Source organism: Diadema antillarum, unplaced genomic scaffold (genome assembly GCF_040938485.1).
Source record: "Diadema antillarum isolate AM-2024a unplaced genomic scaffold, OU_Dant_1.0 seq00000593_RagTag, whole genome shotgun sequence".
Lineage (NCBI taxonomy): Eukaryota > Metazoa > Echinodermata > Echinoidea > Diadematoida > Diadematidae > Diadema > Diadema antillarum.
This window is the reverse complement of record NW_027271524.1, coordinates 544-61,491: the sequence shown is the minus strand read 5'-3', so window position 1 is coordinate 61,491 and position 60,948 is coordinate 544. Positions and strand designations below refer to the sequence as shown.

The following is a 60,948-nucleotide window of genomic DNA, read 5'->3' as shown; positions in this document are numbered from 1 at the left end:
AAGCACACACAAAACCAAAAATACTGTTTGTGCACTACTGTTTTCTGGAGTGGTTGGTGGCACAGATAAAACCCAAGAAATCGAGAATGAATACTAGTACTCTTGATTGTAGGCTCAGTGTATTGAAGGTTTGAAATCGCAACTACTAAGGTACCTAGAGACACAGTTTGAAGAGCTGAGATATGACGCAACGTACCGAACCGAAGCTCGCTCACAAAACGCCCGTATCTTACGCGCATGCGCACAAGTTGTTTACTACATTCACAGGGAGTCATGTCAGTTCAAGTCTTTCCATGGCCCTCGCAACAAGCGTCTTAATTTGCATAACGGGGGTTTGGTCTTATTAATTATTCAAAGTTTAAAAACCGCAGGCCAGGCAACCACGTTGGTGCACGGTGAGATCAGCGGTGGGACGATGTGGACGCTTGTACCGTGTACAGGGTTTACATTTTTATGTGTTAGTGTTTACTCTGAGATAGATCTATCATTGTGGTATGTCAAGATTTTATCCTATTGATTCATTGCTCGATTTGATTCTGAATTAATTTTAAATGATGTCATGCCCAATTGTAAGGTTATAATTTTGTCTAAATATTCTATGATATTTTGTCCCTCCCTATTATCCCCTATTCTATGATAGTGGACGCACCCGAAGCCAGGCAGGTCGATTTCGAAACGATCGTTGTGCATGCATAATTTGCTGCGTGAATCCATGCTCATGCTGCTAGCTGAGAGCCTAGGAAGCTAACTTTGCTCAGCTAGCTATCAGCTGGCCGTGTGTGAAAATGGCGAGCTCCAGCGATCAGCTGTTTTTGTGCAGGATGCTGGGTGTACAGATCCCAACTGTCTTTCTAGCTGTAATTTTTCAGCTCTTCGAGCTATCTCAGGTAAGTTTATCAGTTTGAGATTGCTACAGTATATTAACTCTCTTGTAGTGTACACTCAGGAGATTTCTATGGGAATATACTTGGGATTTTCAAACTTCGAGAGGCCTTGTCAAGCCCTTGTACAACTGTACCCACGCTCTGTCTTCACAGCTGGGACTAGGATCAATTTCGGACCGTCTGTTTGGCGTTTGTTCTGAAGATAGCGAGATGTGTCGGCTGAATTTCCTCTTCTCTCTTTTCGCGCATGTTGTCCATGTCATTGCAATCTAACTTATTGTACAGAATGATTGCTTTAGATCATAATTTTGTGAAATAAGTCATGAACACGAAGGGACATCAACCGGAGCTGCGGAGGGAATGGCAGAGCCAAGAGGGTCCATGCAACTTGCAAGAAGGCTGAAGCGGCACTTCAAGGCAGCGATGATTGTACTATTGTGGCCTGAAACTTCAACCTCACTGACACTGTACGGTAGTTACTGTACCTGGCTGAACTGAACCAGTGCGATGCACCCACTGCTTGATGAGCACTTCGTCTCTCGGTCAATTTGACACTGATGATTCATTTGTAATGTGTGAACTACACTTGTCACTGACATAAATGCCTGTCTTAAAACATAGAATTAAGAAAATAGTATTGCATGTGATCAGTCAGTGTCGCGACTTTAATACAGTTACACTTGTGTACAGCGACAGGGCTGTGTATAGTTAGATTCCAGCTAGATTCTTCTCTCTCTCAAGGGTTTAGACGCTATAGAGTTTTACTTTGCCTTTGTGCTCTGTGAAATTGTGACCATAACTGCAGCCTAGGTCTGAACTCTGTTTCATTTGTTGCCTTTGTCTTTAATAAAGTGTACATGTATGTATTCAATTTTTACATGGCATATCAAGGGGTAATCTATTCTACCTGTAGGATGAAACGGCTGTAGACGGTATAGAACAATCTGGGCCCCATTAGGATGACAACTCTTGCTGGAATGACAACTTCCCACAGCAAACAATCAATCAGGAAGCTGTATTCTTGTCGTTACCATGACAATTGTCATTCCAGCGAAGAGTTGCCATCAAATCAACTCTTTATGAAATAGGGCCCAGGATTTCCATATTCAACATTTAAAGAAAATCTGACTTTCTGAATTCAAACATCCAGAAATATTAAACCTCTTATGTAGATCTACTAGAAGTGTATGTCATGTGGGGGTGGGGAGTGATGATGGTTTGGGGGTGATTGTCTTGTATTTTGACAGATGTGCATGTCAATGTTCATACTCATACTAGTCATAGTAGAAACTTGTGTTAAGCAAATGTAACAGTTGCATACCACAAGCACGTGAACATCCCATAGTGGCCATGACTACTAAACTACATGTAGATAATCTAGTCATGTACTGTGTAAGCTGTTATTCTTGTGTACATATACTTTCATGAATGAGGAGGTCAGAGACATTTTTACAAGATGTTTTTGCAATTTTGACATTTAGGTTATGTCAAATACATGTCAATTTGAGATATTTTTGTGTGCTTTCAATTCATGGTCCAACAGTGATTTGCGAAATTTGTGAAAATAAAACCCTTGCAAAAATAACAGCTTATACAGTATGTAGGCCTACTAGTAGTGTAGAAGTAATGGTGCAGTCATCATTTTGTACAGGCATACTTTCAGGGACAAATAATTTTTGTAGACATGAAATTGCAAATCTTTCCCTGTAGTACCATACCACATAAAATGAAATTGAACTACAAGTTGCATTGTAAGAAGTCTATATCAAGTCAATGAAATGCACTGATTTTCGTGTGTTTTCATAAAACTGTTATGCCTATACTATTATGTCACAATATCTTTGCCTTTCAAATTAATTCATTGACCTGCTCACAAACCTTCACTTATAAAGCAACAACAATAAAACATCGATATACTGTAGAAAGGTCTCCACAGCAAGTACACATCGATGGTGAGTTGTTAGGTACTGTTGGACAAAGTAGTGCAATGATCACATGGGATGGGAAGTGTGTTGTAATTGCTGAGTTAAAAACAAATTCTGACATGATTTTTCATAATGATTATTGTGTAAACCAGTAGGACAGTAGAAAAGCTATGAGTAAATGTTTCATCCAAAGTATGTTTATGGTTGTGAACAATAGCATCGTTCTGTGAAGACAGGTGAAATTGAACTGTATCTTTGTCTTATTCTATATTGTGTTATAGTGAGAATTGAGGCATTTTTGTATTTGAAGAGTTTTGAAGGGGATTTTGTTTTGAGTCACACAATGTAAGTTTCAACTTAGTCTTTGACCTTTCCACCCCAATTCTGTTACGTATAAATTACTCATTTAATGTTCCCAAGCTCTAGCTGAAGATTTTGTTCTAATGTTTGTATCAAAGTTCATTCCTTGTAAATGACTGGTTCAAAACCAAAGAACCATAAAGTTCATAATCTATCTTCTATTGGCCCTGAGCAGGCCATGGACTCTGGCCACAATGCACAAAGGAGTTTGCACTTGTGATGTACACTTCCCACAACTACATTTACACATGGTATCAAGGTTTTACCCACCATGCAACATGCTAAGATATCACATTATTGACAGTTCTGTAGATATGAGACATTCCATTCAAAATAACTATAAGCCCATTTATTGGGGATATAACCAGCTTCCATATTCAGCAAAATGAAAATTGCAGCAGCATGTAAGGGAGAGAAATGGTGATGCATTTGATTCAAAAGAGGGTTTCTGTGTAGGGAGACAGCTTCAAAATGTAAAGATAAAGATTTGAAATAGTATAATATCATGCATCTTTCACATACTGTTCCTACTCCCCATAATTTCAAAATATACTGTGCTACATGTATTAACATTGACCAAATAGGTAGGCCCTATTTCATGAAATGGACAGATGACATAGCACAGGCGTATGTCTTGACATGGATATGCCCTGAGTTCAGAACCAAGATACTTTTAAGTGTGCATCAGAATTGTTCATATAGTGAGTCAGTGAAAATTTGTGCCCCAATCATACTTGAGGTAGCATATCGCACACATGTAGGTCTACTGTATAGATTATTTCTTATATTAATTAACTAGTCTGTGGCTGGGAAACCTTTGTGACCTTAGAAAATGAAAAACAGGTAGAGAGTAAGTTTATGAAATCAATACATTACAGAGGGGAAAGAATGGGCAGGTCCAGTTCATGCACCAAGGTTCAAATGTACATCCACAAGAACAGCATTTGTGCAGCAGTTTGTCAAACTGTTGTTCTGTATGTGTTCGAAGTATGGTGTATACATGTATATCCAGCCCAATATCACATTCATGTACTTTCAAGAGTTTACAATGTAGTTTCCTTTAGTAAAGGTTTATTTTTGTAATCAATTTGACCCAGACCTTATTCCCTCTATTTTTTGAAAGAAAGGTTAACTGTACTCAGCTCGTTAGCACTAGAAATCAGATCAGTTACAATTACCTCTTTCAATCTTTTCTCTTCGTGAAGCAATTCCATACCACTCCAAATTCATTCATTGTTTGCTAGAGTGGTGTTTTTATTACTTTCTTTTGTTCTGTATGAATGATTCATGCTGTTCTGTAGAGTAGATTGTATGTGTGTTTTTGTGGGTTTTTTTTGGGGGGGGGGGTAGGGAGGAAGGCATTTCGTGTTTTGTTTGTTTTTGGATTTTTTATTATTTGTAGTGTTGTACATTGTATGTATTGCGACTACATTGTACATATGTAGTCCTCCAATGTGCATCTCAGCCTTGCTGACTGCAGGTCTTTTAATCATGATTGAATATTAATAAATTCAAACTCAACCTCAAACATATTGATTATGATGTACAATGTAGCTGATATCAGGAAAAAGAAAAAAGATGTTCTTTCTGTATATAGTTACACTGTAGGTGTCAGTGAGTCATCCAGTAGGGCACCTTATTCAAAGGTCAGAATTTGCAAAGGGGATTTAGATGGTGTCTATGGATTACAGTAAATGCAGACTTTAGCTGTGTAAAAGCATGTGACATGTCGCATACACCGACAGACGTCCAATCATCAACACAGGCACATCGATGTACAATGTACACGTGTATGACCGTTTCCCACATCTGTGTGTATAGAGTAATGGTTTGAAATTTAAACTGAGGTTTGTTTTACTCTGTGAATATGGGCCGGTAAAATCTGCGCAACTGTGTGATGGTGATGACACTTATCAGAGTAGCATTCGTTGTCTGGTTTAATCAAGTAATTTCACAAATTCCATTCCTCGCTCCATGACCTTGCTCAAAGTAGGCCTATATCATGGGTGTCATACTCCTTGATTTTCCAAGAAGATGGGGAAGTATGATCTTTTCAAAAGACTAAACAAACTTACCCAACTACATTTTACTTTGTCATGTTACTTGTGTACCAGGGTATGTACTTGTGAGCTGAATCAAGTGGAGATATCATTGCCTTTTGAGCTACATTGCATGTATTATGAGAATATATGCATATTTTCAATTTCACCATGCCATTCCGTTAAATGATATGATATGATATGATGTATATTTAATGTTCTGTGATTCCCTCATAGCACATTTGATGGACTGCAAGGTGGCATTTATACCAATTGTTTGTATCTTTAAATGAGAATTGACCTGTACTGTATATATTATGTTGTCATGAAAATGCCCTCCTCCCCCCCCCAAAAAAAAACAAAAAAACAAAAAAAAACACAAAAAACCAACAACACAAAAACAGGTGCAATGACAGCTTCGTGTCTGAGAGTCTACTCGAGGTTTATTTTGAATGGTATGGCAGCATGTGTAAAATACTTTCCAGGTAACTGGTCACATTTGCCAGTAGTAAGCAGGTGCAAGGTTCAAGTGCCCTTTAACTGTCCCACTGCTAGATGTGCCAGATAGTGACTACCACCTCCCAATGTTTGATTGGATTCTTTTCTAATTTCAACATTTCATGCTGGAAACCAGTCACTGAGAGTGGTTTATGAAGTGGACGTAATTTGCGAACTTAGGGAATCATAGCAGTAGTACATACATATACAGTAGGGCCTATGTATCTTTCAGTTCTAACAACATTGGATAGTTTCTTTCATTTTTTTGAGTGTGGTTTTTGTTTTTAGACTAAGTGTTTTAAACAAATGTTGATGAAGGGATGGTACAATGTACTTTGAATTACATGTGGAATAGGCTGATTTGACAGTTCTATGTTTTTGATATAAGTACAGCATACTGTGTCAAATAAACAGTCATGTTCTGTATGCATGTTAGGTCGGAAGAAATTTCCTGTGAGCAAAGTTCTCTGCTTACACTCGGTTGAAAGATCAAATGCTAGATCTAGGAAAATATGATAACCATCTAATCCCCCTTCTAAAATATCCTGTGTATTGTGTGTGTCATCTTTGGCCCAATGAAGATACAATTTGTAGTTGTGTGTATGTTAATGTTAGTGCATGATTTGGATACAAATTGTAGTTTGCATCCTGATGGAATTCGGAAAACCTACATGTATATTACATTCCAAAGAAAAGAGCTAATGTTTGTTCAACAACAACAACATCAACAACAAAAAACAGCAACAACCAAATTCTGTAGTTTTATGATACTGTGCTGCTGGCCTTTTCTGTGTATGATGTACACTTACAGTATGAAAAGTAGTGAGCAGGGCAAATCAAATGGACAACTGGAATGCTTGTATGGAGAGGGGGCTGGGACATCAAAACTCCCATTCCCACCACGTGCAGAACAGTCGCTTGTTCTGGCCTTTGATGCCAATGGGCAAAGGTGTCCACGTGAGAATGCACAAAGATGTACATCCCAGTTCTCTCATGTTGCTGGATTATACATGGGAGATACATTTTGTTCAGGACTGCTTGTCAAAGCCAGGCAGTGTGGAGACTCCACGTGCAGGATTGCATCATTATCACTAAGCATGTTGTAATGCTACACAAGCATGTTTGTGGTTAAAGTGTCAACTTTCTTTCGTTATATCACCTTCTGTCTGAACAATATTTGCCTCTACACAGGATACAGCATGCAGCAGTAGTGTTTATGCCCTGTAGAAAACAGGACCTTTAACGGTCAGTGACTTTTGTCGTTCAAATAATAAGACTCTAAGAAAAAGAACAACAAAAAACCCTCAATAACAGGTTACTGAATTCCCTCTCTACTAAGCCACACCCCCAAGTTGGGAGGCTTGGCCTCATTAGCATACAATTGAGCCCAGCTGTTGCTTGTGAGTGTGCGCAGTAATATCGAATGAACCATGCAAATAGTATGCAGACTTTGTCCAATCAAGTGTGTGCATTGGTGCTTGACAGTCATTGGCTACGTGGGTTCAGTCATACATTAGCCAGGCATTGAGGAGATAGGTACATGAAGAGGGGGACCCTGGGAGCTGATGGTCACATGGAGCTTTCTTGCGAACCTACAGAGGAGTCAGAGGTCAATGCTGTGACCGACATAGGCCTAGCTCCAGGAGTTTGAAGGCCTCTTCGATGAATCTTACAAGATTATTCTAAGAAAATGATGTTGACTGCATGATGTATCAGTTGTTCCCAGTGTGACAAATGCATGTTAGCCTATGACAACTAGGGGTATAGCGGCAGTGCAAGTATAGAACGTAGCTGAACATAGCGATGTTCCCTTTTGACAAGCATGGCATGATTGCCTAGTCCTATTGTAGTCAGAAGTCAGCCATATCTTATGAATGAGAAATCCAAAAGACTTTTTTTCACTCTTGCAAGAATAGAGTCCCTCACTGTCACCAAATCACAACAGAATAAATCAGATTTAACCAGATAAGTAACATGACATCAGCTGTAATGAGCCAAAATAGGAATCTCCTCAGTGCTTCTTGTTCAAAGATTTGTGCTGTTTCTGATTTCTATAAATGCAGCCCCTACAGACATCTTTTTAGAATATTTGCTGTGATCTATAGGAATCATAACAAGGCATAGGCCTACTTGGAGGCCATCATGCTGTTTTGATAGTTGTTAGCCTTTGATATAGAGACTACTTCATCTTCCTTTGAGTTTGATTTGAACTCTTAGGGCCCCCTGTGAGTATCAGAAATGTTTCTCAATGAACAACAAGATAGCACATAATGTTGTGATACAAACCATTCTGTATGTGAAGTACATATTTACCGATATCAAATAAACAGCTATCATGTATTCAAGGATTTTAGGTAGTGAGCTGTCATGACTGCTTCTGATTTTACACAGAGAGCAAGATTCCCTAGAGATGCTTAGTGTCTTTTGTGACATGCATTTCAATAGCACCCAGATTTTGAATAATTCTGTGTCATTTGAATATAACTGTCAAAAGGACAACAACTTGTCTACAAATAAGCTGCACCCAGGAAAGGTCCTTGTCAAGGCCCATTCAGTATTAGGTGGGGGAACTTGCAACAAGATTATGTAAGACCCTTTGGTACGAATCCATTGAGCCAATAAAAGGGGAACGAAGAGAAAGACGGTTACTCCCTAAACACTGGACCCTGTTGCCCTAAGTAGACTTCATGGACAGATCAATAACAGGGTAGCTCCTTTGTGTGAGGACAAGAGCTCGTAGTGGGTGTGCGACCCTGAATCCTGGCAGCTATGGCTTCCTGTCCACTATGTATGGCCCAGATGCTATCTCTCCAAAGCTTGCATGGGGGCCCCTGGCAGGGTTAGCTTTCTCAACTTGTGTGCAAACTGTGCTCACCAGTATGCTCTGTACATTGTGCATTTATCCACTGGAGCATACTCATGCATTGTTTTTCCCAATTTGTGACCTCCCAAAGAAAATAATGAACCATGTTGTGTAACAGTATTGAATTGATTGTGCTTCTTGTAATTCTGAAACTGATTTTTTTTTTTTTTCATATTCAGTTGTGGTCATTTCATATATAATATGCCAGTGCTGTTCAACTCCTAATGCAGTGTAAAATTGGTCCTTTTCTCATGACTACTGTATCATGTACAGTGAGCAGTAGGAAAAAAATATGGTAGTAAAAAATACAGGGTTTGTTTTTACCACACACTTTCTGTAATAGCACTGTACTGTATTGCAGAAGCATGATGTTTAACACTCAATACATGTAGGCCTACATTGTATAACCACCTTCTCTCCGCCTGAACTCTGTGATATAGTGTCATATTGAATATGGTAGGCCTATTTTACTGAGCAATGTGACTTGTTACTGTACGAGCTGAAATTTTCGCGAATTTCGTGAATCGCCTTTGAAACGCAAAAATAACAACACGCGAAAATAACAACGTGCGAATAAGTAAGTTCAGTTAGACCCTCGCAACCGTGAAATTAACAACACACAAAAATGTCCTCCAAGTAGCAATTCGCGAAAATATCTGTACGCGAAAATTTCAGCTCGTACAGTATGTAAAGTTGATGTGTTTATATTCAACTTCTGAGAGTGTCTTCCTTTGATGATATTGTACTTGCCTGTATAGTTTGAGATGCATACAACTTTACTTTAGAATCTAGAGTGGTGAAAAAACAAAATGAAACAAAACACACTATAAACCAAGCCATGTTACACGACACAGAAAATTTGGGAAAAAAAGTATCAAAAAGTAATTAGAGAATAGGCAAAATACATGCTGATCAGTGCAGACAAAGAGAATAGGCAGAATACATGCTGATCAGTGCAGATAAATGCATGGCCTTGTCCATCAGGTCTGGCTGATAATAAACATATGTACAAAGTGTAGAATGTGACCACTGAGCAATTGGCACGTGCTCGTGAAGGCTAGCCCAAGTCACACAAGTGCTCCAAACCATGTTGTGGAACCAGTGGATTTGAAGAGTGTGGTATTGAAAGGAGGTCAGATTGAACTAATCTCATAGTGAATTACTTTGCAAACAGAAGAGAGAAATGTGTCTAGTGGAAAAAGAAAATTTCTTCAAAGAAGTTTTCAGTGTCTGGCCTTTCACCCAACAAAGACTTTTCTGGATTTTTTTTAATGGTTGTCATTCCCTTTCCTAAATGTAGTCCGTCACAACTTTTTAACCTCTAATCAACCTACCAGAACCAATAGCCTTTTTGAGGTTGCAAAGATACATTTTGTTTTTAATCATGTTTGCAGCTATAGGCAGTTCATTTGGATTTTGGGTAGCCTTCTTGACAGGTGCAAACAGCAAACAATATTCCATGCAAAGTATGAGTTGCCCACTTTGATTTGATTAGAAAGCAATTATTAATGGCCTTACAAGTTGTAAATGTGTGGTTTTTAGATTGGGATTACAGAAAGTTGTTTTTTGTTCAATATCATTTAAGCTGATTAGTTTCACAATGTAGGCCTATAGTGTACAATGTAGATGCTTTTAGTTGATAGGTCCTGTATAGGTTGAGGGGCCTACAGCAAAGTCAGTTTTCTTATTTAATGAAGTGGCATGCATCTTGCCAAATTCAAGGACTGAGTAATGAACCACAAAGGTTCCTTAACTGTGAATGTAATTTATGGTTGCCCTGTCCCCCTTTTATTGCACCTCCTCTTCCAGTTTCCATGCTGACTGGTGAAATATAGGGCCTACAGAGGAAGCAGGGCAGTTCTGGGCCCCGTTGCATAAAAGTTGCAATTATACTATAGTAACTTTGCCATCCAATGGTAACTTCCATGGAATTCTTGATTTTGATTGGCTGTTGAGTATTGTTGCCATGGTACACTGTAGTTACCATTGGATGGCAAAGTTACCATAATTGTAACTTTTATGCAATGGGCCCCAGAAGTACTAGTATTTCATGTTCTTATGATGATGTGGCTTCACAATAGAACAACAGTGAACAGTACAAGAGAAGTGGACAAAATACATTATTTCAACCTGAAAAATGCGCAAAGATGTTTTCTCTTGAATGTGGGTAATTTCAGAGAGTATCAAGAAAACCATCTGTAAAGAAAGTGATACAAAGTCCAAAAAGGTGTAGACAGTGCTGAAAGTCCAAAAAGCTTAAGACAGTGCTAGAGTAGAAGTTTATTACAGAGCATTAGTCAAATTAATGATGTGCTTGCTCGAATTTGAAATCTGATCAGTCTAAGATACATACATGTATGTTTATGAAGTTTGGAAGATTTTGGGGGATTTGGATTGCGCTGCTGATCGGGCAATTTAGTGACATTTTTTTACCACCATTCAAGCAAAAATCTCAGGATTTGACTCATGATGTAAGTCTCCAGATTTTCCAGTAATTGGTGTCATTATGAATCCCTAATTTGATGACTAAAAGCATTCTGTGAATGGCATTTTGCAGGTACAGGAATAGTTTATTGTACACTAACGGTGCCCTTCTATTTTCTGTAGGAGGAAAAAACAATCAATCGAACAGGTACAGTAGGTCAGTGTGATCCAAGTGTAGTGGTTTCCTGCCATTTGTTAACATCCTCTTTTTTTCACCACCATTGTTTGTGTTCTTTCTTCGTGAAAGTCACACCAAGAAGACACAGTAGGGGTTACCAACCTTTTATAAGTATAGGACATGTCATATGCATGAATTCTAGACTGTTCAATCACGTAATCCATCAAAATTCATCCCCCAAAATGTGAGTAGTGAGTTTCAACCCTTCTGCAATTTCCCTTTCCTGATCATACCAGTCTGTGGTGATAGGATTGAAGATTGAAAAAGAACATAAAAATGAGTAGATTGCACAAGGCTGTTAACCACAATTTATCTCTGGTTTTATGGGTTTACTGTTGTTGTTGTTTTTTTTTTTTATGAAGAACGATGTGGTACAGTACATTGTAGATACTGGTGGTCGGCAGAAGCCTGGCCTGACAGCCACAGAAGCCATAATGATTTCTCAAATGCAAGGCATATCCATGAACTCTATGGAGATGTGTATGTGCCATGTGACTGTTCGGTACATGTAGCTTGTGATGGTAGTCAGAATGAAGCTCATGATGTTGTGCTGAACTTCCTTTATAGATTGTTGTAGGAAGACCAAAAGTTCTAAAGTTATCCTGATATTGAGATGTTCAAGATAAGAAAGAAAGTCACTACTTATCAGTAGGTGTTGGCAAATGTTAATGCTACTGTATAAAGCTGTTATATTTGCATACAGATATTTTCGCAAATGACGAGGCCACGGACATTTTCTTGAGATGTTGTTTTCGTGAATTGATACCGAAGCTATCGCAAGTGCACTATTACTTTAGCGTATGGTGACATTTTCGCATGTTGTTGAATTCGTGACCCAATAGTGATTCATGAAATTTGCGAAAATCAAACCCTGTGAAAATACCAGCTTATACCGTATTACATTCAATTGTGCCAGTTTATTTTTTTATTTTATTAGATGCTAAACTGAAGGGAATGTGTTGAAATACATGGAGTAAAAATGTGTTTTCTGTATTTTGCTCTTTCTGTCCTCTGCAGGCAAGGGAGTTTTGTCAGGCAGAAGGCTACTGGTGCGACACTGGCCACTGCTGTGGAAGCGGAGAGTGCTGTACATATTACTATGAACTATGGTGTAAGTTTTCTCATCTTCTCCACCTAAATCCCACTTTGGTTTCAGCAGGGCTTTTCAGAAGTGGTGGCCTGCGGCCACTAGAATTGGTGTTGGGCCACCCAATTAATCTATTGGTGGCCTGATCAGGCAGCTAAGATTGAAATGGATTGTTACTTTTGCTGTTATTTCTGGCCACTACATAGCATTTTGGGCCAGCAAAATGTCAGATTTAAGGATTTTAGTGGCCTGGCCCTGTTTAATCAAAAGATGGGGGATGGGGGGATGGGGGGAGTGGGGAAGGAAGGGTAGAATACATCAGCCTTTCATGCTTAACCCGTCGAGGATGGACTGATTTTGCTTCAATACGCATTTCCCATAGACCCCTGCCCGAGTATACTCGGGACTCGTCATCAACGGGTTAAAAAAGATGCTGCAGCATTACTGGTGTATAGACAGGCCCACTCATATGTTTTTGTGTTGGCATAAATGCAAGTTATTATGGCCCTGTTAAAAGAGTACATGCCACACAGTCCTCAGGAGCTCACTCGGATAGTTTTGTGAGTTCAGAAAGTGAAATGAGACTCGCTATGCTATCCTCAAAAAATATTCCAATATCATATGTTATACCTCAAAACATGCTACATATTATCACAACCATATGAAATTGATAATTTAGAAAGTTCTGTTGCTGTAGTATAATAGAAGAAAATCTCCTGTAGACACGGGGTAATGGACTGGTTTCTGTGCATAAGTTATCACTGTTACAATATCAATGGAGTTTGGAGTCTTCTAGCTCCGAACACTTGACAATATGATGGAAATATGGTTATTTGATCAATTATTACAATGTCATTAGATGTGGAGTGATGATATATGTGAATGTTGTCAAATCATTCATCTGCATTATAAAGGTGTAGTCTCTAAAGATGAAATATATATTGCAGTCAAAGCTGTTAGCAAATTGTGTTAAATCTTTTTGTTCTGCTTACATGTACGTGTATAGAAATGTACAATGTATGGTCAGAATGAAAGACTTGGAAGACATGATGGGGATACCCAAGATGATTGCAACCCTTCGAAGTTCATGCCTGCACCCACTGACACACACACACACACACACACACATATACACACACACACTCACTCCTGATCTACAATGTAGACAGAATACAATGTTCCATGCCAAGGAAAATGCCATTATGATGTCACATTATGCTTCTTTTTTTTTTTTAATAGACAGTACATACATGGCAACTGAAAATATGTCTTGTCTAAAATTAGGCAGTTGTGTCATGACTGCATACTGTGTTCCCCATTGTCATATAAATTTGTAGCACTTGTCTTTTTCTCCTGTAATACCACTACCAGATGTTCTTGGTTTTGTTGTATGATTGATAGTGACAATTTGTGTGGGGTAGATATCAAATATTCGTCATTACAACATTTCTTCTGACAATCAATTGAAATGTTTAAATCAGAATTGAAATGCTTACGCATGCATTGTCCTTCAGCATCTGCTGTGAGCTAAAGATGTGTAATCGATGATAGCATACACTGTACATAGTCCTTCATGCAAAGCTGCTACTTGGGCTCATTATGTAGCCACACCTTCATTAGAGCATTGACGTAGCAGTGTCAGCGTAAGGGTACCAAAGGGGGAACTAGCAAATGGCTTGAGATCACCACTGGTTAAAGGAAGGATGACATCTGAGACTGAGCATAAACCTGTTCTGTTGCTCGAACAGTCATGCTGCAAATAGTCTAATCGTGTTTGAAATATATTTGAAGGCAAACTTCTCTGTAACTCTGCAACAGTTGATTTTGAATAGTCCATGATATGCTGCAGTGAACAAATTCAATATATCATACACTACACTTGAAAGTCTCTTACTTTTAAAAGCCAAAGTTGTATTTTGTGATGCCATGTAGCGGAATAACATTTTATTCTTGATAAACTTGACAAGCACGAAATGTGAGTTATTAAATGATATGAACTTCTTTTAAAGTTGCCCCCCCCCCCAAAAAAAAAAAGACAATGTGTGATGTTAACCTTAGTGCATAGCCTACAAATTACCCAGTAGTGTGACATGCTTATCTGGATTTCATGGCGAATCGAGAACGTCCCAGGGATGCATTGTTGATGGACACTTCCTCTTGAAAGCATTGTTTGTTAATGCACGGAGGATCTTGCTTCCCCAAGACTTCGTTTCTCTACTTCCTCACCTTCAGGCGACAGCAGGGTGAGGCGGTGCACTTGGCACAAGAAGACTGTCGAATGTGAACGTGTGGTCTCGACACCACCACAGCAGAGTACTGACTTGTATCAGCCTCCCACGATACACAACCATAAGTGTAGCAACAAAAATTGGAATAAACTATTTGTGATATTGAAGTACATGACTTGTACAAATGTTGCGAAGTAAAATCACATTCAGGGAAACTGAAATAAGAGCTGAGGTATTAATGTCAAAGCATTTTCTACCAAAAGTTGCAGAAGATAATTTTTATTATTATTATTATTTTTTTTTTTGGAAGCACAGGAATGAACAAAGCCATTTTGTCATATGTTTGCAGGTGAGGAAACAATAGAATCTCTTCCTCTTTATTCTTTTATTAGTTGCATTCATGGAAAAAAAACACTCTTTCATATCTATACTCCAAATTGATCAAATAGATAATGGATGACACATGAGCCCATTCTGAAGGAGAACGCAGCCTTTATGACTATGAGTGGATTGTTGTGAAAAGTTCCATGTTATTCGAGACTGCATGAGTGCAGTAGCATCCCTTTTATTCTCCAGATGGGGAGGAAACTTTAGCCTGTCACCCAATCCACAAAGAAAAACTGGGATAATATGCCATAGGTCTGATCATAAATCAGGAGCGTAGTTTAAAAATATCTCGGAGATCATAAGGGCATAGGCGAACTCCACTCACCTAACATGTTTGTTTCATCCTACAAGCTGGTTGCTAGCAGTATTGTAGGACTTCAGGAGGATCGAAGGTCAACACGGTGTCATTTTTTTCTCTCCTTTCTCTCTCCCTCTCTCATTTTGTTCCTTTTCTGTCCCTCATTTTCTCTTCCCCTCTGGACTCCTTTGAAAGCTAGTCTACCTCAAGGACATCCTGTGCTTTGTACAAAACAAAATGTATGTTTATGCATTTATGACTTTTTTAATGAGGCTTTGTTTTGGGGATAACAGACGAAATACGATTGTACATACATTTGTAGCTCCCTCTGAAATTTGTGCCTAGTTACAGTGATTTTTTTTTTCTCTCTCTCTCTCTTTAAAGTAGGCCTACATAATCCCTCCAGATATGCTTTGCAGTCAGTCCTGTTATTTGGTATAGGAGAATATTTTTTTTTAAATAATTTTTTTAACTTTGTTGACTGATAAATTTATAGTATAACAATCTTCAAATGCATTTAAAGGAAGCTAGCATGCACCTGTACACTGTACACGAGTTTTGAGACTTTATACAGTGTATAAGCTGTACATGCTGACCCTATCAAGGGAAGTTCTATTGCCTTGCCAAACTGCTTACTAAATGGTGTCTGTATACTTGAGATAATGAGAGAGATTGTAGTTCTTTACAGATTTTTACTGTAACGTTTGAAGTATTTTGTGTTTGTTTTCAGCAGTATTTTTATACTCAGTGATACAAGATTTCTTTATTAAATTAGAGACACTGGATACTGGTACTTCATGGTAGTATTTAAATGGGACCACATGCCTGTATGGAAAGATGTACACCCTGTTTGTATCTGCAGAGAATGTCTATACAAGATGCTTCACAATAATGGCAAGTGAAGTGCAGAGTACTTGATGTAAAATACAAATTTTTATGTCTCAATTTTAGCTGCCCTCAAGTGGCCTAATTTGGATAATGCTTGGACATGTTCAGTGCAAGATATAGAAAATAGAATGTCACACTAACACTTTGAGCATAGATGGCTCTCTACGCTGTCCAGGCATTCTCTGCACTTGGCCTTAACATCCCAGCATATGGCAGTGTGTTGGAATAACAAACATGTTATCCACTTACATACAGCCTTGATGGAACAACCCAGTACCGGTACAGGATCTGCTATTAGAGCCTGTTATACTCTTTAGCATGGGTACAATGTGTACCAAGAGAGGTAAATGTTGTGCCAAGGACTACTGACTGTATCTGCAGGGTTCAAACAGGAAGGCTAGAGCAGGAATAGGCCCAGATGTTGGTTGAATGTTTGTTGGCTGTTGCACATTGGCAAACATGTGATGTTTAGTTTCTCATATTTTTCAGACATAAATACATGTAAGTAGCATCCCAGGTACTCTTCTAGCTGTTCTACTTCATATTCAAAGATTGAGGGGGAAATGGTGAGGGGGGGGGGGGGGGGGAGGATTTACATACAAAATGGTAGCAGAGATTCCCTGATAATTTTTTTTTTAAATTCTTAATTCTTAATTCTTTCTTAATTCTTTTTTTTTTCTGTGAAATTGTCTAGTGTATGATGGTGATATATCCTTTGAATAGGAAAAATCATATAGAGTAAAGCTTTCTTGTTCCGATGTTTAAATTTCAGCTTCATACAGGGATCTCATGAAGTCATTAATGTCTTTAACATAAACATGTACACAGTTGTAGGTACAAGTAAGCCTACTCCATAGACCAATAATGTATTTAATCCAACTTGTGCTGTAGACAAAAGTAAGGAACAATTGAGAAGCTGTTGGCATAGGCCTCTATGTTTGTAGGCCCATTGGCCGCCAATGTACAATTCTATTGTTCAGAGGTTTTGTGGATTCTTATTGTAAAAGAAATTGTTGACACGCTTTCATCGTGCATACCCCCATGCTTACTGCGTGCAGGGAAAAGGGTGATCGCCAGTTCTAGGATTTTACCCACATGGGAAGGAGAGGGTCATGGCCAAACAGGCTGCCATAGCTCAGCCATTGTTGTTTGATGCAATGCAAGGTGACAAGGAGATGGCATTCACCTCCCCCTCTTCCTGCCTTTTAAATTCTTGTAGTCTCCCTGCTGCAGTCTCCCTATCTCTGCCTCACACAGCTGAAGTTCTGTGTTTCTCTGTCATGAAACAAATATTGCATGCTTTGTTTACTCTGATGTGAAGCATGTGCATCACAAAATTCTCGGAAAAGCCTGCAGGCCTACAGCCAATCAGGTGTTAACTGGCAGCGAAGGTCACTCTGCCAGGAGAAGCGAGGGACAAGGCCATAGCAATGTTGCTTATGACCATCTGCTTTGATAGGGGCATGAGTAACTATCACAGGTGATTTGATAGCGAATCTAAGGAGTAGTAGATAGAGGCAATCCTTTGTTTGTGGTTAGAAAGAACACACAGTGAGGAGAAGCCCCTGGAGTAAACCTGCTGAAAGTGGTTTCCTGGTTCAGAGACTGCTAGTCTTTAAGTGCAGACTCTATTGTAATCCTGGAACCATGTATACCTTCAAGTTCTGTAGATATTTAAAGTGAGTATTAAGAAGTATGCAGGACACATACAGTATACTACCCCCATTTATACTGAATAACATTCATTTTCTCAGTTCTGTTTGACCATATCCTTTCATGTAGGATGTTTTCTTGTCACTGAAAATGGCTATAGGCCTACATTTTTCGTAGTCATGTCACTGGTGACAATTTGGTTGTAGCCATCATTTAGTATTTCAACTGCATTGGAGACTGTATACTAGTGTTGAATCATTAATGTGTACTGAACATCTCCATGAGGGGTGACTCACAAAATTTGTCATGTCGTAGTATTAAATGTGGAGACTGTCCCCTGTTATTCATCATGACTCGGTGTTTCCTCTGTATAAAGATCAGTACATTGTACATGTTGGTGACCTACATGTATCATGCAGAAGAGATCTTGTGTTTCTTCTCAAAGATTTCATTGCTCAGACTCGTAGGGTCAGGATTTGTAGTTTTCTTATCAGCATCTTTACTTCATCACAAGCAAATGAACATAAAAATGCTATCTTGATTCTATTCACAAATGTATTAATTTTCTTACATAAAAGGCACTGCCTTGTGTAATATACAATGTACATATGTAGGCCTATTGGGCATACATGTGTACAAATTGTACATATACAGTAGGGTCCTACCAAGAGAAAACAGATTTTTTTCTATCACAGAAACTACTATTAAAGTTGTGATTTTGTGCTTCTGAATCAACTCTAACACTATCAGTGGGCTAACATGGCATAGTTTCCAGTATGCCATACTTAGCTCCAAAGTTGAGTTTGATGTGGGCCTACATGCTGTGAATTGCTCATCCATACTTTTGTTGATGTAATTAAAGTAAGATGAACTTTGATTGTACAATGTATGTGTACATTGTACTGCTCCCTTACAATCCCATGATTAAATTGCACCGATATATATGCTTTGCAAGTAGGTGATAAAGATGAGACTGATGTCTGATGTGTATTGGGCATGTTCAATGGAATTGCTAATAGGAGCAAAGTTTGTTTGCCAGGTGTGTTGATTTCTATTTAAGAGCTTGGTAGACATACACATGGAAAAACTTAGCTCTATTTATAAACATGACGAAGGAAAACACATCAATGTCAGAGACTCCAACTCTCCCGTTTTCGACGGGAGATCTCCCGCCGAAAACCCATTTTTGCAAAATCTCCCGTTCTCCCGTTTGAGATTTAATTTCTCCCGCCCTGGCTCTTTGTCTTCCGTTGGAAAAGATTTCTCACTTATTTCTATCGTGTGTTGAAAAAAATAAGCCTTAGATAGCACAAGAGAGCATCTAGAACCCTAGGAACTTCGCGCTTCGAACACATCAAGTTGGAGTCTCCCGTTTGCTAGGGGTTTCAGGCGGGAGAATCTCCAGATCAGAAGGTGCTTTGGGTTGGAGTCTCTGCAATGTATACAAAGTATTCATTAAGGAGTAGGTATACAACTGTACCTGGCTGATATTATTTGTAGATGATAATGGTATGATGCCAAAGGTTGGGAGTTAACTGCAAACTTCATCACCTTATGAGGGTGAGATGGCCTATTTATATCCTCTCAGTTGTTGTTGTTTTTTTTTTGGAATGTGTAAATCCATCTTTTCTTTGTTGTTATATGTTTCTGCAGGGTTCTGGCTCGTGTGGTTCCTGATTGTGTTCATCATTGGATTTTGTGTGTGGCAGAGGAAACGCTTTCACCCATGGAGAGACAACCGCTGCGAGCGCACCTGTTCTATCCAGGACATGTTTCTCGGAAGAGGCTTCAATTTCTCGGACATCACACCGAGTAAGTGATGCGATAAGCTTGCAGCCCAGCGTAGCAACTGGTATTGATGAGACAGAGAGAAATGTGAAACATGATTCCCTGTTTCAATCAACTGTGTTTACCTAAAGTACACATGTCATGTGATTCCCATTGATGAAAATACAACATGCATAATAGTGACATGTTAGAAGAGATAAGAGTTTAATTCTTAATAGTGGTACTGCTTCATGCAGTGCAACTTCAATTTGTATGATGCATGAATGCCAAGACACTGTCTACTCACTGATTTTAAATATCTGTTAAATGTTCCAGCCAGTCCGTACTTCCCTCCCCTTGTTTATCAAAAGTTGATTTAAAAAAAAACCCCACACAAACCCACAAACAAACAAACAAATGACTCAAGGCTACAATATGGAGAGAACGGCAAAAGTGTATGAGATGCATATACAACAAAGATATATATTTCAAGGCATGATTATTTCACACAGTTTCCTTGTGTAAAAAGTTGTGGTGATTAATTTTATGTTTCAAGAGTACAAACTTGGAGCCAACAGTTGTTTCAAAGATGTAACAATTGAACAGCAAAATGAGTATGTTGGAAAAGGGATGCATAACACATTGAGGGGAAAACCTGTAGATATTCATAAGTGAAGCTGCTATGTTATTTGGGTATAGAATACTGGAGTAGACTTGGAAAGCATTTGTTGAATGATGCATGTGAAAAAAGAAGAGAACAAGTAAATAATGATTGGTTGTAATTGTGATTGATTTGCAGTACCACCGTGCAAGCTCCCGTCATACTCTGAAATTGGAGAGACTGTGTCGTACGACACACCGCCACCTCCATACAATGTGGAGTCTGCCCAGCCGGCCTGCTTGGGCGAGGGGCCCAGCACAAGTCTTCCAACAGGGGAGTGCCACCGATGTCCCCCACTCCACCGTGGCCTACAAGCAATAACTCAGTAAGTACCTTTGGAAAGCACAGCACACGGTGTGTGACCCGCGAGGGAACTAGGACCAAGTGAAGACAAACTTATCGTATAATCAAATTGTTCAGCTAATGGGAATTGGGAGGTTGGTGAGGACGTGACTGATATATTTTCACAAGGTACTAGCCCTAATGAACAATCTTACCTGATGCTCACTAGCGTCTGCACATGGCCATGAATTCGGGGGGGGGGGGGGGGGGGGGGGGAACACTTTGGTGACAGAATCTGTATCACTTAGCTCCTTACTAATCAAGCATGCTCTATATTCTATGAAACCTGCAGGATTATGTTATGTGTGGAATAGAGCAGAAATCCTGCACAATGTCTCCATGTGTACACGAGTGTTGTGAATCGTTATGACTTCCACGACCAGTTGTTTACAATGACACCTGTTTCCTCCTTCAAAGAGCAGTCCGATAGTTTGTGACGCTTCCTAGGTCTTTCCCCACTCTTTGCAGCAGTTTCAGTGGGTAGTTACACTCGGAAGACTAGCTGTTCGATAATGCTAACACATTTTGGCAAGGTTTTTTTTTTTTTGGGGGGGGGGGGGGATGGCAATAGGGAGGAGATTTTGTCAGCTGATAGCGAGTTATCTATGTTGGTTTTTCTGTGACCTATGTTTAGTGTTCAGTAAACGGCTACAGAGGTATTGGCACAGGCTCTTGAAAATCAGAATAGTGCGGTGACCCAACTGCTGGCTGCCTCACCTGTTGCCAGTGCTCAGGCCTGTCATTGTGGCAACCTGTTGCTAATCTTTTGCCTCCTTTTCTGTGACGGGGTATCTCATTGGGTAACTATAGCATGTCTGGATTTAGTGCACGGATTCCAGGAAGCAAAAAGTGCAATGGCATGATGCAAAGTGATTTGTAATCATCTTCAGCTGATTTTACCATGTGTGTGCACTCTACTTCCTTATCAAGTGCAGTTTAAACATGTGCAGTTCTTTCCCTTTTGGGGGTAAAGCTGGGAAAGTAATTTGCTTAATGATTAGTCAAGTCAATGTTTGTGTTACTTGAAGTGTCAAATTTCGTGATATAGTAGCTTTTTACAATGAGGATGTTTTGAAATGTACTTCTGGTAATCTTAACAGGAGGATAGTGCACTAACTGTTATTGTTTGCTGCCCATAGATATGAAACAATGAAGATGACCCCTTTTTCTTTGTGGTTTTAACATAATTCTCTTATTGTACTTATTTGCTTGATACAGACATGGCTCATCCCTCAGCAGTTTGAACAGTACTCCAAGCCCATCAGATGCACCTCCCAGCTACTCCCAAATCATCACAAGTGGTGCCCAGTTCTTCACCTCGATGCCCAGCACACGAATCTTGTCACAACACAGACCTTCAATGGGGACGCAGTTCCCGGAGCAGGGCCAGTCGCAGCTTGTTCAGCAACAAAATCAGAACAATAGTGGGAGCAGCACCACCCTCAGCTCTTCTCCCTCGACACCAGGGAGGCCGCTGGGCTCCGTGTCCCAGCTTACGGGGATGGTGGCTACATGTGCTTGCGGCTCTCCCCTCAGATCACCAGTTATCACACCTCACGCACGGATGCTACCCCCCACTGTTCCCCCATCGCCGAAGACAACAGTGGTGAGCATGGCACAAAGACCGCAGCGCTTTCTGAGCCCCCAAGGTTCTCCCCAGCGATTCACAACGTCAGTCGTCAGTTTGCCTCAGTCTGCACCGTGTTCAAATCAGAGTGCACAGAGTACGCCAAACTCTCAGGTGGGATGTTCGCCGGCCTCCTCCAGTCCAAGAACGCCAACACTTCCAGGAACTGCGGTCAGGACGAGTTCCTCTTCAAGAGGAAGTCCCGGAACTGACTCAAATAATACCCAAACAGTTGTCGACATGAGGACTTCCAGAAGGGGGCTTGGCTTTATGTCAAGGTTTCATCTGAGATGAAGCAATTGTTGGCAGGGCTGATGGTATAACTAACGCAGGATCTTGATTATGGTAGCAGTCCAGGGATCGCGAAGCGTTTTCTGCCGCTACGTGCTGTAGGCGCTTGTATGTCGCTTTGCAGACTTCAAAGTGACAGCAAGGAAGTGATTCATCTTGTCACATATACATGTACATGATGATTGATGATGGGATTGAGGAGTTCCATGGAGAAAAGAAAACTGGGGTGCATGTCCTTGCTTTTCGTTTCATGCCTTTGATAAGCAATGTCCTATCTGTGCTCTGTTGTACATGCTTTCATGCCTGCATGTCCCCTGAAAAAAGAAAAAAAGATTGAAAAAAGGAGACATGAGATTGGGAATATTTATTTTTCTTAGCAACTGCACCAATGCAAGGCACCCGTTTCGGTGCACCAGATATACTTAATTTCAAACGTGAGGCTGACTTAAATCTTATTGGCATTTTAGTCTAGCATGCCATGCTGATGAAGATGATTCAACACTGCTGTAAACACCAGTGAAATGTTCATCAGTGTTAGCATGCAGGTAGTTCCCAATTATATGCTCACTGAAAGTACACTGTAGATATCAACAATATGATGGTATGAAAGCGAGTTTCACCTCCTGTGCAACAAGGTGAAGGTATAGACAACTACAACACAGCCCACCTATGGTTAGGCAGAGGTTAGTTGCCAGGAGAGCTGTATTGACATTGTATGGAAATCAGCAGAGCTCTGTTGTAACACAGTTCTATGCACAGTATATTTCATCGTAGGCTTTAGTCATTCTGTGAGCAGCAGGCCTGTAGAATTCGTTCTGGTTCAGTCTCGTTGAGCCACAGCAGAATTTGTGCCTTCGATTAGACATACCTGTTACGTCAATTGGATCATATTTGGTCTTCATGTACTGTGTATCAATGTGCGTTTCATTACCTCATTTGTAAGCATTCAAGTTAATGTTCTCAGGCTGTATCACATTACTAGATTAATTGAGGTTTGATTTGCTGGATCACAGGCCTTAGAATATGATTTACCAATCAGTATTTCACTTCTTTCTTTACAAATGTCAATCAAGTGTTCATTCACCAACTTGCTTGTTTTAGATCTGCTCCTGAGAAAGTAACTTATTTTTAACTTCCCCTCCATGATCTGATAAAGCTTTGTGCTTTCTGCACGAAAATGAGGTATACACTTGGAATTCTGGATCCATTACAGTGTGATTTTATCGGTGTAACCCAATAGATTGGGATTTCATGTACCGGACAATGCCAATTGTATTTCAATTCTCATTTAGAGCCACTAGGAAGATAGCTGGTTTTGACTCTACTTGTCATAGACTGTTGGACAAGAAAAATAAAAATAAAAATTGAACTGAAATCCTCAGTTTTCACAAACTATACCTACAAAGATTGACTTGAAGAAAGATTCTGTTCTGTCCGCAGAAGCTGATGAATATAAGCAGAGCACATAACCTTGATGTGTGAACCACTTTTCAAGTTTGGGTCGTGTGAACCACTTTTCAAGTTTGGGTCATGTTCACCTTGTTGTGTCTGGATTGAAGCTCCAAATGATTTTGAGGATTTGTCTTTCAAAGATCTACAGTGAACACACTTGGGCAAAAACAACTGAAGTAACAGAGTACAAGCATGTAATGAGGTGACTGTTGAGTGTCAAATTGCTCACCAGATAGCAAATTATGAAAGTGTCAGCACAAGAGCAGTAAATGTCAGCTGGGAAAACAGGATGCATGCATTCATGCTTCAGTGCTTTTACACTCTGTGAGAATGTGTCCTTTCTGAGAGGAATACAGCAACAGGTTAAATGCATGTTCATTGATGTCGCCTCTCTCTCTAGCTCTGAATCTCCTACAATCTAGTGTTGTAGATCATGTGCCTTTGCATTCTGGGACATGTTTACTCACATTGCATTCATGGCAGCATTCTCAAGATTCCATGTTGTGTGCAGGGGCTGTTGGCACCACATGTTTCCTCATGCTTGATATTCAGGCATATTAATTACCAGGTAAAAGTTTTGAACTCCTATGATAAGTTTCAAGTGCTGGATGCTCTGTTGTACATGTACCTGGTATTTGAGCTACTTGAAATGGGCAAGCATGTACACTATGTACCAACTGGAATCTGGCTAGCCTTGCCACCTTGCCCAAAATGTGTTAAGCATTTTACCTTGTCTGTGATTCTGTGTTGTGTTGGCTGATTATGTTTGCGTTATCAAAGCATAATGCTATGCTTTCAGAAAATAACTGACCTTGCTGCAGAATAAGAGTAGTCACTATACAATTCTGTAAAGTACCTGTTTAAGAAAATATAAAACACCTTTTTCAAGGGGAATGTCAACGTTACTCTAGGGTTAACTTTGATTTCATGTGTGTAACTCGAGTAGAAAACATGTAACCTCTGTATCATGCTATTCACATTGTGTGGTGAACCATAGCATGGACTTGAATATTGCCAACATTTAATGTAGTACATTACTACCTGACTTGTTATGCTTAGATATATTGAGGCTGAAACTAAAGTTTATAAGCACAAGCCAGAACAGTGCAGATAGGCCTAAGAAATTTTTGCATAGTTGAATATCCCTGCTAAATTAGCAGGGACCTATTTTTGCTGCATGTCATATATCATATGGCAACTTGATACATGTCGATAAGTATTGAAGATAAATTTCTCAAGAATGGAAGGGTGCTAGGCATAGTGTTTTGAAGAAGTGAAAAGCATTACCTGTTTTGTGTTGATTTGTATTGATTACTCTATGACGGCTCTCTGATTTTTGCACCAACAGGTTTGGTCAGGATCAGGGCTTGACAAAGTCTTTTAACGTCACTGTTCCCAGGGTGCTGGGGCATTTTTTTTTTTTTTTTTTTTGTATTTAAATCTGTCCTGTCAAAGAAACAGTTACCACTCTTGCAACGCTTTTGTATATGTTTGAAATGTTTTTAGTCTATGATGTAGACTGTAATTCATTGTACATGTGATGCTTTTTAGTTTAGAAGCAAGTACATACTTCGAGCTCATAGGGTCTTTGTGATAGCCTAGCAGTCCACTGTAATAACTCCAAGTCCGTTTTGGATTCATGCATGTAACATGGATTGAAGACGTGATATACATCTTCATTGATCGCATGTATCGTAATTGTTGTGAAATAATTACTTTCACTATTTTGAAAACCAAAGAAAACAAAAAAGTCAATAAAAATTGTCAAAAGGTACATAGTGGTAGTTTATCTCTTCCTTCAATGTCGTATGCAAGAAATTAATATGCATAAAATGTCTGTGTTTGTGTGTGTGTGTGTGTGTGTGTGTGTGTGTGTGTGTGTGTGTGTGTGTGTGTGCGTGTGTGTGTGTGAAAGGGATGAATTGCATTCCTTCACAACTTGAATAAATTATAAGACAAAAAATTTTGAGGGTGTACTAATTGTCCTCTAAAGATGACATGTAAATACAGTCTTTAATGATCAATCAGTGTGACACTGTTTTGAGAGCAATGAGGCCACCGAGTTCAATTTATTCACAGGCAGTTGCTCTTGGGATGTTTGTGCATGACTTGCCCTAGATCCAATTTGGAATAAACTGTTACCATTCATTCTATTCGGTTGTACTGAAGGTTAAACTAAAGCTTCCTTGAACATGGTGTAAAAATATACTCAAATGACCACACACATCTAACCACGAGGAAAGTTTAAGTAATTTTTAAACACTACAAGACACACTTCATTTTGCTCATTTTATTGCATGATTTAATGTCACTTGCATTCATGTACATTTCAAGATTACTTCATCCATAGACACACTGAGAAAATTAGTACTGGTATATGACCCTTTATCACCAAACTGACTAAAAGTAAAATGATAAGGTTTTAAACTTCAGGCCAAATCCTGAAAAAGATAATTGCCTTTAAAATGATGTACAATTCATCATGACTGATGTTCTTAACAAATCAAAATTAATGTTAGAAACACAAACAGGAAAGAATACTAGTTTTATGGATTTATTTCAGTATACTGAGACACCGATAAGTATGGAACAAAGCCAGTCAGTTATATGGGTCGAAATGTCCAAAGTTACAGTACTTTAAATACAGTCCATGGATCATTTAAATTTTGACTGGATTAACACACTGTTGAATGAAAAGATCACAATGCCACAGCTCAAGGCAAAGTAGAACCACTGGGAGTTACCTAAGAAGAGCTGCCAAACTTCCCTGGGTGCATTTGAGCACTCTCCCAGAGCAAACCGAACCGTACCGAACCCATGCCAGAGGAGCGCACGAACACTCCTAAAGTGTACCCTACCGAACCCACGTCAGAGGAGCAATCGAAAGCTCCTAAAGTGTACCGTACGGAACCGAACTGAGCCAGAAGTGGACCACTTCCAGATGTGCTCCACAAGGGTACCAAAAGGGTACCATAAGTTCGCATGTAAAGAATGCGCATAAGATGCACATGCGTCATACTGTAATGCAAGAGTTCATTCTCTTTGTTCGGGACAGCTGTTGGTAGTATAAGGTGCCAGGTGAATGACCCTGTTTCTACAAAATGTGTGACCCCCTCTAAAAATAATTCCTGAGGTACGCTTTCTCCACAGAGCAATTGAACGCTCCAAATCTGGCACAGAACGGTATGGTTCGCTTTGGTTCAGTTCACTTTGGTTTGCTTTTGAGCACTCGAACACACCCATTAATTCTACAGGAGGTTTCCTGAATAATTAAAAAATACCTGTTCATCTCCTAACAAAATAATATAAATTCTCCCCAATTTTGGAATTATCATTATGTTTTTTTAGCCTACTGAGATGCATGTAACACCACGGCAATCTCCCTGATTGCTCTTTTAACAGAGTCTCCCTGGTTTTGTTGTATTCATGTTGGCAGTCATGCCATGGGGTTGAAGAGGGTCATTTTTGCTTACCAAAGAATTTACTTCATCAGAATGGGTTATAAAAAATACCTCAAACAAACAAAGTTTGATGTGCTGTTTGTTGCTCATGAATGGGACAGTGTTGTGTTCGCTTTCACATCACAATGAGAATTGCACGTAATTCTGTTGTTAAGTTTCCACTCAGAACTATTTCACAGAACTGGGACAGTTTTTACATAGGATAATTTACAATTCACACACAAATGTACGATCACATTGCAAAATCAACATTTACCACATTTCTTTGTGGACCTTGATGAGAGATTCACTGCACTGCATTTTCTCTATAAACTCATTCTGTGCCCGTGACTTTGGACAGTGCATACAACGCTACAGGTTTTCCTGTGCCAACAGGCACTCGAAGCACACAAAGGATTACATAGAGCCTTAACTTATTATGCACCCACCAAGGCTGGTTTGTTGGTTTTTTCAACAGATTTCAGTAATCTGCCCAAACTCAAAGGCATACTTTACCATTTGCAGATGAAATAAAAACCCAGCATTAGTGCTTCAAAATAGTTCTAAAATGTGAGTTTTAGGGATAGAAACAACCAATGCAAAAATTTGAACCAGAAAAATCGATGTTAGGTTATTGTTAAATATACAAAATGTGAACAACATTAATAATAAACATATTTCCAGACTAAACAGTCTACAGTTATGGTTTAATGAGAAAAACAGTGATATCTCCAAAAAAGAAAAAAATTATATGGTAGGATGTTTTGTGATACAACTGACCTACACAAAATATGCATCAAAAGTGATATCTTCCAACATTTTTAAATCACTGCTCCCAAAGATAACAGGACCTTTAATCTAGTTGTAGAATAGTAATAGCTTACTCCAGTGTAGCAATAAACCTCAGTCCTAAAAGGAAGTGCTAGGTGAAACAGTATGGAGTAGGAGTATCAAGTACTGAGCAAGCTCTATTCATTGACAATTAGTTTCCAAGACATCTGTGCAAATCAGCAAAGAAAATCCTCCAGCTCGTGTGCCAATACATTAAAAAAAAAATACAGTACCCTTTAATTGCAATACCAAAGGTTTATACAATATCCTGCTCTGCCACGACTTTGATGACAAAATCCCCTGGTATTCATCAAAAAGATTTGACATTCGGCACATTCATTGCAATTATCCCTTATATCACAAGAATAAGCACACATCATCAATACACTTTTATTAGCGTTCCTTCACCATTGCAATACAGAAATCATCCTGATGACTGCAGTAATTATGAAATAGATCATTCTCACATGTCATTCTCAACAAACAATCGATATACAACTTATTTTACATTCTTGTGCGAAAGACAGAACATAATGCATCCTTTGTAAATCTGTGTAGGCCAGCACAGAACCAGACTTACCTGAAAGTGCCCTTAGACTTTCAAGATATGGGTAACAGAGGATATCCTACATACACTCAGCAAAAAAAGAAAGAAAGTAAACACTTTTTCCAGTTCATATTTTTCATAGAATATGTTTATAAAAATCATTGTCATATACCATTTTACAAGTTATTTAATTGGCTATTCAGCCTGGTAGGTTTATACAAAGGGGAATTTTATGCATGAGTGAACACATTCATTTTTCCCTCCAAGGCAGAAAAGTAAAAATTACAGAAATTGACATAATAGAAAATTAAATGAAAAACATTGAAATTTAATTTGTATTTTATGAGTAATGGGAGGATAGAGAATTCAGCCATTGGCTGCGCATTAGCCATTGGCTGAATTTGCGTAATATGAGAGGCCGTTCCGCGCGCAATCGCCATCTTTAAAAGCTGATGACTACTGTGAAAAAATATTTCGAGATAAAATAGATCTTGTATAAGCCACATTTAAGGCTGTTCAGAGTAAGGGAGGGAGCGGAGGGTGCTGAATTCTCTATCCTCCCATTACTCATAAAATACAAATTAAATTTCAATGTTTTTCATTTAATTTTCTATTTTATCTCGTAATGTACGGTAGAGAATTCAGCCATTGGCTGCGCATTAGCCATTGGCTGAATTTGCGTAATATGAGACTTCAAAGATTTTCACAGTAGTCATTTTTCACAGAATATATTGTCAGAGAAAGTTTTTGGGCAACTTTACCTATGTTTACAGGACTGAATCTTGTCCCTTCCTAGAGGTCTGTTGTCCCAGAACTGCTTGTCCAAAAGATGTTGCCTGGGATGCCGGTTTCAGGTAAAAATTCCTGAACGTGGATTCATTTTTCCACCCAGCATGCTTGAGAATGTCTGCTATTGGAAAATGATTCCTCTTGGCAGATGAGGTTGCCGCCGATCTCGTTGAATGTGCTTTGAAGAGATCGGTGTCGATACCTGATGCTCTCAACACAGTTTTTATCCATCGAGCGATGGTTTGCTTTGATGCCTTCCCATGGGGTTGCTTGTAGGTGACAAATAGTGCACTCACCTCCTTCCTCAATGTGCTTGTTCTGTTAATGTATTCTTTAACATAGTGTACAACACAGAGTTTCTTATCCTCGGGAAAGGCTTTTAGTGTTACTTTCACTCCCACATTCCCAGGTTGACTCTGCTTTATCAAATCAGCCACTGCTATTTCCACACAATCTTTGGACGCCTTCACATTGTCAAGGGTTAGGTATGAAAGTGTTTGCACTCTTTGGGCAGAAGTCAACGCTAGTAAAAAACATACTTTGTGTGTCAGTTGACACAGCGAAATCTTATGAGCTGGAGTTACTTGTCTGAGGTAGCTCAGCACCTTGCCCACATCCCATATGAAGCTGTATCTCGGAGTGGGTGGTCGGAGATTAAAAATGCCCCTGAAGTACCGGCAAATCCAAGGATGTGTAGAAATGGTGTATTTCTCGTCCCGTAGAAGAACAACTGATGCTAGTGCGCTCCTTGATGTATTCAAGGTGCTGTAGCTTGCTCCATTTTTGTACATAGAATTAAAAAACGCAAACAAATTTCCCACCTTCGTATGGGTCTAACATAAGTGACGCTCATGACAAAACCTTTGCCACTTCCTAATATACACCATATACTGCTCCTTGGTGGATTTCCTCCAAGACGCTGCCATTATATCAGCAGTCTCCTCCGTCAGTCCTTGAGCTATGAAATGTTTGCTCCAACCCTGCAACATAAGAGGGAGAGATGTGTAAGTGGATGGGGTCTACCTGTAATGGGTTGGGTTAACAACTGGTGTTTTCGCAATACCCAGGGCTCCTCCAATAGCATGTTACGTAGTACGGTATACCAGGGCTGTGTTGGCCAATTTGGCACTATCAAAATTCCCCTAGCGCCATCTTGTCTGATTTTTTGGAGACACTTTGCAACCAAGCTAAATGGGGGAAACGCATAAAATACTAGGGGTCCCCAGTCAATAGTGAATGCGTCTACTGCCCATGCCTCTGGATCTGGTCTCCAGGAGACGTATGTTGGGAGCTGGGCATTCAGTCTGGTGGCAAAAAGGTCTACATTTGGTAACCCATACCTCTGCACTATCTCATTGAATATTGTCTTGTCTAGCATCCATTCTATATTGTCATTGAATTTCCTTGACATCGTATCAGCTTCTGTGTTCTTAGAGCCTGCCAAGTGAGATGCTGTTATCCAAATTTGTCGTCTACTGCACCAATCCCAAATTTGCAACGCCATTTCGTTACATGCTTCAGACTTGACGCCGCCCATGTTATTCAAGTATGTCACCGCTGTGGTGTTGTCTAATCTCAACAGTATATGTGCATCTCTGACATTTGAACAGAAGCTTTTGAGTCCCAAACCGGCTGCTAGCATTTCCAGATAGTTTATTTCATTACCTGCTGCTCTTGCTAATTCTTGAGCATTCCATCTACCCCCTGTCTTGGATTGCAGGTCTGTGGCACCCCAACCTTGTCCACTAGCATCTGTTCTTATTTCTTTTGATACTTTCCCTGGGTACAGGGGTTTAGACACGAGATGTGCATGGGATGACCACCAAACTAGTTCCGCCTTGGCTCTATTTGATAGGCTCATATGTCTATCGAAATGTCCTTTCTGTTTTCTCAGGGCTCTGATTTTTTCCCTTTCCAGCTGCCTGTAATGCAAGGGGCCGTACTGAGATGCTGGTAAGGCAGCCACAATCTTCCCAATGACTTTAGCTACCTCCCGGATACTAGGTTTGTTATTAGCAAGCAAGGATCGACATGCATCTTGAATGTCATTGCTTTTACTGGCTGGGAGGGTGATTCTCATTTCAGATGTATTTAAATGGAAACCCAGAAATTCAATCTCACGGGATGGTTCAAGTACCGATTTCTCTGAGTGAATAATGAACCCTAGACTAGTCAAAAGGTCAGTGGTGGCTTGCACTGCTGAGCGAGTGTCTGCTTTATTGTTCCCAATTATCAGTGTGTCGTCCAAGTACGACAAAACTGTGTGCCCCTGTTGTCTTAGTAAGGCAAGCACTGGTTTCAGTATTTTGGTGAACAGTCTTGGGGCGGAAGATAAGCCATTTGGCAAAGCTTTGAACTGCCACAATTGGTTTCTCCATACGAAGCGGAGATATTTACGAGAGTCTAAGTGAATGGGAATTGTGTAGTATGCATCACGGAGGTCTACTGAAGCCATATAACACCCTTTTGAGAGGAGTAGAATACCAGATTGAATATTATCCATTTTAAAGTGTTGGTACTGAACACTTTTGTTGAGTTCGGACAGGTCAAGAATTAATCGAACTCCTCCGTTCTTTTTTGGTCTCGTGAAAACCTCTGAAATAAATTCCCCTTCTTCATGGGCACATTTTTCAATGACCTGTTTTTCTTCCAGAACAAGAATCTCATGGTCAATCTTGGCTGTTTCTTCAGCATTCCGCTTGTAAGAACGCAGAGGTTTTTCTCGAGAAGGGGGAAATTTTTCTGGGTCAAATTCTATTGTATAGCCTTGAACTGCTTGAATAATGTGTGAGTCTCTCGTGATATTTTCCCAAGCAGGGAAAAATGGCTTCAGACGACCTCCGACGACAGCTGGTGTTGTAACTAGATCGTTGTCTATGTTGTGTTCATAGTCACCTACCTGTTCTATTTCCTCCCCTGGCTTTGGCTCTGCCTGTGGTAGGTTGGCTGCTTGTTGCCACCCTCCCTTGCTGCTGTCGGTGTGTAAGTGTGAGGAGGATCTCGAGGTCTCCCCCTCCAAGCCTTCCCTAAAAAAGGCTGTGCAGATGAACCGGCCATGGGGTTGGAATGTGATGTTCGGCGGTCATAACCCCTCCCCAACGGGCGGGTGAACCCAGTCGACGTGTATTGACGGCGAGATGTCACATCCGGTTTCTTGTACGGCTGGAACCGTGATTGCTCTCGTGTGAAGCGTGATTTCATCATGCCTGACATTGTTTTCCTTTGTTCTTGGATCTCTTTCACTTGGCGCCCCAGGTCATCTCCAAACAAGTACTTTGTCACTTTGTGAGAGGGCTTGCACAGGTGGTGGAAATTTGAGTTCATGTCAGGCTTTATGCTGTCCTTTCTCATGCAGTTGAGGGAGAAGTTTGCATCGCAGAGAAAAGCCATAGCATCCTGCTGAGCTTCAGACAAAGTTGCTGGAAGGGTACGAGCAAATGCGTTTATCCCTTTCAAGAGGGATGATTGGATCATTTGTAGTTTCAGATCCCTGTGTCTCGTCCCCGTCGAGATGTTCTCCCAGATAGTGCTGTTCACTTTAGGGGTTTCTAGACATGTGCAGTTAGATGGGCAGGGGTAGCGAGTTGCTGCTTCGTCGAGAGATTTCTGGTCAAGTTTTTGTCCCATCATATACACAATGGTGTCCGCGACATCCTCATCTAGTGGTTCCCCTATCCCGGACGGAGCCACGAATTTCTGAGCCATTCGTGGTATCTTGAATTCTGGCCGTTTGTCTTTATCTGCCTCCTGTAGGCCTACGTCCGAAAACAAGCTGACCGCGTCATCGCGGTTTGCCGATAGGAAATCAGCCACGCTGCGATTATCCGCCAATTCTATGACGGGTGGTGAGCTGCTTCCCCTTTGTGTGTCGCAGTCGCCATATTCACTAAAACAATCCCGCGGCGTGTTGGCATGTTGTTCTCCATGATGAGGAGTACTCAAAGTCTCGATCATTTTTTCGAACATTGACTCGAGTTTCCCAATGCGGGACATAACCTCCGTGCTATTTTCCGCTGTAGTCACAGTCGGGTTGGGAGCGGTAGCAGCTGGTGCGGGCGGGTTCGGCTGTGCCTTCCCCGAAGCCGCGGGGCGGGATGCCTTAGGCCTCCCGCCGCTAGACAGAGTTTTGCCTGCAGCCTTCTTCTTTGCTGCTGGAGCTGGGCTGGCCTTAGGCTCACACAGCTCGGTATCTTTTTTGGCTTTTGCCTTCTCCGATTTGTCAGCTGGTTCATCCATGCTGAGAACGATAATCACGCTTGTAAGAGAGCACGAATTCAGTTCCGTATTTCCGCAGATTTCGATGATATTTTCCGATTTTTCGGTCAGATAAAAATCGCTTCGCGATCGAACATTGCGCTGGAACGAAGATGGCGATTGCGCGCGGAACGGCCTCTCATATTACGCAAATTCAGCCAATGGCTAATGCGCAGCCAATGGCTGAATTCTCTACCGTACATTACGAGATAAAATGAAATTCAAATATGTAAATGCCCTTCAAGATAACAATGATAACAAAAGACCAATTTAATGCAATGAGAGACACGAATGAAACAGCAGAAATAAGTTTTCATTCCCTCATTTCTCTTTATATTCTCACACAAAACATAGTGGGGAAACTGAAGGGGGAATTTTCTGTCAACGCAAAGTTTAAATGACATAGGGAGTAAACCGCAAAGGTGATAAAATGGACAAAACGTCGGTTGAGAATGATAAGGGCGTTAAGTTGCCACTGAACCCATAGTGTTCATGACCACGTAACGCCCTTCTCATTCTCAACAGACGAAAATTTCTTTATTTCCCTTTTTAATTAAGGAATTTAAAAAATTCATGAGACAAATTCAAGAACCAAATATCATTTCAGATTTTCTTTATTTGGAATAACATTTCAAATTTCTACCATCTTTGTTACCATTACTTATTCTCTTATGTCTCTTGAATATGGATTGACGGAAGATTCTTCATTTTCCTCCATTATTTTTCTGCCTTTATCTTTGGAGGGTAAAGAGACATTATAGAGATCATAGATTGATTCTTGTAAATTAATTTGCATTTCTTATTGTGTTGAATCTGTCCTCTGTTTCATTGTTATATGGAAGAGCACATAAACTTGAATAATATCTCGTCCATTTTTGCAAATTTTACTTTTGTTCCTTGGAAGAGAAAAAACAAATGTGTTCACTCATGCATAAAGTTTCAATTCTTATTGGCCTACTAGGTTGATAGCCAATTGAATTACCTTTAGCACGGTATATAAAACATTAACATTAGCCAAATAATCTATGAGACAGATGAAGTTGAAAAAGTGTTTCCTTTCTTTTTTTTTGCTGAGCGTATATATCATATTTGCATAGGGTTCCTGGGAACTAGTCACTGCCCAGTCCTGCAGATATCAGCAAACTTTGAAGGTTTTTACTTTCACAAATTTTGCGCGTTGGGTGCTGTTTGTGAATTGAACAACATAAAATTATCAACTCTGTTCTCGACATGAATGTGACGTGCATGCGTACAATTTTCAGTTCATTACCATGCTCCACGATCACAAATTTAACAAGCCATGAAATTGTTGGGAAGTCACGATTCGCAAAAAACAGACTCACTAAATATAGGGCATATACAGTATTACATACCCTACTGCTGCCCTTTGATTCAGACATTTATATTGGTCTTGGTACATGGGACACACTCTTCCTAATCATAAATGGGAAGAATAATGACAATTGGTAGAACAATCACCTCACATAAGTATTACACAACTGAGCTGAGCTCCAGAACAAATCAACAAATCACTTTAAGATTTATACACATTACGTGAACTCAGAAAGACCTTCGATGAATATGAATATGAATATATATCTAAATATTTTTTGTCTATCACATAGAAACTTATTATCACAGGTGAGATGTATAGATTCATAATATCTTGAAATCAACACTGCAGGATACAACTTATGCAAAGGTAATACTAATCTGGAAGAATTTGAAAGACCTTTAGGTCACTTGTTAGAAAAATATCACACATTTTCAGAGTACTGAATATTTCTTTTTTTAACATATCACAAACAGTTAATTATCCTGCTGCCAACCAGGTAGGAAATACGTTAAAGAAGAATGAAATGTGTTTGTGTTTGTGAATTGAGGGAATGCAGCAGTTTTAGTAGAACACATCAGCAAAGTATGAGGAAAATCAGACAATCCGTTCAAAAATTATGATCGTTTACCAATTTTGGTGCAGTCATCACTGGATGAGAAGACTACAACACTTTGTGATGCCATGTATGGAAAACCACATTTATAAGGAAAACTCCACATATTTGCACTTTCCTATCATGATAGAAGAGCACTTGACCCACCTCTTTCAGAAAGCAGGGGGAATGATATTACCCTCAACATTATGTTAGTAAACAAGTTGAAAGAATGTGTACTTTTCATTTTAAAAATATGAAATTTTGTGGAAATCTTTTGATATATTTTCTTAATACTGTTTCCATACATGGCATCACAAATTATTGTAGTATTTTCACCCAGGGATGGCTTAACTAAAACTTTAAAAACTCATATCTTTTGCATGGATTATCTGATATATTTTCCTCAAACTTTCACTAAATGTGTCCTTCTAATATTGCTGAATTCATTAAGTCCACACATATCTTCAGTTTTCATTCCCCTTTATGAACACAGATCATGACCACACTCCATACATGAGAAATACTTTGTGCTGAAACTTCTTGCCACCAGAGAGTGAGGATGTATTCTTATCGCTGGACTCCTGTCATGTGATCAGGATTGCTACACATCGCCATGGAAACCGCGCTTTAGAGGGCAGCCGCTGATGGTCTTCTCCTCATAAATCAGCGCTGTGGAGACAAGAAGAGGGTGCCATCTTTTACAGTCATGTGATCAGTGACAAGGTGGGAAGCAGCTAAACCATGTTGCAAGAGGGACGAATGTTACCCCAGGTAGCATTTGTGCTTTGAAACCAGTACTTGCAAAATTTTAGATACAGTTGAACCTCTCGTATCCGGACAAGTCGGGACCGGGGCTCATCCGGATAAGGGATTTGGCCGGATACGGGAGACTCAATGCTTTATACATGTACATATACATACACATGTACTGATGTAGCCCATTGTAGTACCACATGTAGTAATGTGTATACTGCAACCTTTTCATTGTGCCACTCAGTAACAGACCCCAAAATAGAGGTTCGTGTTTGCAAGAATGAAATCATTTTCTTTTATAAATTCTTGGGATAATTTACCTAAATAATTATTAAGAAATGTATCAAGTACATGTAATTCATGTGTGTTTGTGCAGGAGTTCTCAAGGAGTTGGGAATCCCCCTTTCCTCCCATAATTATTATTTAAAAAAAATCACGGCGAGATTGCGTCCGTATAATAGAGAGATCCGGATAAAGGGAGGCCGGATAAGAGAGGTTCAACTGTAATTTGCTCTGCTTGGTCGAGTCTAAGTTACACAAATAGTTGATAAAACTTTTTGAACACAGTTGAGAAATTACTGGAGTGGCAAGGTGAGGAATTCATTGCAAAGAAATCAGTTTTATGTGGAACTCATTGGATGGTCAGATACGGGAATGATTATGTAATAAGACAAGTGTTTTTTGTAACTTTGTAAACTGTACACAGCTCACTCGCTGATCGTCACTACACCATCTACTTTTAACTCTACAACCTCATCTTGCAGTGATTCAAAAAATACCTCTTTAACGACTGAGGATGAGCAACGCTGTTACAAAATATCCTAGGATATCCACAAGGGATAGAATTTTCAGCGAATTAAAGAAATCTTATTGTAGCTTGTATACAAATGCTCTAGCATGTAATCTTTTTACGTTACAACAACATACTGGTATTACTGAGCACAAAAAGCAAACTGAAAGCAGCGTGAGTGTAAACAAAACTGCATGCCTTGTGCATTCTGTGACAACGAATTCATCAAAGAGATTCATTTTCATCAAAGAGATTCATTTGCAGCCTGTACTCTTTTTATGTCACAACAACATACTGGTATAGCTGCAAGTCTGAGCACAAGAAGAAAACTGAAAGCTGCGCGAGTGTAAACAAAACTGCATGCTTTGTGCATTCTGTGACAATGAATTAATCAAAGAGATTTATTTGCAAAGCTGACGCACTGTACACACAAAAAGAAACTCGGTTACTGTCAAAAGTCTTGCCAAACACTTCAGTGCAACTTTTCTGGTCCGAACACATACAGGTAGTTTAAATCTAGTCCATAAATTATGCAAATTTTGATAGCATTAAAATGCACATAACACATCATAAACAGCAACAGGCGTCAAAATAAATAAAGAATGCATGCTCAATTACATGCATGTGCAAGGTACAGTGATTTCAAGCATAGATTTGAGTTAATTGATTTAATCTCCCTATGTGATTTCAAGCATTTCTGCATGTATGTTTACCAATAGCATTATTAGTCAGTGCCTTTCTAAAAGATGAAGTATCCCAGGTAGGCATGAAATCTTCAGCTATAGTATCATTTCCTAGTACTACCAAGGAGGTTTAAGAAATGGAGTAACAACAGTCTCATTCCCTTTGATCCCATGTTTCATGCCGCCTCTCAGAAATATTTGAAGTATATCTGCGCTTAACTGGAGCTGCCTCACAGATAGGAAGACAATTGATTAATGTGTCATTGCATCATGACTTGTCACTCTCAATGGAAGATATGTCTTTATGATGGCAATTACTTTTCGCTGTCCCTTCTTACAAAACAAGTGGTACATACATGTATACAGACATGAATATGTGCGAATAAAAATTGTTCAATAATTGATGAAATAAAAATCAAAATTACTTGACTTTACATTACTTTACCCTAATCTAACAAATAAATGAATAAAGAACTATACTTGAAAATAATACCATATCAGTTTCATTTGTCGCAAGTGATCGGAAAGATGATAAAATCAGCTTTGTAGTGAGGGTACAGTTTCAACTATTCTCATGACATGCAGCTCAGGTTTACACTTTTGCACATAATCCTGGACAGGATTTACTTTTGTTTCATATGCTTTATCATTAAGTGAACATTCATTCTATTTGACAAGTAAACAAGCAGAATGTAGCTGATACTATGTTAAGAGTTGAAAATGAATCTTCAGATTGCTCAAACAGACGGCGGCATGGAACCCGATCATCAAAGGCACAGGTGCACCTGTGGAATTCTTCTGAGCATCAATAGGAAAATGAGGGCTGTTTGAATAATTACAGCCAGTTGGAACTCCATCTCTCATACCTCCTTGGTACTACTGTACATTCAAAACTGTACCTGCCATGGAGATAATGTATGAAACATGAATCTAGGTTAAAGGCTATTCATTGAAAACTTACACAAGCCCTTGGTCAGTCCGATCAGATTCTTGTAGTTCTGTCCCGCGTCGCAGTACGCGCCGGCAATCTGAGAGATGGAGAACGCCCTCACGAGGCAAGAATCGGCCATCGTGGAGAAGGTGAAGTCCAGGGTGTCATTGTAATGCTTCTCTAGCGTGCGGTGCCAGCCCTTTGCATAATTGTAACGAATATAAGATAAAAGCAACATGTTATAGAACATCAAATGAGTGGACATGTCAATGACTCAACCAAAGGTAAAGTGACATGCAACCCACTCCATGGTCCAGCCAACTTTGATTATAAGCACAGTGAGGTGGAACAAAACAAAATTGTTAATTTTCATTGAAATCAGAAACAAAATAGGCAAAATCAGTATTTTGCAGCTCCAGATGTTTTCACAGTACGGTGATATTGCTCACTACTGTAACCAGAGAGTTTCAAGAAGCTCCTTGGTGTGAATAATATGCAAATTAAGTGGAGGAAATTTCATCGCCTCACAACTCTAATATTGGTTTGCACACCGAAGTGTACAAACATTCCAAATTTCTTTGTCAAAAAAAAAAACAGAATCTGCAACCTCCTCCCCTTTACAATCTTATTATTCATGTTGTTGGAAAGTTGGAAAGTTCTTTAAAATATTTGAATATATGTAATTACAACTCTAGAATGATTTGATACAACAAATACAATTTCTTCTCTTTGAATAAATATACAGATATAGAAATTTTGTAAAGGATTGCGTGAAGACAAATGGTAGACTTGTGAGAGCTTGGCAACATCTCAACTAATTTGTATGGCTGTCACAGATGTCACTACATTGGGAAAACAAACATGAATTATCAAAATTCCATAATCTTTTCATTTTTGGTCAAACTGAATAACACACTATTTTTTTACTTATGATATTATTGCCAAATACAGTGAACTTGATCAAGGAGCACACCATGTCACATTTGATTTTTGTTTAATGTTAAAATCTTTCTCCTTATGTTTGAGTCACCAAACACACCTGATTGTGTGAGATGCATGGTTACAGTCACATGAACATGAGTCTCAGTTCCCAGGAATACTCACTCATACATGACAGTTAAATGATGTGTGGTGGTCATGCTACATAAAAGGTTTACAAGCTGTTTTCATCATACATACATGATTTAATGCATGTATGTATATGCACAAACACACACACACACACACACACACACACACACACACACAAATACACTTACACATTTACTTTTTCACTAGTAATTTTTCTAATTACGTTCCACACGACATACACATTTATAAATGTACACACACATGCGCACACACACACACTTGTGTGTGAAAATATTTATTCACTTCCAATCAAACAATGCAAAATACATAATTCTCTATGGTATTACTGGACAAACATAAAGAGCATAACTCTTTTAAAGATAACTGAAATAATCATACATTTTCATGTTTCAATATGACAAATAAATGGCAATAGTACAGCAATGACCAAAGAAAAAAATGGAAGCATATTATATCTAAATTAAACCCATCCCCTAACTAACCTCACCACCCTTCCTAACCATGATTATAATATAATAATACACACACACTTTACACACACACACACACACACACACACACACACACAAACCAAATTTTTTTACAAGTCTAATCCCTGGTTTTTATAACAGTCTGATAATTCCCCCACTTGAACTAAAATTTTACCATGGCAACACAAGAAAGCATGAGGCCAAAGACTAGTAATCAATACAATTTTGGAAATGGACACAGCCAAGTAACATCCTCTGTTAAAGGTACTGTTTGACATTGGGAGCAGTGATTTTAAAAATGTTCGAGATATCACATTTGATGCATCCTATATGTGTAGGTCAGTTGTATCACAAAACATCCTACTATGTAAACATTTTACAATAAAGCCTTAAATATCAGGATATATCACTGTTTATCTCACTAAACCATAACTGTAGATGGTTTAGTCCAGAAACATATTTATTATAACGATTGTTCAGAATTTGTATATTTAACAGTATCTAATATTAATTATACTGATTCAAATTTTTACATTGGTTGTTTCTATCCCTAACTGACACTTTAGAACTATTTTGAAGCAATAAAGCTGATTTTTTGTTTCATCTGCAAATGGTAAATTATGCCTTTGATATTTGAATATATGTACATCCCTCACTACTACATGAGGTATGCGATAACCACACATTTGTACATTTACATCATGGGAAAACAAATACCTGGTACAAAAAAAGCATGTTTGTGCAATCAGCCTGTCACGTACGCAGAACTGGAAGTTCAAGTGCATGGTACAAAATAACAAACATCTTTTCCAAACTAACTATCAAGTTTGTTGTGATAGATAATAGTCATAAAAATTATGAGAGTTAAAGCTGCATACAGTGTAAAGAATTGCTTTTTTTGTGTGTGTGTCTGTATCAGTTTTCAGACTTAAAATATCTAACAACTATCTCTGATGTATCACCTTTCCCATAAAGTCAGGTTTTCATAATTCCATTTGTTGTGCTTACTTTATCTTATAAGGAATATCCACACAAACCTTTGCTTTTAATACAAAAATACCTAATAAACTGAGAAAAAGAGTGCCTTAGAAATTTACTACAACCTTTAGAATTTGTTTCAAGCAGACAGCACAAGGGACGGGATATAGGACATATCAGAATGACAAAGAAAAACAAGACTTTAGAATCGCCACATAAATTGTTCAATTCAACGATGGAAATTAAAACAATTTACATGGATGGCAGCAGCTTAAATGCACACATATATCTTCACACCAGAAATAAATGTGAATAAAAGGAAACCTATCTCATGTAACATCAATTTGAAGCCTGGCCTAAAAAACTTCATAAATATGATGAGAATATAACTGTTACCCTGTTTAAACTGCAGGTGAAACTTGTAGCTTCCTTGAGGAGGTTTTGAAAGCCCACTCAAAAATGGTTTCCTGTCTGTTTTTACTGCTCAGGTTGCCCACCCAAAGCGGGCCCTGACTGGCTCTGCTTCATGGTAACCGAGTTTCCCTCTGAAAAACAGCTCAGACTTTTGAATTTCTCATATAACTAGCAAACATGACTGAATGCGAAAGTGTGCAAGTTGTGTGGCGTTCAGCAGCAGCGGTCGGTCACTATGGCAGGCTTGTTTTGCATTAGCTGGCGATAACCTTCACAGAGACTCCCACTCTCCCGTTTTCGACAGGAGATCTCCCGCCAAAAGCCAAATTTTGCACGTTCTCCCGCTTCATATTTAATTTCTCCCGCCCTGGCTCTGTGTCTCCTGCTTGAAATGATTTTTTACTTAATATCATTATATGTTGAAAAATAAGCCTGAGATAGCATGAGAGAGAATCCAGAACCCTAGAGCTTCCAGGGCCCTTAAGGGGGCCCTGGACCCCGGCCGCAAAGAACTTCATGCTTTATTCGCGCTTTGTGCACATCAAATTGAAATCTCCTGTTTGCTAGGGGTTTCAGGCAGGAGAATCTCCCGATCAGAAGGTGCTTGGGGTTGGAGTCTCTGCCTTCAGTGATTAACTTCTGGATCAGCAAAGAAAGCCGCTTCTCAAAACCCACAGCGTCTATACTACAGCCGAGCTCCCTTCGAGGCTGCTGCAGGAGGCTCTGAAACCACTCCCTGTAGGCGGATCTGATCAGATCTCCTTTCCTGAATTCTGTCTCTTTTATACTGAGGTGAAAGGTTGCTCACAGCTGATCCTTGAGGGGACTTCAGAACCCGCTTTTTGCCGAGTATAAATGGGGTATGTTATATTTACCAACTTCCATGACAAGAGACTCACCATGTCCCAAGGAAACAACTGGTATCCATAAACAAAGGAAGCGCAGCATAATGTCATGAATATGCATCAACCTACACACAATGAGACTCATTAATAGGATGCATCGTTTGTAGGATGATTGATGCTCCTGGCAATATCTTAATTGCATGCCTCATTAACTGATGCTCAAAAGACTATCAAGCTGCACCTGTCAGTAGAAACAATTACATGAAGTGATGATTACAGAGGACAGAAGAAAGGCAAGTGGAAGTGGGGCAACATTGAGAGCTAGTTCGGGGAAAAGGCACGTGGCAGTTACGCACAGATAAACATCACATCTGCATCGCCCTTTACGCAGAGTAACATCACTGAAAGTTAAATACCGGCGAGTATCGGATTACCACAAGGAGAAGAGACGGTGATTGTTTTCACACGAGCTGAGAGTACGTCATTTGCATGATGATTCTATCTACTGTATACATGATCACTAAAACCATCATTCTAATGATGCATTTTGGTCGTGTGTACACAAATTAGGCTCACAGAGGTTACTTCGAATTGGGCGGTTCAAAGGAAAATTCGGAGATGTTTTCCTGTGACGATTCTCCCGACTGACGGAACGAAACAGTCGTGTGTAGAGATTGACCACTAAATTGTGTTTTTGGGGCGGAGCTTACCACTTCAGCAGAAAGAATCTGTGCCTCAAATGCATGCACTGCATGTAAAGTTGTGCAACTGTGCCATAGGAATATGAGTATGGAAGGCCGAACCTGATTTTTGGTATCATCAAATCTTATTATGCAATATGTATGAATGTTCAATTTGTGCATGGCCTTTTTACGTATGTGTGTTTATGAATGAAAGGATGAACACGAGAAGAAATACTGCTGTCAGTCAAATTAGAGTCTACTCATATGTCCCCCTACTGCTGAGTCTGGCCGAACTGCAAAATGATAAATTCAAATCTACCACTCATATGGCATCACAAGCTCCATTCAAGAGTGATTGATGGGTAATTGGAAAGAAGCCACACCTCCACTCCTTGCTCTGAAAAGCAAAACAGCAGAATCCACGAAGCCTTCCTCGGTTGTGCGTACAGATGATAATTCTTATAGCATAATTGTAATTCGGCATTGGAATTAAGTTTCTCCGCTCGTGTGAAAACAGTCAGTGTCAACACAATAACAACCTGACGAAAAACAGAAACTCAGCATCTTCCGTCAAAGAACAGCGCCTCTCACTTCCTTCCCCATATACTGCACAAGCAATGTTAAAGGACAAGTTCACCTTCATAAACATAAGGATTGAGAGAATGTAGCAATATTAGTAGAACACATCATTGAAAGTTTGAGGAAAATCAGACAATCCGTTCAAAAGTTATGAATTTTTGAAGTTTTTGTGCAGTACCCGCTGGATGAGAAGACTACTGCAGTGTATGAATAACCTAGATGTCACATGCGTACAACAATATAAGGAAAATATAAAGAGAATTTCACAAAATTCCATCTTTTGAAAAAAGTACAAATTCCCCTGACTCGTTACCGATAAATGTTATGGGTAATATTATTCCCCCTGCCTTTAGAAAGAGGCAAGTCAATTGCTCTTTTATTATGCGAAAAAAGTGAAAATATGTTGAATTTTCTTTTATATTTTCTTTATACTGTTGTACGCATATGACTCACAAGCTGTAGTAGTCTCCTCATCCAGCGGTTCCAACACAAAAATTAAAAAAATTCATAACTTTTGCATCGATTGTCCAATTTTCCTCAAACTTTCACTGATGTGTTCTACTAATATTGTTGCATTTTCTCAATCCTTATGTTTATGAAGGTGAACTTGTCCTTTAAAGGACAAGTTCACCTTCTTAAACATGTGGATTGAGAGAATGCAGCAATATTAGCAGAACACATATAGTTAAAGTTTGAGGAAAATCGGACAATCCGTTCAAAAGTTATGCATTTTTCGAGTTTCAGTTCCGCGATCGCTGGATGTGAAGCGCTTGTGATGTCATATGGGCATTTCCGTGAGTTGTGCGACATGACCACCAAAATTTTACCCGCATATTTCAGGACAACTGATAATCTTACTTTGTTAGCCATAGTTTGAAGTGTGTGAAACCAACTTTACCTTTGAGAAAAGTTCCCTTTTGTGCATTTTTATACCTTTTGAAACCAGAAAGCATTTTTTGACCTAAAAATCCCTAAAAATGCATTTTTGTTGCTCTTTGTGATTATTTTTTATATTTGAGGCTCAAATCAAACTTTGTTTGGTTTTACAAATCAAAAATATATTAATCTAGCAGTAAATAAAGTGGAGACCTCGATATAAGATATGTACTTCGGACATCAGCGTGCTCTTACATGCGTGCTCGAGAAGCTGCTGTAACGTGAGTTACCGAAACATGAACTTTTTAACCTAGCAATTTTACTATGCCCAACTGAGACATGGTATTTTGGATTATCAAATAACTATGCAGCACACATCCAAGAAATATGATGAGACTTATAGTCTTTGCTTCAAATTCTCATAACAGAGGTCTTAAAATTGTAATGTGAGTTACCTTGTAACGTGAGTTACCACAATGTAACGTGAGTTACCGACATGATTTTTCTTTAATACCAAGAAATGATATGAAGGTTGTGATTGTAAGTAACCAATGAGTACATGATTACTGAACTCTTGTATTAAGATTCTATTTCCAGTATATTGTTATTCTCTTGGTCTCTCTCTATCACCAAACCAACTCGTCTACACGTACAAGGTATTAATTACACATGTTCATCACATGTGCTTCAACAGGTTCCATATTTGCTATTTAATATTACAGTGCATGTATACTGATCTGTTATGAAAGTTGTTAAAAGACATTTCCTCTAAAGCTGCATGGACCTTGTTCCAGCAAATTATCAAAATTTTGTGATAACTATTAATAGCCTTCTGATTGGGATAATCACTGCATGATTACTCTTGAAAAGTTCTTGTTTTTGTAATTCAAGGGATTACTAAATTTGACATTTCATAGTTTATACCTACATTTGTACCTGTATAGACCAAAGCCATTGTTTATGAGGCTGAAACATTTACATGTGAACAGAATTTTAAGATTGGAGCTCGCTTCCTGCTGTTTTTTTCTGAGATTTTTGAGAACTGAACATTGTGAATTTGACACGCTTATTATATTTTATACTATTCTACTCTGAGGTTTTAGCTATATTGTTGCAAAATCCTACAATGAAACTTTTCCATGTTTACTATAATTTACTTTACATGCTGATCTATTACCAAAAACTTGTTGAATGTGAACCTCATTATCAGACATTTTCTTTAAGAGCCGGACAGTCATGTACCTTAAAGCAAACTATCAACATTTTGTGATATTAATAGTTAGCCTCCTGATCACAAAATATTTACTATTCATGTTTTTCATTGGAATTTACTGCTTCCAGTCTGCTTGATTACTCTAGAAAATACTGGTATACTTTTTACTTGTATACATGGTACAATTTGAATAATGGCTACTTGACATTTCATAGACCAAAGCCATTGTTTTTTAAGGCTTTAACATTTATGAACATGTTTTATTAAACTGATCAATACTGGTAGCAGATAACTAAAAATTTTCTGCAGTTTCTGTAATTCAAGTCTAATTTCTGTACCAGTTGAGTATAAGAATTTGTAAACAAATCAAACATACAAACAATAATTATTGAGTAATTCAAACAATTATCAAATAATTGGAATATAAATTGCATTGTTTAAAAGTTAAAAGTTTTATTGAAATATTCATTTCTGAACCTTTAAACTCTCCACAGACTACATGTACAGGTCTCTAGTCTCGTGAGGCTCAGTGTATTAAATGGAATAGTTTATGGATGACTTGTTTTTATCTAGATAGCCTGAAATTCATTTAAATCTAGTAAAATAAAAAAAAACAATCAAATCAAATTCTCGATTAAATCGTCAATTTCTGATGCATTTGTTAACTGGAAAAGAGTGTACCGTAATTTAATGAAATAGACTCTGTTTCATATCATTTTGTTGAATAGAATTTTTGTCTCAGTACAAATGAAAGCTTTGAAAACGACTCAATTAAAAATGAAATTTATCTTCAAGTTGGTATTCTAAATGTGAAGTTTCCTGCCTTTTGGTAATCTCATGGATGAAATGGGATTAATTACTGCCAGATCAATGTTCAAATCAATTTAGATTCTTTATTCATGGAGTTTGTTTGTGAAAAAGAGTTGTCTTGGTAAGTTTTCTTTGGATTATTAAGACAAAAAATTGTCTTGTGATCATGTGGACAAACTGTAACGTGAGTTACCGTAACGTGAGTTACCGCTTCACATGACGATACCTGGAGAATGTAAGACAATTTGAATTTTTACCATACTCGGTGATGTATGTTGTTAGTCCATGACTTTGACACAATAGACTTTAAAGTCTCTCTGTTTCTTGTTTTAGGAAACTTTTGAATATAAGACATGCCAAATTTTTGCATGTCCAAAGTATGTAACGTGAGTTACCGACATTTGTAGTGTTTTTTCTCATAGTTCTCATAAGAGTCTGTGGATTTAATGTCGTTGTGAGGTAGGATGGAGGTGCATGATACTCATTCACATATAGTAACTCATATCACTAATTAGGTTTTAAGGATATTGATCTCAACGACCTAATTTTGAGTTCAAAATGTAACGTGAGTTACCGTGGAAATGCCCATATATGTGTAGAACGATATAAAGAAAATTCAACATATTTTCCCTTTTCCCTCATAATATGAGAGCACATGACTTGGCTCTTTAGGAAGGCAGGGAGAGTAATAGTAGGCCTATCCGGAACATATGTCAGTTACAAGTTGAGGGATGTGAAAAAAAAAACCTTTGTTGAATTCTCTTTATATTTTCCTTTCAATTGTTCTACACATGTGACATCATACACTGTAAACATGTAGTAGTCTTCCTATCCAGTATGGACTGCACAAAAATTCATAACTTTTGAATGGATTGTCCAATTTTCTTCAAACAATTCACTGATGTGTTCTACTTATATTGCTGCATTATATCAATACACATGCATATGAGGGTGAACTTGTCCTTTGCAGGTGAGAACTTGTCAGTTTAGAATTGCTGCATCAGAACAAAATAATGTAAACAAAGCTGGACAATTCCACACAGGTTATGATTACTGGCATTTAAAACGTAACTAGAAATAATACTGTAAAAGTGGATATTTTCGCGTGACAAATTTTTCGCGCTCGGCTGGGTAAGAAGAGTTTCGCATGTTTTTAATTTCGTGAAATCCAGACATATGGCAAGCAAAAATATTTGCGTGCTTTTATTTTTGCGCTGATTTCAGATTGCGCGAAATGCGCGAAAAAAAGTCAAGACTGTGAAAATGTCCACTTTTACAGTAAGTCAACAATTCATACAACCTGGTATTCTCAGGCCAGAACTAGTCCTTGTCACATGACCAGAGTCCCATTTCCGAGGGATTTGCACATTGCAATTAACTTTATTTGTAGTTACTGTAGCACTGATTGAACACCTAGGATGTGATTTGCTGTGGTGAGGCTGTTACCATGGTAACTGCAATTACTGCAGGTTACCATGGCAATGAGTGAACAACTAAGAGGTGATTGGTTGTTACGGGGCTGTTACAGAGGTAACTGCAATATATGCAGGTTGCTATTGTTGCAACAACAAAAAAAGAAAAAAAGAAAAGTATGCATGATGAGGTCTGACAAAGTGCTTTGACGTACGTCGGCTTCAAAAGTAATCTTCAGTACTTTTATGCCCTTAGTTTTGTCATGGAGGTAGAAAAGAGACTTTTCTACCTCCATGGTTTTGTGTACAGAAGACCAACCGCATGTTTTGTTTATCTTCATTTGAAGTGGACAAAACAAAAAGGAGTACTACACAAGCAGAGCCAAAATCACATGATAAAGACCGGTTAGTTTCCAGGTCCAATTAAGGACACTGTTTTATTCTCTGTTTGTTCTCTGTTTGTTTTAATGGACTTTACTCTCCACTCAAGTGAGAACGTCTCATTTAAGCTGCATTACACCATGGTCCATTTTGCTATCTTTGAGGTGTTACAGTTTACCATAAGATTAATCACAATTTAACGAGAAAAGTACATAAACTCATGATCAAGTTGACTTTTACAAATAGACATAAACCAATGTAATGTACAGAACGTTTCTTTTACATTGGACAAAAACGAAACAAAACAAAACAAAAATTATACATTTCTGTTGGATAGTTCACATTTCTAAGAGCAGTGGAATATATCAAAGTCACATGGAAATTACCGTAGGTGATGCAATGCCCTTACTACGTCTTCTACTTGCACGCACATCTCTCCTCATTTTCTCTTCTGATGTGAGTAAAAGAATAACCCCCTTTGTTCTGGAGTGGAAATCGACTGGCACATATCTTTGTGAAGGGAAAGGGATATCCATTCCACTGTATAAACAAATGGCTTTATGACATTCTCATGTTTGTTTGTTTGTTTGCTTGTTTGTTTTTATTTCTGCATCCAATCAGATACAATTTGAATACAAATTTCAAAAAGTACAAAGACAAAGAATAGCAAGTGCAGTGAAATAAATCGATAACAGTACACAATAAATAAACATAGGTGATTGCATCGAGCAATGTAGATATACAGAAACATAAAATACAAGGAAAAGTAGAAATTACGCAGTGCGTAATATATGTCCCCGCCGGAAGTAGCATTTAGTAGCAAAATGTACAATATAGGTAAAAAGATGAAGGTCAAAGGTCAAAGAAGTCAAAGGTCAAAATTCTATGTAGAAGTTTTGAAGCCCTCACCTAGTGCCATCACATAAAGCAAACGGAATCGAAATTGGGTTAGAAATGGCGAAGGAGTAGCATTTTGTAGCCAATGTACAATATAGGTAAAAAAATCAAGGTCAAAGGTCAAAGAAGTCAAAGGTCAAAATTCTGTGTAGAAGTTTTGAAGCCCTCACCTAGTGCCATCACTTAAAGCAAACGGAATTGAAATAGAGTTACAAATGGCAAAGGAGTAGCATTTTGTAGCAAAATGTACAATATAGGTCAAAAATCAAGGTCAAAGGTCAAAGAAGTCAAAGGTCAAAATTCTGTGTAGAAGTTTTGAAGCCCTCACCTAGTGCCATCACATAAAGCAAACGGAATCAAAATCGGGTTAGAAATGGCGAAGGAGTAGCATTTTGTAGGCAATGTACAATATAGGTCAAAAATCAAGGTCAAAGGTCAAAGAAGTCAAAGGTCAAAATTCTGTGTAGAAGTTTTGAAGCCCTCACCTAGTGCCATCACTTAAAGCAAACGGAATTGAAATCGGGTTACAAATGGCGAAGGAGTAGCATTTTGTAGCAAAATGTACAATATAGGTCAAAGGTCAAAGAAGTCAAAGGTCAAAATTCTGTGTAGAAGTTTTGAAGCCCTCACCTAGTGCCATCATATAAAGCAAACGGAATCAAAATCGGGTTAGAAATGGCGAAGGAGTAGCATTTTGAAGCAAAATGTACAATATAGGTCAAAGGTCAAGGTCAAAGGTCACAATTGAAATTCTGTATACAAGTTTCAAAGCTCCCACGTAGTGCTATCATATAAAGCAAACAGAATCAAAATCGGGTTAGAAATGGCGAAGGAGTAGCATTTTGAACATTTTGATCACACACGGACACACACACGGACGGACACACGGACGGACGGACACACGGACGGACACACACATGTACGGAGCCCGTTTCATAGTCCCCTGCTCGAACTCATTCGGCGGGGACAAAAATATACAGTATTTTTCAGTAAACAATAGAGATCACTGAATGCAGGAGACCACCATCGTAAGCAATTAAGCTTGAAATGGATGGAGGCCTCATAAAAGGACTATCCAACGACGCAACTCTCTTGGAGGAAAGTGATCAGGTGGGTGCAGTGCAGTTGCAGGTGTGAGTGCAAGATGCAGTTGAAGGAAGAAAATAGAGATTGACAAAAAAATGACAATCATATACCATAAATATTTATTATCTTGATTGGTTTGAAGAATATGATTGTATGAAATATCGTTTAAGTGAAGCTTTCACAGAATAATCCTACTTGAGCATGACTTTATATTGTCCGGGAGAGTATTCCAAATGTCCGGACCCGAATGTCTTATAGATTTATGTGTCACTAATAAATGTTCAAAACAATGTGACAATAGTGAGGGAAGACATTAATCATTATCATATCTATTTTGCATAATTAATTTGACTGATATCACTGTTTGCAAACACATGCTAAACTTGGGATCAGAGCTAATATCGTCACATGTTGCTAAATTCCTGTTCAAATGACATCTGCCTCGCAAACTTCATGAAAATAAAACCCTGCGAAATGTATGGCGGATACAGTAACTGTGGCTTATAGGATGATTGCTACCATATCTTACAAAAACTTAAAGGGATGATACCATTTTGGTTGAGATGGGGCTTCAAGTTTCCAACTTTTTAAATAATTTTTTGAGATAATGAGAATCTTCTTATGAAACATGTAAGAGCACACAATTCTAGGAGGAATTCAAAGTTTATTTGCTGAAAACCGATTTTGAAATGGCTGAGATATCCAAAACAAAGCAATCCTAATATAAGGTGGGACCCACCTTTTATTAGGATCATTTGTTTCACTTTGTTTTTGGATATCTCAGTCATTTCAAAACTAGTTTCCATCAAATTAACTATGAATTCCTCTTACAATTGTATGCTCTTTTACATTTCATAAAGTGGCTTCTAAGTATCTTGCAGTTAAAAGATGAATCCTCACCTCACCCAATACTACACTATCCCTATAGTTGACTTCAGCAATCACAGTCCCCAGCCCCACACATGCACAAGCCAATCAGCACTAAAGGTGAATGTCAAAATTAAATCTATGAAGTAAAAGAAATTCATGATGGTTTCCGAAACATGTTGCAGCTTGTCTATGAGCTGCTGCATTTGGGTTACTCAAAAAAAAACAACAAAAAAAAAAAGAATCACTCACAGCATGACAAAAGGGGAATCAAGACACAACTGGGGCAGTGTAATCCCCCCCCCCATAAAACCCTAAACAAACAAATAAACAAATAAACAAACAAACAAACCACAAACCACAATATGACTGCAGAACTACAATACAGCTGAGGAATATGATTAACATGTGACACATCTAAATCAATGACAGACTGTATGATGGGTTCAATAACAGAAAAAGAAACCCTACCTTCTATATATGTAGATTTTAATTCAGCAAGGTAGTATGATACAACATGTATATCAATCTGTTCGACTGGTCTTGCTTGTTAAAAAAAAAAATCACAAGCCAGCCAGTCTGAGATCAAGAGGTGATTCGGACGAGTCACAAAACTACACTCTCCATGATTTTCATATGTAAGTCCAGTCAAACAGATCTAATTACATCTTGGTAAAACTTATCTTCCCATTTTACTTATAAGTGGAGCCTCTTCTTCTAATCTTGTGCTACACCTTGCAAAGTATGAAGTGAAATATCAGTGCTTCTTAGAACCTTTACAATCCTTGGGGCATCAATCACTTTTCTAAAGAGGGAAAGTCACCTCAAATGCCATGAAATCATTCTTATATTCTCTGTTATATCACATTGTTCAAAGAGCCTCACATCAGACAATTACCCCTTCTCTGACACAAAACTGACACTTTTCTAAAATACCTACATGTACCTACTTCACACATCCTGGTATGTAGTAGATCTATACAGACACTAAATCACACCATAATGATGATACAACAACATAGCAAAGTTCAGCAAATTTTTTATTCACAACCTTAGCTGCATAGTCCTAATGATATGCCAGTATTACTGCTATAATGTTATAATGGAGCATTAAAATAATCACTTTCACTGATTAAAAGGCAGTTAAATGTATGAGTGACAGGTTTGCCAAACTGGGCTGTTCAAATAAACAGAAGTGTTACTTTTAGCATGGGAATATAATGATATAATAGTTTTCATATCATGACACAAACTTTATATTTTTTAACTCTTTAGAAGGGGAAAATGTCACTCTTAACATATGTCGCTAACAAGTTGAGGGAGTGTGTACTTATCATTAAAAAAAAATGAAATTTGGTTGATTCTTCTTAATATTCTACTCATCTCTTCACTGAAAATTAGGCTGTGTAAGCTTTTAACTTGCACCACAATGACACCCCCCCCCCCAAAAAAAAAAAAAAAACACCCCACAATATGTGAAGATAAAAATAGTACTCTGCGGCAGCCTCCTACAATGCACTACCCTGCTCAGATGTAACAAGAGCCTAAGGAGCTATCTTTGTTCTTGTTTGTGGGCGATCTACAAATGAATTCAATCATATAGGTAAATACACATGACAAATATTGATACTTTTTTCTCTTTCTCATGAGCATGTCATGGCAAACTTCACCCAAAGTTGGAGAAAAAACACTATTGTTGGGGTTTTTTTCTGGCCATATTTTGGTTGGTGTTTGGAGCAGCTGCCTAGCAACCTTTGCCCAAATGCTGTAATATCCCCAAATGTCACAAGTTTTCATTGGTAGTATGAATGGCCCTCGAGAGATATAAAGTTAAAGAGTGTCTTGCTCAGAGACATAATATGAAGTATTGACCTATGTACCTTAATATCATTGTCAGTCATGAACCCTTGTCCTTTAACTCTCTCTGTGCCACAGTGTAAATATGTACCCTGTGTGCAACATTATTCTGAGACAGCAATTATATAGCCATGCTCTTGGAAAACATTCTGTTTTTCAAACCTATATACCTTTTATATATTTTTTTTGTTAACCTCGGCATGTAATGAGCAAAGTTGTAGAGAAAATACCAAACTTTGCTTTGGTGTAAACTGCATGGCAAATCTATTATTGTTTTTCTTTTATATGACCAGTATTTGTACATTATCGTAGAGGCATAATTTCTGCCCACAAAACACTGACAGAAACTTAGAATTTACTCGCAAATCCCCTGTATCAAACCATGGAGCTATTACAAAGAGATCAAACCATGCCACCATTATGTTGTTCTTTTATTTCTTGACTACTCCCACAAATAGATAGGTGCAAATAAAGTGGTGCTGCCATGTTCATATAATCATATAGTGTATCTTTGACAGCTGTTTGCCCACTGTAGCTTTTCAACAAAGAAACATAAGTGACTAAACACCAAAGTCCTTCGTAAAACAGACACCGACATGAGGATGGCACATTTTTCAACGTAATCTGACAAATGAGAGGAACCCTAGGGCATCAAAGATGCCAAAGTGGAAGATTTGAGAAATGCTTTTATTTGTGACTAAAGATCGACCTTCTGCTGTTTGAAAGAAAGTGATAAATTGATAGCATTAATGGACATTTTAAGATGAATTCTATGATTGGGTGACACAGGAAAAAAAAAAGAAAAAACAAAACAAAATAACAAAATGAGGGTCAGACAAAAAATTTAAAGGGAACCAAGTTCTGTGTTTGGTGACTTTTTTTTGCACAAATACATCTTGCCAGCACTGATTTCAGGCCAAGCCGCATGCCCTAACTTGTTTACAAATGTGATGAATGAGAGAGATTTGGTGGATGAATGGAGTGGGAGATTTGTGGCCAATTCCTTTTCAAAGCTGCAGAGGATAAAGGTGTATTGATGGCTTACCTGGGAAAGGTACCTCCCCTGTCTCTTTTTTTTTTTTCCTTTTTTTTTGTGACTTGATCTGCACGACCAATCCTAGGTCAGAACAGTAATTCTGTTTATTTCTGGGAGTTATCTCCTTACCTTCTGACAAAATGTCAAGCTTCATAGATGTTTTCAAATAGAATAGTGCCAACTTTTTTTTTTTTTTTTTCCGGGGGGGGGGGGGGGGGGGGGATGGGTGATGGTACATGTTGTTCTTGCACTTGTCAAAAGTTGACCTGAAGTTGCAGCAGAGGAGATTACATCATTGAAGACTGCTCGAAGTAGTCATAACAATCTATCACAATATGTAATACATTAACAGACATATGTTTCTTGGTTATCAATACCTGAAAGAATATTACACAGACATTTCTTCTGTGATATAATGGATTCTAGCAAGATGTTTTTTCCAAAAATGTTTTTCTTTTTTTTTTTAAGATGCTTTTGCACCTAATGTCATAAGCACTGGATTACATGTTAAACTAAGAAGGCAATTTTTCCTTAAGCTGAGCCTATGGGGTAAACTGCTATTGTACTGTTTGTGTTGCTGTGCATAAAAATCAAATCGAATTACACATCATTGGATAGTTTTACACATGGAGACCTAATACCAGTATAAATAAAGCGAGTCAGAAAATGTATCATTTGGTGACCCACAGTATCAGGTTGTTGTGACAGTAAGATATACAGTGTAATCCATTATGTGATGTGATGTATGAAATGTAGGTCACTCAGCAGACATTCAGAAGCAATAGAGCGTAGGTCACATGATCGATAGCTCATATCCTTTGAATTTCATGGCAGATTCTGTCAGTTAAATATTCTCCACAAACATCTCTGGGGGACAGAGCATTCACTGCAGAACATTCATGGATTATTGAGTGATGATCTGAGCCATCGATGGTCATGTCCACCTTATCACATCTCTCATGTCAGACGCATGTATACCGGTAAACACACTGTCTGTAAATTGGTAAAGGAGACAAAAGGTAACAACAGAAACAAAACTTTACAGATTACCAATTGGAAGAAAGGTAAAGAAGGTGTAGTCGTAAGTCACCAAATCTGAAAATGCACCTGCCCAAAACAACAACACGACTTTTGCTCCTGCGACAATTGCTCCGGTCTAATTTTCCCGAAGGACTTAGGGGTTAGGATTGGGGTCGTGAAAGGGTTTTAGGTTCAGTTTGATGCAAGGATTAGGATTAGGATTAGGGTTAGGGTTATGTTTGTGAGTAGAATTTATGTTTGGCTTATAGCACACAGATATTTCATGGGAGCAGTTGTCACAGAAGCAAATATGTCACAGAACCATCTAAATCAGAACCCAAATATCAGATTCAAGTGAATGAATCGGTCACAATGCATGATCACTTCTTCTTCAAACACCATTGCGTGGCAGCAGTACCCTTGATACGATATCCTGTAAAACGAGGAATGTTCGCGTGCATTTTGACTTCGCGAATGCCGAAATTTGCAAAATTAAAATGCACGCGAAAATTCTTGCCTACACAATATGCATTGGATGTCAGTTGCAATTCGCGAAAATTTCATGTTACGAGAAAGGTCATCGGCTGCAATTTGCGAAATTTTCATGTCGCAAATATATCGTGTTTTACAGTACTACATGAATGTTGTACCTATACTTAATGTCTACAGTATGTCTAGGTGGTATCTCTTTAATGCATGTACCTGTGTATTATAAAACTGTACAAGGCTATTCCCACCAGACAAATGCAAGACTGATTGTACTTGCCCCGAGGGAGAAACTTGGTTGCCCTGTAAAACAGGTACGAACATGTGTAAAACCCTAAAGACGGATTTATATGGAGGCAACTAAATTTGGAAATACATGGAACGTTTCGGCAGAATCTATATTTTATATGGTATCTGGAGCGCGTACAGCTAAAAAAGCAGGTCACAGTTGATTGTAGCACTGGCAAGGATATATACAAAGCTGATTGAGCAAGGATTTCATTTCATTGCAAGCATTCGGGTGGAACTGGTTCTGAAAAATTGCCTCCGACCCCTGCTTATTGTGCTGGCTCCCACTGGGGGGAACACTTGAATAGCGAGTGGCAACAACTGTCATTTCTGCCTGCATTCACACAAATTGAGATGCACCGAGGCTTGAATTCATTGTGCACAGAAAGCATCATTCAAAAATATATCCTCACAAACACTTACTCCCCCCCCCCCCCCCCACATACACACATACAAACACACTTATTATATTCCTCTTGCATATATTATAGATATATACTTTTGAACAAGCAAGCAGAGAATGCAGCAATGAGCTCCACTTTCATTTCAGAATTACATGCACCACAAGACAGGATAATGACATGGGTCAGCTAAGGTTCAGCCAGGAAAAAAAAAATCATAAATGAGCAAAGACAGAGCAGAATTTAAAGGTAGTGTTTACCATTGGGACCAGAGATTTAAAAAATGTTTGAGTTATGACATTTCATGCATATATGTGTAGGTTAGTTGTATCACAAAACGTCTTAAATCTATGAGCATTCCAGAATTCTGTATGGAACGGGTTAAAATGACCACTGTACCTATGGCTATCATTCACTCAAATCACGGAACAACTGAATGCCTGGTCTTTGTTGACACACACTAACATCAGTGAAGTGTAACATTATTAGCAGGTGTGAGATGAAGGATTATCAATATTTCATTAATTTTATTCTGGTTGATCAAGGTCATATTGAACACTTTTTAGATATATTATGCCCTCTCAGGTAAACCGACCATGTCATTTGCGCAAACAAAGAAGGTCCCATTTTCTGTAGAGGTCAGCAAGCATGAATATTCAATACTTTGCGTGGCCAGTAGACAATATAGATTCACCCTACCACGTATCTAACAAAAACTGTTACTATGGGGGGATCACCAAATCCAAACTCATGTCATACTTCAAGGTCAATCACGGATATATGTGTAAAAATTGATAACAAGAATACTGTTTGTTTTGCTATACAGGCATTTTGTGTGTGTGTGTGTGTGTGTGAATGCTTGGTGAAAGCAGGGAGGTGGAAGAGATCTTCCAATTCCCTAGTGAAAGCACAATACAGACACATTTCCATCCATGGCAATGTGCAACGTACCAATTATCCTTACATCTTCTTCTTCTAATTGTCATCTGATCATCGTCGTCAGATCACTATGCTTAATATCATCGTTACTATCATTATCATCTCATTATAATAATAATAATTATTATTATTATTATTATTATTATCATCATTATTATTATCATTATTATCATTACTATCATCATTATTATTATTATTATTATTATCATCATCATCATAATCATCATCATCATCATAGTTATGGTAATAACAATAATGACAGTATAAAAAAAAATTATAGTTAACAGTATCATCACTATATGCACTATTGTCTCAGATTTGCTCATTACTGTAATTGCTACCAAGTCTCACGAGCTTTTGTTATCCTCACTATGACAATATTGGTACAAGCAGTGACAAGGCTGTGCGCATACTGTGATAACAGTATATAATTGCATATAAATCAGCATTATGGCCATAGTATCTGGCGTTCTTCTGCTGCATGCAGCAGCTGGTTGCATGGGAGAAGGAAAGGAATTCAAAGTTTACTTGATGAAAATTGGTTCTGAAATGGCAGAGATATCCAAAACAAAGTGATTCTAATAAAAGGTGGAACCCAACTTTTATTAGGAGTGGTTTGTTTTACTTTGTTTTGGATATTTCAGCCATTTCGAAACCGATTTTTATTTAATAAACTACGAAACTTTGTCTTAAGTGGTTTCTAAGTATCTGTGTAGTGCGTCTGAGAACATGTCAGGGTGAACGGGTGACTTCTTTTTCTTTCTTTTCTTTCCCTTGCACAAGTCCGAAAGCGCAAACTTGAATGAAGTTTCTCCAAAACAACTCGACCGATCTGTGTTATGTGTCTGAGAGCATTTTGGGGTGAACAGGTGACCTCATTTCTTTTTTCTTCTTCTTCTTTGCACAAGTCTGAAAGCAAACTTGAATGAAGTTTCACCCAAACGTTTCTCTCAATTCATGTTTGGTCAACTGTGGTCTCAAGGTGTGTTCCAATTGTCTTGAGGCCGGGTTCTTTGTAGTCTTGAGGCCGGGTTCTTTGTAGTCTGGGCGATGTAACCTCTGGGACATGACCTATTAGAGAGGCGAAGCCTGGCTTGACCTTCGATTTACTTCCATCATGGGTGCGTTCATACAGGTTCATACTCTCGCTTGTAAAGTGGGTGAAAAGTCAAGTTGTGTGCTTGAGTGACAGGCCACAGTGTGCCGTGACAGTGGAATTGTCTGAAAAATTATTTATAGGTAGTGGCAAGTGAGAAGACTCCTGTAAGAGTCTACACACTTTAAGCATCTTTGGAAACATAGCTTTCAGAAATGTGAAAGAAAACAAGTTCTTGTGTTAGTGTGAACTCCCCCCCCCCCCCCATACAAAAAAAAAAGAGAGAAAAAAACAAGCATGCTTCATCCATAGGTAAGCCACAGGAGAGAGGGGAAGAGAGATTCAAAAGTTGCAGTAGAACTACAACCATTTGCTTCCCTGATTTACTATTCCAGATGATACATAAAAGCCATGTAGCACTTACCCCATTAAGTTTATTCACTACCATGGGACTTGGAAAACTGTGGCACTATGACCTACTTTCTTCTGCTCTGTTGACAAGCCCACATGAACAGGAGAGTTCATCACCTCCCCCCCCCCCCCCCCCCCCCCCCCATGAACGACTGGGTAGCATGGGGGATCATGAAGCGGGAGCTGAACTGTGTACACCTTTATCACTGAGCTCTACGTCACATAGCTGAATAATCTTTACAGGAGTCGACTATTACTGAGGAGTATATGCTATGATGTAAGAACAGTAACCTTTGACCTTGACCTTTGATCTATAGCCACTATCATGTTCATACCAATAATTTGTCACTTCATTTCGACTCTGTCCAACTTATATCATCACAGGACATTCCTGTCTACAGCAATGATTGGAAATTACTTTATTTTGCAAAAGTGTTGAGATAATCGACCATGACCTTAAATAGAAATAACTGTCTTTATATTTCTAGCTTTTTTACCCATTTATACGGCCACTGGAGGCTCCTAAATGAGGATACACAAAAGTGGAAAAATACCAGTTTAGCCAAAGTTTACAGACCTCTGACCTTCAAGTTTGAAGGATTTCACACAAAATCTCATTAGCTCATCTTCATCATATGAAGGATATCTTGGCTATATACCAAGAAAATATATACTGAGCAGTTTTTTTCTTACATTGCAAAAAAAAGAAGATGCGAGAGGGACAGACCAACATTTTCATTTTTGCATTTGGCATCCTTTGGAAGCAAAAAACCCAAACAAAAACAAAAACAAAGCAGAAAGCATGTGAGTCATATATGTGATTATACCATCATGGAATTTTCCACTTGAATTCCATTCCTGCCAGCGATCACAGTCTCTTGTACTATTTACATGCTAGCCTGGCTTAAAGACCATGTGTCATGAAGAGACAAGAGAGGCCGGATTAAATCGGTCAGAAAAACCATGACTACTGCAAGCCTGGTAGAATAGAATTGCCCGTCGGCAAATAAACGCGTTGAAATGTACGGGCACTGATATCGTTTGACTCCAGTCAAGATTATTCGGCCACATGCGTCCTGAATTGAAGATTGGTGATAAAGCTGCACACGATTCGTTACGGGGATTTTGGAATATGATCCGAATAACGTCAGCTTCCCACTGCATGGTGTCCCCATACTGCCGGATCTTCAAGGGAAGAGGTGTCAAGTCTGTCATTTATGGAAGGTCTTGCCTGAAAGGGTGGGGTGGGGTGGAGTGGGGTGGGGTGGGGTGGGGTGGGGTGGGATGGGGTGGGGTAGGAGGAAGGGGAGAGGGAGCTGCACAGAAGACACATACAGTGCACTCCCATTTTGATGAATATGGATTTATAACAAAATTGTGGTTACTGTATAAATGCGGTACATTTCGCGAGTCTAAATTTTCGCAAATCGGGAATTCCTGACGATTTCGCGAGTGGTTAAATTCGCGATAGTGGAGTCTTGTACTGAACGGAGAAATGCGTATGTCACATTCACATCGGGATCAGAGTCAATATTTTTGTGTGTCTTTAATTTCGCAAGTAGCATCTGACTCGCGAAATTCGCGAAAATAAAAACCTCACGAAATATTCAGCGTATACAGTATAACAAAATTCCGTTTACAATGAAGTAAAAGTTGAGGCTGTTACATCATCCCTTCTTTGTTTTTTATTGTTTACTGTTCGGTTATAACAAAATTTCGATGTAACAAAAAGAAAACTGCTGGTTCCGAAGACTTGGTTATAATGTTAGTCCACTGTAAAGTACAGACATATGTAACAGACCAGCTGTTCACAAGCAAAATGCACGAACGAATGGATCACAATGTTTTTCTATCTCTCCTTGAAGTACTGAGGTACTTCTGGGGAACGGTTCTTGCCTTTATAAAGTAAGCAAAGAGACACAATAAGTGCTGGCAGACTTGATATCAGGC

The 60,948-nt window shown here is 38.7% G+C and overlaps 3 protein-coding genes and 1 pseudogene across 3 annotated transcripts; 1 reads left to right on the top strand and 3 right to left on the bottom strand.

Annotated features, from left to right (window-relative positions):
- Nucleotides 1–748: 748 nt before the first annotated feature.
- Nucleotides 749–23,806, top strand: LOC139735705 (uncharacterized). Its single transcript, XM_071646454.1, has 5 exons — nt 749–887; nt 12,249–12,342; nt 19,426–19,584; nt 20,339–20,525; nt 21,761–23,806. Exons 1-5 carry the CDS (start codon nt 786–788, stop codon nt 22,461–22,463), a joined length of 1,245 nt encoding a protein of 414 aa, XP_071502555.1. The 5' UTR covers nt 749–785; the 3' UTR covers nt 22,464–23,806.
- A 5,294-nt stretch (nt 23,807–29,100) lies between these two features.
- On the bottom strand, nt 29,101–32,428 carry LOC139735702 (uncharacterized; annotated as a pseudogene).
- LOC139735701 (uncharacterized) lies at nt 30,364–33,953 on the bottom strand. Its single transcript, XM_071646448.1, has 2 exons — nt 32,419–33,953; nt 30,364–30,499 (listed from the first exon to the last, which is right to left on the bottom strand). Exon 1 carries the CDS (start codon nt 33,753–33,755, stop codon nt 32,424–32,426), a length of 1,332 nt encoding a protein of 443 aa, XP_071502549.1. The 5' UTR covers nt 33,756–33,953; the 3' UTR covers nt 30,364–30,499; nt 32,419–32,423.
- Nucleotides 33,954–36,211: 2,258 nt separating this feature from the next.
- Nucleotides 36,212–40,456, bottom strand: LOC139735700 (uncharacterized). The gene is made up of 3 exons (XM_071646447.1): nt 40,436–40,456; nt 38,892–39,060; nt 36,212–36,373 (listed from the first exon to the last, which is right to left on the bottom strand). Exons 1-3 carry the CDS (start codon nt 40,454–40,456, stop codon nt 36,306–36,308), a joined length of 258 nt encoding a protein of 85 aa, XP_071502548.1. The 3' UTR covers nt 36,212–36,305.
- Between the last annotated feature and the right edge of the window lie 20,492 nt (nt 40,457–60,948).

Excerpts from the sequence above, each read along its gene's own strand:
- LOC139735701 (XM_071646448.1), bottom strand. The coding sequence starts at position 33,755 with ATGGATGAACCAGCTGACAAATCGGAGAAGGCAAAAGCCAAAAAAGAT.
- LOC139735700 (XM_071646447.1), bottom strand. The coding sequence starts at position 40,456 with ATGGTTAGGAAGGGTGGTGAG. Across the intron at positions 39,061-40,435 it reads TGGTTAGGAAGGGTGGTGAG|GGCTGGCACCGCACGCTAGA; the intron begins GTTAGTTAGGGG and ends AATTATGCAAAG. Across the intron at positions 36,374-38,891 it reads CGGACTGACCAAGGGCTTGT|CGCTGATTTATGAGGAGAAG; the intron begins GTAAGTTTTCAA and ends TTGTCTCCACAG.
- LOC139735705 (XM_071646454.1), top strand. The coding sequence starts at position 786 with ATGGCGAGCTCCAGCGATCAGCTGTTTTTGTGCAGGATGCTGGGTGTA. Across the intron at positions 888-12,248 it reads AGCTCTTCGAGCTATCTCAG|GCAAGGGAGTTTTGTCAGGC; the intron begins GTAAGTTTATCA and ends TGTCCTCTGCAG. Across the intron at positions 12,343-19,425 it reads ATATTACTATGAACTATGGT|GGTTCTGGCTCGTGTGGTTC; the intron begins GTAAGTTTTCTC and ends ATGTTTCTGCAG.